General features: G+C 42.5%; 1 protein-coding gene across 2 annotated transcripts; it reads left to right on the plus strand.

Annotated features, from left to right (window-relative positions):
- Positions 1-2,223: 2,223 nt before the first annotated feature.
- epha4l (eph receptor A4, like) lies at positions 2,224-56,077 on the plus strand. 2 transcript variants are annotated; one of them, XM_046388461.1, is made up of 18 exons: positions 2,224-2,536; positions 4,176-4,243; positions 6,716-7,379; positions 26,458-26,613; positions 32,765-33,100; positions 38,814-38,938; positions 39,073-39,232; positions 40,282-40,393; positions 42,148-42,203; positions 42,677-42,790; positions 43,384-43,569; positions 46,829-46,890; positions 47,595-47,804; positions 47,914-48,063; positions 48,496-48,692; positions 50,687-50,845; positions 51,657-52,868; positions 54,430-56,077. In XM_046388461.1, the coding sequence occupies exons 1-17, from the start codon at positions 2,440-2,442 to the stop codon at positions 51,769-51,771; spliced, it is 2,967 nt and encodes a 988-aa protein (XP_046244417.1). In that variant the 5' UTR covers positions 2,224-2,439; the 3' UTR covers positions 51,772-52,868; positions 54,430-56,077. The 2 variants fall into 2 exon arrangements, with proteins under 2 accessions (XP_046244417.1, XP_046244416.1); XM_046388460.1 differs by having other exon boundaries at positions 2,227-2,536; positions 42,145-42,203.
- Positions 56,078-72,089: the final 16,012 nt, after the last annotated feature.

Genomic DNA, 72,089 nt, shown 5'->3' on the forward strand with positions numbered 1-72,089 from the left:
AATAAATGAAGACAAGAGACACAATCCGCCCACTCACACCCTGCCCCGACCACCATCACGGCCTGTGATCACCGGTCAAAAAGCTCAAAAGTGGTCCTGTAGGTCTTCCCTTGGCTTTTGAATGTTGTCAGGCTTGTTGTCAGGGGAGAAAACGGGGGAAGTGCCCATCATCTGGGGATAAAGTTTTGGACAATCAGTGTTCAGTGGTAAATTGGACAATTTCAGAAGCGCATTGGGTACTTTGTCTACTTCATTACGCTGGTCAAGATATTACCACAGGAGAAACCATAACCCCACAAAGGCACAGTGTCCTGTCTAAGGAGGCTCTCATAAACCCACACAGACCTCTATATCCATGCCTAAGAATCAGCCTGATTCTTCTTGATCTAACATAATTTCCTCGAGCAGTCCAAGATTCAAGACTCTGTAGTCGACTTCTCTGGCCTGTTACGCATAAAAACACTATGCTCTCTCTTTCTTTGAGTGGCATCTGTGAGAGAAAAATAAAGCCACACTATGTCTTGTAGAAGTATTTGAGACAAAGGCAGGTCTATGCACAGTGAGATCACACCCATGAGAAAACTCCTGGATGTTTCCTTGTATGGGCAGAAATAAATATATTGTGACCAAGTCTTGGAAACCTGAGGCTGGTAAGACAGCTACAAAAAGGCATGGGAACTACAGTGGTCTGCAGCTGCCAAGTGTAGGTGCAAGAGGCTGCAGACAATATTTCCACACAAAGACTCATTCATATATGCATGAAGCGCTAATAAGTTGAAAGGGAAAAGGACATCCAGACACCTGCTGAGAGTGAGGAAAATGTTTCACCATCACATACAGGGTAAGGAGGACAAAAAAAGAACAGTTAAGTAAAATTCAAATGCATGAGGCTTCATTTAAATGTATGTTTCACATAACAGAAATAGCAATTTTGAGATACTTTTTGTATTTGTGCGTTGGAATTCTGTTTTGACTTCCCACCCTTAGGAAGAATCATCATCCAACTGATAGGAATCCAATGTCTTGCACAAGGACACTTAAGCAGGGTGCGTGTTTACCAGCTCAGTCACTGTCTCTGTAATCTGTGAAAGGCCACATTCCACTCAAAATGACGCACAATATCATAAAGGTGCTGGTTGTGGTAGTGGAAGGCTGTAGTTAGTGGCTGCGGTGCATGTGGCGATGCAGACCATCCTGACTTGCCCACGTGGTGACAATCTCCCCTGCAGATCAATGAAGGGTTGCCTGCCTGCTGCCGCAATGGGCACATCTCATGGGAGCAATACAAGACCTGTGCAGGCAGGAATAAAAGAGTGAGAGCACCCTGGGCAAAACCCCAAACCTGGACACAGCTGGCTTTTCTGAAACATGAACAATGCAGCCTTTGTTTGATGAAAAAACTACAGAAGTGCCATCATTTGCTGCACATCAGTCACCTTTGCAGCTCTGCAACACCAGATCGGCTTTATAACCTGTACTGATTGATCTGTGCACATTCCTTCATAAATACCTTTAAAGCCTTGATAATATTAGAATAATGGCAAGTGACAATAATCCAATACAAGCTCACCACTGATCACAAAACGGACATTGTCAATTTCACAAAGTGCAATACCATGTAATGTCATGGAGGTCATACTCAGGCTTGTTCTTTAATCCAATTTTGGAGGCGGAACAGGCGTCAATATCTCCGCTAGGTGGCGACCTTGGACTGATGCGGCTCACCTTCAACAGCGCTGCGCTTGACTGGAGCCAGACTACATGCAGGATCAGCACAGTGTGACTGCTGAGGAACACTGAGGACAAAAACTGACGCATTGCATTTACGTACATAAATATAAAGCTGAATCGCATTTTCTAAAGTTTGAGAAGCAGTTACTGAAGCAACATTTGTTACCTAAACAAACTCAGTGCTCCATATAAATTCTAGGGAGCGCAAACACACACTTTCCATTTATTTCCACTGTTCACTACCAGGATTTTTCCCCGTGCAGTTTATTTGGGTAATGTCACTCGGTGGTCCACAGAGACCTGGTCTACATCGTCCTTTGTAGGTGAAACGTCGTGAAGTGCCACCTCACAGTATCACCAACTCGCCGTGTGTCTGACTATAGTGTCCTCTGGTAAATGACAGGATGAGTTGTTAAGGGTGTGCGGGGGGGGGGGGTACTTAATGATTATTTGCCCCCCCTCACCTTCACTACGTTTCCTATATGGATTGACGGGGTCCGCGTCAGAGCGCACAGAGTGGACCCGCCTCCTGGCTGTGGAGCGCTGGTTGCGTCTCTCTCCACTGTCCGCCTCAAATCCATATTCCACTGGGAAAGAGAGAGAGAGGGAGAGGAAGGGAGTGAGTGAGTGAGAGAGAGAGAGAGAGCGCAGGACCTGGGAGAAGAGCAACGAAAGAAAAAGAGGAGCGAAAACGGAACAGTGAAACAAATGGCACTCATGGCAGGGATTTTGTTCACGGCCACCTTTCTTGTTTCGGGGATTTCTACATTTGTTTCGTCGGCACGGATATATCCCCCAAATGAAGGTAAGGTTGTTGGGAGAAAAAACTGCCGCGGACTTAAGACTTCATCCCCGTTCGGTCTCTGTGTGTTTGCGCAGCGGAGCCTCACTTCGAAGGCTCCTAGTTGCGAGCGCTTGAAGCCGCGATGAGTCTAGCGGTGGGAAACACAGATGGTCACCTTTAAACGGAGACTTTTCTCTAAACGAAACTGGAATAAGAAGTGGCTCTCCAAATGCGCATCGCGTGCTTTAGTCTCGACTCGGCTTTGGATCGTGCAAGCTGCCGAAAGCCAGGGATCAGGAATACCCATAGCCCCGAGACGTGCTGATTTCTCTGTTAAGAGAGAAGATCAAGCCGATCTTTAATGTTGCGTAGCATCAACGTAACGCACATGTCCTGTAGAACAGAAATGAAGTACATTAACGAGTCTGTGAGAGACCCGGCGCTCATTCGACTGGCCAAGCAGCTCTTTTATTTCTCAGTTTAAGAATTGCGAAACAGTGATCGCTCCTGCTGTCAAAGTGCGTTTTGGTGGAAGGTGATAATGGGGATGACAGGAAAATTAATTTAGAATGTGTATTTCCACACAAAAGTGACCATACATTAAACAGGGAGGTGTATAAATCGTTGTCCAACACAAAACAAGAGCTCCGAAGCTGTCGTGAGTTTCCTGCTCGGAGTCCCGGGGCGCATTGTAACCAGTTTGGAAATGTTAGGCCCGGTGCAGGTTATAGCTTACTCTGCAAAGTACTTTATTTATCTTTTTTTTTTCCAGTAACCCAATCCGATGAACTGAATCTGTCTCTTGCAGAATTTTATATTTATTTCTGCCATTCTCGGCAAAGCAAAACTGTTAGACACAATGATGCTTCACGGACTCAGTTAAAAATGAAACAAGTGGTTCATATTTAAAATGGATCAGTCTGTAGTCTATTGTGACTAATAATTTATGCCATGGACTTACATAACGGGCTTTTTAATTAATTTATACTGAGCAGTTGATCGTTTTAGTCACACTGAATTCAAAGCAATTATAAAAATAGATGTAAATATGTGACACTTAATTCAGTGGAAGTAGTTTGTATTTGATTCTCCACGGCCGTAGCCTAATGTTTTACTTTTTTGTAGCGAGGTAATATGATGTTAGGCCTGTATGTCTGTGTGGAGCATTTTTGATGCGTTTTATTCCTCTAAGATCAAGTTTATGTACACGGATCCCTAACTGATTCCCTTCAAATCAAACACGCTTACAGCTGATGCCGAGCAAAACGGAAAACAGTTATCTTACAGACCCTGGGGAAATGCAATTTGTAGTTTGTAGAAAATCTTATTCTTAACGAAAATCAATCAAAACGACCCCAGTTAAGCACAGTGGGGAAATAACGCGCAACAAAACATTTACGACATTATCATTTCGGTGACCTGTTGACCTGCCGTTTTCATTCTCCCTCTGCTCTGCCACCATCATGAGATGATATTTTTATACTCGGGAAATGGCTTTATTTCTATTCATTAAGCGTCTACTCTGAAAAAAAAAATAGACACCCGCTTCTCCTCCTCAGTATATTACACCTACGCTGATTAATTTATACACGCCAATGCTGATTTATGTTGTATGGACGGACTTAGACTGCAGCTCACTTGTGCCATTCTTGTTTTCCAGTCACGTTATTGGACTCCAGATCTGTTCAGGGGGAGCTGGGATGGGTCGCCAACCCCACGGAAGGAGGGGTAAGTACCGCAAAGAAGTGTCCCCTTGTTAGGACGCACGGTCCCCTATTGAGCAAAAATGGAGAGATAATATCCATTATTGGCAGCAGCTCAGGAGTGGACCGCCAAATAGATACACAGTCCTCTTTGATAAGATTCTCTCCTGGCGAGCCCTTTATGGGAATATCTTTGTCAATGATTTATTGTGCAGCTGTCTGTACTAAACTCAGGTTGAAATTCGAGGTGTCATTTCCAGTATCTTACACTAAAATATGGGTAAATTATATTTTGCCATCATGTTGTATACAGAGACCCTCTGAAACTCCCTCCAGGGCCCCATGGGGTCCCCGAAATCCATTTTGAGAACCATCGGTCTATAGACACCCCCTCGTCACCCCCAGCCCCTGTTCCACTTTCCCCTCGCTTCCCTTCTCTCTAACTACTCTGTAATGGTCAGATGCAGGGGCCGATACTGCAGCGGGCGTCAGGTTTCCTGAATAGACGGTGGATTGAATCGGTCTTTGTGGAGAAACTATATATCCCTTTCCACCATTGAGTTGAGGAGAGAGAGAGAGAGAGAGAGAGGAACTTGGCAGCTGAGAAAGGGTCCTCTGGAATGGATGAATAAGGGGGAAAGTGCAGTGGGGTTCAGCTCTTGCCGCAGGATGACTGGATCTTACTATGAAACAACGGGGAATAGGGTCGACCGAATGCCTGATCCCTTAGTCTAATTGGGATATCTACACTAGCTCTGATAAGAAAAAGACTAAGGGCCACAGTCGGGCCTATAGTGGCCACAGTTTGCCACGGGCATTATAGGGTTAAGAAAATGTAAGGCAAAGGCCCTGCAGTAACCAAATCCTAATTTGATAACATAGAAATGACTCAGATTAAATGCCATGCCTTTGAAAATGACCTCAATTAATAACTGTTCACATTAAACAAATAATAATAATTTTTCTGAATTCACTCGTCCATTTGTTCTACTGACATAAATGTGATAATGAGCACAAATGAGCCTTTTAGTGTTCTTTGAAAATTAATATAAATTAGCAACAATCATGTCAACTAATGAATATGAACCCAGGGGAGCAGAATTTCGCCTCGTGCAGCTGTTGCAGGGTTTTGCTCGTCAGCTTTTCTCGATGAACTTGGCCGATGCTGTGCTAAGGTCCTCCCCTCAACCATTTTATCGCAAACACTTGATTGACAGGGTCCTGGCAGCCCCAGCAAGCCTGCATTCACCCTCTCATTACGACCAATTGGCCTTATTTTCCCCCGTCTTTGCTATCGAGGAAAGGTGCAGCCTTATCTCAGCACTGTTTGATTTCCACAACAAAAGGGGGTCTGAAGGCAGCGAGCAGAGTGGAATGGAACAGCAGGGAATGATAGACATTTTCTCAAATCATACAGCCGCGGCTATGTTTAGCATTATCCCACCCTCCTCCAGGGATATAAGGCTTTAAACCAGATTGTTAATGATAAGGTGTCAGATCAAATCTGGCAGCATAAACCATATCTTCCACTGTCTTATTATGAGTTTTTGCACTGTTTTCTAAATTTCTGAAGTGACAGCAGCCAGAGGCCTGTCTGCTGTTGTTTACAGCCCAGTTCAGTCAAAGACTCCATTTCAAACAGTGATAAAGTTAGGGGAGCACATCGCTTTGAGTTTCCCAAGACATACTTGTATTTGCTCAACAGTGATCTGTGGAGAGGGGAACTTTATCATAAGTAAAACAAACATTCCCTCCTGGCGAAAATAAGCCAGGCTGCGCTGGATAACATAATCCATGCACCCTGCATACCGGTCTCTCCTGTGAGTTCATACTATCAACAGCAGTGAACATGTGTGCCTCTGTGTCCCAGTCTCCATCATGCAGGCTGATGCAGAGCAGGCATACATTAGATCATTAGCGTTTGTTCAGAGACCTTTAGTCTTTGCATTCATATAATGCCATTTTCATTCTTGTGCGTGTGTGTGTGTGTGTGTGTGTGACAGAGAGAGAGAGAGAATTTTGTATATCACTCCCCACGTAATTGAACTGTACATATTACTGAGGCATATAACTAATTACAAATTTCCTTTCTCATAGTTGAGAGAAGCCATGAATATTAATACCTTCATGATTCTATATTAGGAAGTAACAAGTCTATTAGGTACCATTCATAAAACATACATTAAGTTTGGCCATCAATTAATTGCTCTGCTGAGACGCAAATACTTAATACTATTTCTTGCACGCTCTTGTATCATGCATCATGTGTGATACATAGATCATTTTAAGTAAGAGGTCATTTCATTTTGATATTTCTCTGATTTCTCTTCTTAACCTTTAACAAGTCTGCCATGACAACGTTATAGTATTTTCCTACTGGTCTGAATATTCCCAAACTACGGCTTGATAATTCAACATAAGTTCTTCATTTGAAGATTACAACACAGAGGTTTAAGAACATTTTTGTAACATTTTTAACTTTGTGTTCTTTCCTCAGTGGGAGGAAGTGAGCATTATGGATGAAAAGAACATTCCCATCCGGACGTACCAGGTGTGTAACGTCATGGAACCAAACCAGAACAACTGGCTCCGCACTGACTGGATCCCCCGAGGTGGTGCCCAGCGTGTCTACATTGAGATCAAGTTCACCCTCCGAGACTGCAACAGCCTCCCGGGGGTCATGGGAACCTGCAAGGAAACCTTCAATCTGTACTACTATGAGTCCAACAACGATAAGGAGCGCTACATCAGAGAGAACCAGTTTGGCAAGATTGACACCATTGCTGCAGATGAGAGCTTCACTCAAGTGGACATCGGCGATCGCATTATGAAGCTGAACACGGAAGTCCGAGATGTGGGTGCCTTGACTCGGAAAGGCTTCTATTTGGCCTTCCAGGATGTTGGAGCATGCATTGCTCTTGTGTCCGTCAGGGTCTTCTACAAGAAATGTCCTTTAGCAGTGCGTAACTTGGCGCAGTTTCCTGATACCATCACTGGAGCTGATACCTCCTCACTTGTGGAGGTTCGTGGCTCATGTGTGGATAATTCTGAGGAGAAAGAGGTTCCCAAGATGTACTGCGGGGCCGATGGAGAGTGGCTGGTGCCCATTGGGAATTGCCTGTGTAATCCTGGATACGAGGAGCGCAATGCAGAATGTCAAGGTAACTGGATTTTTTGCATTTTTTTGGACTGACTTGTTCTCTATTTTTAAATAACTCTCTCCCTTCAAACTCTGCCTGCTCCCTCTTGCTCTGTCTCTTTGTCTTTATTCCCCATGTTTGATTCTCTTTGTCCTTCCCTCTCCTCCCTCCCTCGATTCACCCACCTCACACTCTGTTGGATATTTTCTTCTGCTTGCTCTCCCACTCTCTACACTCTTTTTTCCAGTGTCTGGTTGGGTGATAGCAGCAATGATGATTGAAAATTGAGTAATTAGCAGACCCACTGAGAGGTGTTGTGCAAAGGGATGCATCTTAGGAGAACTGGTGGCACTGGGAAAGGAAAACTCCAACTGGTTGGCACTCTCAATGTGTTTTTCACCCCCACCAGCTCTTTCTCTTTTTCCCAATGGAGCCCCAAGCTGGGAAAAAGAGATAGGCAGCTTAAGAGGAAGGGAAGGAGAGAGAAAGAGTTTATCATTCCACGCAGGTATGAGAAGAGTGAAAATACACAGCTGTGAGATGAGGTTGAAATAGTGTTATTTGGTAGGGGGGAATAGCCCTTCATAGATGATTATTCTAGTCTCAGCTTGCTGTGATCCTATACCAGGCTGTTTGATGAGGTTTTAAGTTCAATGCAGAGTGCCCACTTTCCTTTTTTTTTTTTTTTTTTTTTTTAAACCAGGTGAGTTAAAGCACCTTCAGCATGCTGGTGAATTCAAAACATTGCCAAGAAAGCATGATACAAAAAACATGCCAATTTTTCCACATTTTTATTTTAAGTTGTTTCAAGCTTAGGATCTCATGATGACTGGTATCAACCATAACTAAACTTCCTTTTTTTTATTGCGCACAGTAGATTTCAGTATATGGTATACGGTAGTGCATTGTGGCTAGCATCTAGTAGTGTTCTACAGCTGCTTTGTGGATGGCATACAGAATTTGCAGAAGTCGAGGTCCAGTTGTCTGCTGGCCAGACAACAGGATGCCAATTCTGCCATGATTGTTTATTGGTATAGCCCACCAGCCACCCACCAGCATCACACACAAAAAAGCACTGAGCCTCAGCAGTGAGAGGTCAGAGGCTGGGCATGGGTGATTAACAGGGGGACGGACCAGTACACCTCTCCTAATTTACGACAGAGCCTTTATCTTGAAGGACTAATTGCATGACAAGCGGGTCTGGTGATTTAGGGGTACTGCTGGCTGCTTAGGGGTGGGGAGGCAAATGAGCACAAGTAATCACATACGGGCTTTTGTGCGGATTTCTCTGTATTTGCCCAAAAAAGTATCATCTGAATGGTAAGAATTCCCTTGGAATGCTGCCCATCATCCCCTGTCGCTAGGCTCAAATGACTCTGGCCAGGTTTCTGTCCCCAGGGTTGGCTTCAAAGAAGCAGGAGGAATGGAGGTTTGAGGGAAGCAGATACCAGAAAGTAGTTAGTTGCAGGCTTCAGGGATATCTTTCTGAATTGGCTTCTTATCATGCCATTTACAATAATAACCTCTCTTATTTAAAATCACAATGAGAACCCTGATCTCATACTGTGTATCGTAACTTTCACTTCTCTGCAACATTGAAATAGACTCCTCATCTCACCTCTTTAATTTCAGCTGAGATAAATAGCTGTTACTCTCCAAAGAAGGCAACAAAGGATTTGGAAACCTTGATTTTATATGACTAATGCAGTCTCGTACTTTCTGCCAGCCTCTGAGCTGGCAGCATTGCTTTTCAAGCCAATATATTCATTTAGTTCACATATCACTGTATCTACTTTAGTTAGTTTAGGTTTACAGTGCCAATACATGTGCTCCATTCACTTTTAGCTTCAATTAAACTGTTGAAAAAGTTTCTCAACATTTTACTTCCAAATGGAAACTGGATAACATGCTGTGGGTTTGATGCTGCATGGCTGCCTGAGGTGTCAGTGTGGGTCAGCTCCAGTGGCTGAAGGGTTAAAAGGTGCTGGCCACTGTCAGTCTTCAAGTGCATTGATGAGCTGGTTAATATTCCCCAATCTGACAGGCTCTGTGGGAGAGGGACTCCTCTTGACGACCATGTTGACCAAAGGACTTTGACGGTAGCTGGTTTTGGGGAAGGGAGAGTTTCTGTGTTTTCACTTTTCTTGATATATTAAAAAATTTGTGCATGAGAGTATGTAAACTATTGCTCACATCATTTTTCTTCATTTGGTCTAAAACCTTTCTTTTATAAAGGTTTTCTGTGGTGCACACAAGCCCAATTGTGTGTATATGTGTGTGTGTTTGCATACTTGTGTGCCTGTGCTTGTCTTGTGTTCGTGCAGGGTTACAAGGGCACCTTGGTCCCTGGTTCCCAGCCCGGGATGAATAGGCTCTCCTCCATCATTGTTTGGGGCAGCCGTGGAGCCGACTGGGGCTGGCGATGTTTGGGGTGGGGGAAGAGGTAGAGGGGACTCTGGTGGGGCATGTAGGAGTTGTATTCTCCACCCCTGGCAGAGGTCAGGGGTCGTCCCCTTCTGCATCCATCTTACTGCTGCGTCTGACTGTGTCGTGGACCTAGGATTGATTAAGACGTCAGGGTTTTGACAGCTGTGGTTGGGGTCTGTGTGTGTGTGTCTGTGGTCGAGATGGGCCAAGGGTGGTCAGGGTGTACACCCAGGGCCAAGGCAAGGGGGGCAACAAGGGCACTGAGGGCCAAAGGGCCCCCCTGATCTAAGAAGAGAAAACTCTGTCTGTTTGCATTTGGGATCCCTTTCCCTGTTCACCACCTTCCCCCACATGCTCTGTAAGGGATGGGTGGGGGGTCAGGGAGTCCCCTCGCTTCTCATCTGGTGAGGGGGTCCTACTGTTGGAGAGGTGGGAAGAAGAGATTAGTTAGACCTATGTCTGTCATTATGAGGAATAATTATTGTCTTAACTGCTTTTTTCCTTTTTGTTGAGTCAAAGAAACATCTGAGTGACGTGTGCTATGGCAGCAGTTTTGCGTCTGCGGCACAATCATAGGTGTTTTTAGGAAAATCAGGTTGTGTGTGCGTATTTGACTTCAGGTTGTAGCTGCTGGCTTGTGTGTGTGTTTATTGAGAATAAAGCTTGGTGACAGACACTTCTGACACTGCAGAATGCTAGTTCATGGTTGAGCTAACTGGCAACCCACAGCCTATCGTCACCTTCAATCAACACACACACACACACACACACTTACTATCTTTACATTAAGGCAGCTCTGAGAACAATAATAAAAGCTACAAATCACTCAGTTCTACCAAAACCTGTCTGTGTGTGAATAGCGGCTTAAGGTAAGATTGTGATGCCATGATTGTATGATTGAAGCATTTTCTCACCTGAGACTTCTCTATTCCCAGCAGCCTTTGCTGTGCTGGAAAGTCTCATTCATATTGGATTAAGAGGTTTCAGGGATGAAGTTTCTTTCCCGTGCTCCACTCATTGTGTGTGTGTGTATCTGGGTCTTCCCTTCTCTCTCTCTCCCTTGGTTGACAGTGTTAAATATGCGCTTGGGAGCATCATTCTAAATTCACCACATAATTCTATTTTGCCCGCTGGTCCCCGATGGGTTTAAATACACAGACTCAGTCCCTTGCTCTTCTCTTCCTCCACTATTTTCCTCTCCATCTTCTGCATACATACAAATGAAGCATTTGCGTCTTCTTCTTGGCCAGCTCGGTTGCATGTCTGCTTTTTCGATCGATGTCATCAGTCAAATTTCCTGTTGATTTAATGGCAATACATAAGCTTTTTTTCTCTTTTCATATACCTGTTTCTCCTTTTGTTGCCCTCCATTTTTTCTGCTGCCTCTGTTTGCAATTTTCACCCATGTCCTTCTATGATATTCTCTCTCTCTCTCTCTCTTTCTCTGGTCCAGTCGTCGAGGTGGTTAGTGTTCGTCAGCCTGTCTCTGGTGGCAGCAGCAGGAAGTGGGGTGAATAATGAGATTACTGTCACTATTTGGAGGGGTGTGGTGGTGGTGCTTGGGGGGCAGCTAGGAGCAACACACAGAATATCATCACTCGTCAATGTTCTCCACAGACACACAAACCTGAATGATGACAAATCCAGATACATGCAGGGAAGGATATCTGAGGAGACCAGATCCAAAAAGTGCATCTACACACCCACATGTACAGCCATGTATGCATACTCAGTCTAGTCATACATACGTGTAAAAAGGGCATGTTAAGTAATGGTCTTAAGTACACACTTTCATGAATGTACACACACACACACACAAGCTTAAGTCTGTATTAGCACCCACAGACACACTCAAAGCAGAGCAGAGCGCAGCAGAATGGAGGTGAATGTACTCATCACTCTCCGTGCCACCAGAGAGGCTCATTTTGTGCTGCTGAATAGAGACGAGGAATCTATTACCAACAGAGAGCAGGAAAGAACAACAGACACAGAGAGAGAGGACAAAATGTCTCATGAGCAGTCCTCTGCCACCCTCCCCTTCCCGCTAAAATAATTGCTTAAAGCATTTTTTTATATTTTGTTTTTTTTTTAGCTCCCCATATGATGAAAAAAGAAAAGTCCCCTCCACACACACCAATCTCCCCTGATTGGACGGAGGAGGAAGGTGGGGTGGGAATTGGTGGGGGGGTGTTCAGCCGTCATTAGCTGAGGTGCTGAAATCTTTTTCCTGCCTGAGCTGTCGTCCTGCCTCAGTGTTTGTTCCCTTCACAGCTCTTGACACTCATCGCCCCTCTCTGTTTCTCCTTGTGCTGCCCTGTTTGGGGCAGGAAGCCACTGGTGATTGGGCATGACCCGGGGATGATGGGTGCTTCCACAGCTACACTGCAGTGTGCAGGGATACGCTGCATGACGTTCCATCTTTAAGTCATTTATCTCCCACTGAGTTTGAAAAGCTCATTTTTTTCCTTGGAGGATCAACAATTTTATGGGTCAATGTGTTGTTTTTTTTTCCGTAATTTCATTTTCATAATTTCAAGCAACTGATGCTGGTTTTAAGAAAGTGCCAGAGGCATGTCAAACTTCTTTATGAATACGTAAAATTATCCCACTCTCAACTGTTTTGTGGAAAATAAGATTTTATTACTAGATATGAGCCTAAATTATATGTGGAAGTGAAAACTTTTTAAGCTGCTCACTAAAAAGTGCATACTATGTAAAGCAAATAAGATATTTTATTTTGTTATTTGACAGCAAAACATTATTGCAATCATTCCAAATGTAGTCAAACATCATCAAGTGTCATTTAATTCCCTGAAACATATACATAGTTAATTAAATGAAATAAACTGGCAGAAAGAAATGCTGGATTTTTCAGTAACTTGAGAATAAAAAAACAAGCTGCCATACAAAGCAGCTTTCAGTTTTGTAGTCTAAATGTTTATTGGAGAGATTACAACTGAAGCATTCTCAAAAGCTCCACTATGCTTACAAAATGTATGAATTTTGGGATGATGCTTTTAATGGACACTGTTGTCCTGCAGTACAATGAAGAGAAGAAATGAAAGAGCTACAGGGCTGGAAAAAATTAATAAAAACTTGTGGAGCTTGGTGAAACAGCTCCAGAAATCTTCTTCTTTTGCTTCTTATTTTCTAATTCAAAATCCCTTTTATGTTCTGTTAACAAATTTAAAATATTCCAGTGTTCCACAGTATCATCCATCAGTGCATGCCAGTTACAGTAAATAAATTAATTTTACATACAAGGAGGTGTGAGGTTTTCCTTGAGAAGTGAAGTGAGGATGCACGACCTAAACAGTAGACTTTGCAGATAAGTGCAAATTGTATATGTTGACAGCAAACTATTATTAGTTTTAGGTAGTGTGAAATAGAGACAACTGACATGATCTGTTAAGATGGATGTTATAGTGCTGTTAACATGGCTGTCAGCTGGTATCTGCTATGGAAGTGTCAAAAAGGGTTTTAAAAGGATGATAACATTTCTCTTTCTCTCTCCTCTCCTCTCCTTTCCTCTCCTCTCCTCTCCTCTCTCATCTTTTTGAAAAGCATCCTCTCTTTGAAGCCCGGGATGGCAAGAGGGAGTGATTAAAGCAGTCAGCAAGCAAATTAGCATGTCAAAAGGCCCTGAATCAATACCCCAGCTCTCTACCAACACAACCCTGCAGTCCTTTCACCCCCCTCTCCCTCTATCCGTTCCTGCCATTCCCCCATTCCTCCGGCTGTTTCCCTTCTTCTCCCTCCATTTTCTCCTGCACACTCTCCCTCTTGCTCTCTTGCCCCTCTTTTTCTCTTTCGCTCAGTTTAAATCTTTCTCCTTTTTTCCCCCTAAACCCCTGTTTTCTCCCTCAGCTGACAGACAGAAAGAAGGGGCAGAGTTTGTAAAGAGAGATGGACGGATGTATAGGCAGAGAAAGACGGATAGAGGGAGAAGTGGACAGCTATCAAGTGGGCATGGTTAGACTGTTTGAGAGAGAGAGGTTATGAAAGAGAAAGAGGGCCTCTGCCGATGTCTTTGTGCTGAAAGAGAGGGAGAACAGAACTCTCTCACCAAGGAGAGTGGAGGCGATGGAGATGAGGAGGCAGGGAGGGAGGTAGAGAGAGAAAAAGAAACAAAAAACACGGGGGGAAGTGAAGTGGAAAGAGATTTAGTTCCAGTCTGGCAACCGTGCTTTTTCTACACTTCATCTGTCGGTTCACCATTGCACGGAAATCCCTTTGATCTGGAGCAATGTGTTACTGATCGCGAGGACCGTGTGTGCGTGTGTGTGGACAGACAGAGAGTATGTGTGTGTCCGAACCATTATCTGTCCTATATTTATTCTGTGCATCTGTTGCGGCAGGCGTATCACATGCTGTATCATAAACTTCTATTAACGTTCCAATCGCATTGCGCGATCTGAGCCTGGAGACAAAGCAGGCCTGCAGCTCTTCAGATGGACCGCCAGCTCTACCTCGCTATGTGACAATGGGAGGCTGATTGCAAACACCTTGAAAATATTTTATCTCTCCCTCTCTCTTTCTCCTGCTGATTTCTATCTTAAACTCCCTCCACCAAGCCGGGGTGATAGTAGGTGGTCTTTTCTTCTCTTTCGTCGTCATCCTTTTTCTCAGGGGGCGCAGAGTTCAGTGGCCAAATCAAAGGCTGCTCCATGGCAATCAGTTAGGGGTTATGACAAAAAGCCTTGCAATAAAGGGCTGCTCTGTAATCTGATGTGCCCTGAGACTGAACACAGTGCCCATTTTAATGAGCTGAGATCCCCTTTTTCCAATCACGATGGAAGAGGAAATGGCACACTGGCTCATTCTCCCTGTAAAAACACAAACTTAGAATGTTTATGTTGAATGAAGAATGACGAATGTGGGCTGGTTGCTGCAATATGAGAGGACGCATTTTGGGTAGTCCTGTTCATTACCTACAAAGCCAATGTTAGATGGATTTGGAGCACTTCCAAGGTTTTAATGGCCATAAAACTCTCCTGGATGAATCATCACTACAAAAGATGAACAGCTGCATCGGAAAATTGCTGATTCGCTGATTAAGAGTGGAAGGTACAAGCCTGTGTACATTAAACACACGGAGAGAAGTCAACAACTTTCAAGTTAAAATTCTGTTACAGGTGCTGCTAATATATACAGCAGTATAAAGTTCCTGAGTCACTCCTGAATGAATCTTGCAAGATTTAATATTTGCTACTGCTCTAACTGCTCTGAGTGGCTTCCTCTCCGTAGCAACATTGACTGAGACTCGTGGGATTTGTATTGCTTACATCTATCCACAAAGCCACCTCAAGGCCATAACTTAAACCTGTATTATTGTTTAGTTATCGAAGTGTTTGGATGTTAAGAATATGTAATTTCATATGATGTTCTTTCAGGAGATCACTGCCCAAGAAGCATTACAGAATGCAATGCTCTGTGTAAACATGGCATTTTTTAGTTTTATAGTCATCAGTACTTTGGACAGAGCCAGGCTAGCTGTATCTCTGTGGCTTCAGTCTGGCTGCTTGGCTTTAGATTCACATGTAGCTTTACAGATGTGAGAAGGATGCCTAGCTTCTCATGTTACTCTTAACGACAAAGTGAATCAGCACATACCTCAAAATGCTGAAATATTTCCTTTTAATTTAGGGTGAGAAGTGCTTGGCACAACACTTTTTACCATTTTGCATCAAATCCAACCCATATCCACCACACACACATGCACCTATCCATGGTGTCAATCCACTGCAGATCAGGTAGCTGACCTCTTGCTGTGAATACATGTGTATGCACACGGGCATGCAAACTACAAATGTATCAAACACACTATGGGATTGCCTGTGAGGTGAAACCTCTCTGTGGGAGAGCTGAAATGTAATTTGGGGATGTGGAGGTCTCACAGCACCAGGGATCTGAAGCTGTAGATCTCCAGCCAAAGGCAGAGGTGTGTCCAATGCTGGGGCACGTCTTTGGGATTAGAAACCTTGATCCTCCCTGATCCGCAGTGAGCTGTCAAATACTGCTGGAAGGAGAGGAAGAAAGAAAGACGTGATGCCTTGAAGGCTCATACCACGGAAGAATATGAGGGGAAGAAGGAGGAAGAGAGAGGATAGAGAAATACAGATAGGATAGAGACTGAGAGAAAAGAAAGTGAGTGAGATGAAACGAGTTACCTAGATATCCAAATAGAGTGTGATTGTGTGTGACAGAGGGAGTGTGAGAGTGTGTACAGAGGAAAGGAGTGAGAAAGATGAATTGACTCCTGTCTACTGGGTCTGATAAATGGCTGAAGATGTGAAAGGTGAAGTGGGGGGTTGTGGTTACAGACGGTGATCGCTCTTTGAACAAGCCCAGCGTGGTCGTGTCACGACCTCTGGCAGCCTCGACTAATATTACAGTCAGTATCACTACCTGTGTGTGCTGCACGGTTTTTCACCACACTTTGAATTATTTTAATTGGAACTGCTTTCTACTGTATAATAGTCCTGTTGAAACTGTTGAAAGAGTACAGAATTTGATCTTTAACAGTTGGCAGGAAAGCTATATGTTGGGGGCAGTATAGACCATTTTATTTTGGAGTTTAAAAATACAATAATGGTAGGCAAGCAAGAGAATAAAGGAAGTCATGAATACATTTTTGGCAGCTCTGCGGGGCTTCGGGTGCTCGAATCACCGGCAAAACTGCCAAGTGTGGCGCATCAACTTAAGTGCTGAAAGAAACCATGAAGATAAGAAGAGATAACAGAACAAGCAGGAAGAGAGCAGCAGACATATGGAAGCTGGCGAAGAGTCCAAGATATACAAAACATAACCCAGAAACCTCTTCCAGTCATGCCCACGCAAAGTTTGCTGTGCATTTGAATCTCACAATCTTTTGTTTGCCTCTGCCCATCATCGCTGCGCCTGTGTGTCCGTCCTCACATCAAAGCTAAAGGCTAAAAAGTTACACATTAGCACAGTAACCTTGTCTAAGCAGCAGCCATTAACCCCAGGCTCCTGTTACACACCCTGCAGCTTCCCCCTCCCAAGGCCAGGTTCAACTAGCCTGGGGTTAGGGAGGGCAACGCAAATGCCCAGCGGCAAAGTTTGTGGACACACATATATGCTATTACCTTAGGAATGCACACACACATCATGCAAAGCCATACTATGCGAACAGGAGCCGACATAGTTTCAAGTTGAGGGGGTATTGCTTCCACGACAGCAATGTCCTCAATGCTGTTTTGAGAAAGAGACAGAGAGACAGAGAGAGAGAGGTAAGGAAAGTGATCTGGAGAGAGTGAGGCCTGAGTGACACCAGGAGAGGTCGAAGGTTAAAGCAGTGACAACCACAGTGGAGACCAACAGACCGTCAGTGGGTTGACATGAGCTGCTGAAGAGCTAGTGACCCAGGAAAGTTTCTGTGTACCCTGCCTGAGCACACCACACACACACACACACACATACACACACACACAGTTGTGTTTCTATCACGTTTGGGGACATTACATAGACTTAAATTAATTTCCTGGAGGATTAATCACCATCTAACCATAACAATAAACATTACTTGCCTAATCCTAACTCTTACCTTAACCAAACCCTAACCTCAACCTAACCTTAAATTTAATGATTTACCTTGTAAGGACTTGCATTTTGTCAAAAACCTGTTCACACACATTTTCACATTGTGTAAACAGATTTATGTCCCCACAACTACAGGAATATGTGTACACACACACAGAATACATGCCTATGTACACACAATGCAGTGATACAGTAGTGTGCACAATTTCCTCAGAGACACACCCCCTCTCTCGCTCACACACACACACACACACATGCACAATAGAAGGTGCTTTGAGGCCCCAGACAGGCTGTCGTCTTGGAGCTACACGTAGATTACCTAAACAAACAACCTAAAAATACCTTCCTCATCACTCATAAGTTGACCCTCCCCAATCCCTCCTCATAACCCACCAAGCTGCTTCTGAGAAACCAACAAAGTTGATGCTAAACTCACCCATGAGATCAGAATCAGATTCAGAATTCCTTTATTTATCCCCAAAGGGAAATTCTTCTTTCTTGCAATTTTCCTGACCAAGAAAATGAAAACATATGAACAAATACAAACATATAAAGCAAAGTAAAATATTAAATAAAAGCTAAAATACAAGATATCTACATATATATTTATATACATTTCAAGGATAATGTGTGTCCATGTGTCTGTTACAGTACAGGGTTCAGTAGCTTGATGGCTTGACAGACACCACTGTCAGAGAGTCCAGTTCCTCTCGTGGGTTGGCCTTCTTGATGATGCTGTTGAGTCTGTTAGTGTCCCCAGCAGGCAGCAGCATATGTGATGGCACTGGACACCACCGACTCATAGAACATCCTCAGCATCGTCCTGCAGATGTTGAAGGACCTCAGCCGCCTTAGAGGCCCTTTCTGTAAACAGTGTCCACATTCGTGCACCAGTCCAGTTTGTGATCCAAGTACACCCCTAAGTACTCCTTCACCACCTCCACACTGACCCCTTTGGTGTTGGTAGGGGTCACTGGAGCCTTAGTCCTCCTCAGGTCCACCTCCAGTTCCTTAGTCTTTGCCACATTGAGTTATAGGTGGTTTCTCCCGCTCCAAGTGACAAAGTTGTCCACTCCACTGACATCACAGACAACTTGGCTATTAAAGTGTTTGTGCATGTGTCTGGAAACTTTAGTGATGGTGTGCGTGTTCATTATGTGAGGTGCGTTTGACTTTGCTTTACTATTTGATTTTATTTTTGTTGGAGTCACCAAAACTCACTTTGTCCAGCCTTTAATGTAGACATAAATATTAATGTGGTAAATGCATCATTATGGTACATGTCCATCCATGCAACAGGTGTGATAGGCCTGTCCCATTTTCCTTCTTTAGGCTAAGAATTAAGACAGAATTTTGAATGCAACTGATTTTCAGTTTGGGCTGCTTGTCTTTTTAAAAATCCCCAACTGCAGTAGATTGTTTCCATATTTATCTGGGTATCAAGCTATGTGATGTGCACATAGGATACGTGAAGATAATATGGCTTTGTGGTAATGACATACATCATCATACGTATTCATTCAAGTACCATTGTAGTCACGTAAGACTGACACCTTTGCATAGCAGGTCAGAGCACCCAAACAGCTCAGTGTCACAAACTGATCATTCTGAAATCATATGAGGCAACATGAGCATGGAAATGTATGCACTGATGCACAATAATAATGTTACAGGAATTATTTACTTGGTTGCTCTAATAATCTTGATTAGAGCTGATTAGTTGAATAATCTGTTATGAAGTTAACGTTATGCCACTAAAAAAACTGGAAAAGACATTATTTAATATACAGCTCTAGAGTGAGTATGCTATGTGGTATGCAAGCCCAAATAAATATGCAATTAACACTTATTAACATGACAAGTATTATAAATTTTGCGTTTTGGGGGATTTCAGTGATTTGTTATCTATTTGTGCTACAGGGCGACACGTGGTTTACCCTTGTTTACAGAATTGGATATTGAAGCCCTTTTGAGACGGCTTCCCTATCGCTTCCTCTTCCTCTTCACCTATTCTTGGTGTGTGTTTGTGTGTGTTCTTCTCACACATCCTCCCTTTTCCTGCCCCATTCTCTTTGACTCGCTGTGAGTAGAATAGTTTAGCTCTCCCAATTGTTTAGCTGTGTGCGCTGATGTGAGCGTCCCCTCGCACAACAACATTAGCATACTCCCCCACCTCCCACCTCTCTGCCTCTTTTTTCATAACTGAATTGAAATGCAGCTCTTTTCATTGTAAACAATGTCAGGAAAGCTTAATACATTACCTGCTCACACACACATGCAACAGACGCACACACATGTCCAACATGAAACTGGAGCCCCTGGAGACTTTGGGGAAATTGGACCAAGACAATATCTTGACTGCATTTGTTTACCTCCCATCATCTCTGCTGTGCCTCCCATGTCTCAGTGTTTACCCTGTGTACATAAACCCTTTTGGTAGATGTGTGGGAGAGTGAAATAAAAGATGTAAAAAAAATAACCACCTTAAAAATACCGTCAGTGGCCGCCATGTCACCACCCATTTGGAGTTGCACGTATGCAATTCTCTGCAAAGGTGAGAAGGAAAAACAAAATGAAATGGCTCATTCTTTGCCTATTTCCATCACTTGCTCCAGAAATCAATGGTGTGTTTAATCCAGAACGTCATTGTTCAAGACTTTTTTAAAACAAGTTTTAACATCTTCTGAATGCATCTCATGAGGTATATGATCTGCTGCTTTCTACTGTTCCCTGTTTCTCTGAACATCACATGGCAGAGAGAGAGAGAGAGAATAAAAGAAATTCTCAAACTCCTCTACTGCGATGGGGAAGGAGTCAGTCACCTCTTTTTAGTGGGTTTATCTGCATTTAAAAGATGTAAAACTGTATTTGTGTGTTTTTGCATGGATGCATGGTATTGCAAAGTGCATCTGCATAGTGCAGCGGGCCTTTGAATAGCTCTGTGTGCAGGTGTGCAGAGGTTTTCAATCCTCTGTGTATATATCTCTGTCTTGTTTGCTTTGAATTATAGTGTCTGCACAGCACTGCTGTGCAAATCTTAGGTCACAAAAGGTCCTCAGTGCATTGGCGCCCTGCCCAGCTCTGGGTGGTGCCACCCTTACGGACCTGGCATGGGTGCAAAAGTGGAATCTGAGTGGCCCCCACCCAGCATAGCCAAGTCAAACAGTGTTTCAGCAAACAAAGTTGAATCTGTTTGTTGCCTGTACCGCTCCCTGTTCTGTCCATCTTTTTCTTTGAGTAGTACCTCTTTTCCTTACATTCACTTTCAGTATCCTGGTTTAATTTTTAGGGAGTGGTCTTGTCCATACTGAAGTGGCTGGGTGGAATACTTTAGATTTTTGCGATATAACCATTGTACTAATATTCATTCTTAAGGCCAAACTAGAGGAATTAGAGAGGAAGTTGAGGCCTACGTGTCAATAAGAACGCAGAGGCCTTGGTCTGAAGGAAGTCTTCAGAACAATATTTCAGTGTTTCAGTTATGTAATCCAAATAGTAACAATACAGGTGGCACCACCTTGTTATAAGGCTAAACACATTTAGAACGGTTTTATGTGATGAAATATATGCAAAGAAATCAGTTATGAACATATAAATTGCTGTAAATTAGCACATTTCAGTGTTCTATTAAATATATTCGGCATATTGGCTTTAAAATATTGTCAAATATTACCACTGTTACTCCTTTTGTAATTTTAATTTTTACATCTTGTTTGCTCATCTGCCTCTTTGGCTACTGCTCCTATATGTCAGGTACAGACGTTTTAATTAGGGCAGTGTCGTGGGTGGCGCTTGTGTGATGGATCGTTGCTGCTGAAAGTACAGTTATAAATCATTAGGGATTTGACAGACAAAATGCTGGCAACTCTTGCACCCCCTGGCACCGACCGTTGCTAGCAAAGCTGCAGTGATTGTCAGCAAGGTTGACTTGTGTGTTATTAACATCATTATCCACGATGGCTTTTGTTCTTAGCCTTCATTAACACCAGTAAGGATGTCAACCCAGATGTCACTACTCGACTTTTTTGCCTTTGCATGTTAAATGATGGTACCACTTGCACGGGACCTTTCCCCTCTAGGTCAAGGTCAAGATGTGTGACGAGTTTATGTCATCAATCATGGTGATCAGTTTCGGTGGCCGTGTGTCCCTCATCCATCATACTGATGGGTTTCGCTGGCCGGGTGGCTGTGTGTCGCCGTCAGGACCGGAGGTAATTAATAACCTCCAGTGACAGAATTAATGAGTTAACCTGCTCCACTCTCCTGCTGTTCCAGTGACAGATGCTAACGGTCAGCAGCTAGTTATCCCTGTTAATATGCCAGTGGTTCAGGTGTATTGATGTGGATGGTCTCTTATTATGTGAATGTGTGTCTGAGAGGTAATCGACAGTACATACATTCAAGACAAGAGGGTTTTTTTTCTTAAACAATTCAGCTCAAGACTGCAGCCCAGGTGTACACAAAGCAGAAAGAATAGTAATCCTTTCCAGCAGGAGTCTCACCTGAGCAACAAACTGCTTTCCACATGGAGGAAAAGTGAGAAAAAAGAGATAGAAGAGACACAAAGACAGAGAGATATGGCAGAAAGACAGGCTGAATGGAGATTGCTGGCTCCTCAAGGTTCAGGAGAAGGAGAGACTCTCCTTGCCCTCGGGGCCTGAAAGCCGATCGCTTCGTTTTTTTGAAAGAGCAGCTTTGTGAGGACGCCTCTGATTGCTCTTCTGAAGAGCGCTCACTGTCTGTTATGACTAAAAGAGTGACCGAGTTTTCATCACCCAAGGAAGATAAAGCACAGCCTTGAAAAGAGGGAAAATGCTGTCGTTTGAACTTAATTCTCTTTTTTCGATTATAAGAGAGGCAATTGTTCTGCCTGGGCAGGCCTAGTTATTGTTAGCTGTGTGCTGGGTGTTATATTCCTGGGGCTTTTGGATGGCTATTGTAGCGCAAGTTTGCTCTCATGCTTCCAGTCCCCAGTGTATTCGATACTTTGTTGTGTAGGCTGCAGAATAGCTTGCCTATCACACTTTGCATGCAGGTCACTCAAGGTGGGCTGTAATGGGTGGGTGTGTGGGTAGATGTGGTTTTATTTGGCTGCAGTGTAGGGAGCATCTATGGCTGTTCAAAGCCCGGTGTGTAGGTTGTTGCCACTCAAAGGAAAACTTAGCTGGATTTGAGTTGGCTCACGTGTGGGTAGCTATCATTGTATCATTAGCTTTTGTGCACTCTTATTTTTTACAGATGGCTGCGTCGACGTTTTGTCTTGAAGAGAAGTTCCAGTTTTCCCCTCCCCTCACGGGGTGCAACCAATTCAGCAAGCAGAATCTCCACCACACGAACAAAACTACTCATTAACTCCCACAACCCTCTCCCTCCACCCACGTTACCCCCTTTCCTCCAAACGTGCTTTAGCTTAGAGACAAGAGGGATGGGGATGGGGCGGGGGAAAGACTGACAAAAGGGAAAAAAAGACTGAAGCCAGAGAGGAGGATTGAATGAGTGAAAGAGCTGCTGGGGGAGAAAAGGGGGAAGAATGCAATGTCCTGGTCTATGAGGGATTCCATTTTTTGCCTTTCCAGAATAGAACAGTAAGTCACCAGTTTCTTTGTCTGCCTTTGATCTCTCAGCTCAGGGATTTGGCACCTGACAAACCCTTCTCTGTCTGAAAGGAGGCCTGCCGAGAGAAAGCCGTGGAGAGCGGGAGAGAGAGATAGAGGGCGAATGGGAGTGAGAAAAAAATAATATAGGAGGGTTAGAGAGCGACGGGGCGAAAAAGGAGACGGTATAAAAAAAGACGGTGTGGAAAAATTGGGTTAGACTTTTGAGAGCTGTATGAGAGGATATGATGAGAGCTTCTCAGCTCAGACCCCATAAAAACTAAATACATGTGTGTTCATGTGTGTCTGTGTTTGCGTCTGTGTGTGGGTTTGCCATGGCTGGTCCGGACAGTGATAAATCCAGCAAGTCTTAAGGGAGATTCTTCTCCAAAGCCTCGGTCTCTTGGACCACCCACTACTGTGGTCTCTTCCTTCACACACACACACATTCATGCTCTTAATAGGAAGCAAATTACCCAGCTTAACTTGGATATCAACTTTTCTTTTTCCTCCTTGACGGTGCCTTTCTGCGGGGCTTTAGCTGCTGTAAACAAGCCCTCATATGTTGACATCACATTTTCAAACATGAAATGCAAAGATTCAGACCCCAGATTGAGACGCCAGAGCATGTCCATAGCAAACAGAGATTTGGAGTTGTGCAAAGAATTGTGGGACAGCCTATCGAGACTCTGGGATCAGCCTGGGACAGCTTAATAATTGATGAGGCAAAAACTCATCAGTCGTACACAGTTTGAGGTAGCCAGCTCATAGACCATGTCTCTTTAAAGAGGCTCAGGCCCAAAGACTGTGAAGCACAGGACTCAATTAACTCTCTCTCCGGCTTTTAGCAAAGGGGGCATCATCTCAAACAGCTGGTTGACCCCACTCTCAACTCTGGACACTTTCCTGGTCAGCGCACATGTACAAACGCCAATAGCAACTTTGTGTTTTGTCACCCGAAGCAGTCACAACCTCTTTTAAACAATACCCACACATCCCAGTGTTCCTCTGTCTCTAGTGATGAGACTGGGTGCTGAAGGATTGCTTTAAAGATAGAGAGATAACACAAAGCACCTCCTGACTAATCTCTCCACTTTTGAGTGAAAAGAAACGGTGGATTCACGCACCCCTGCAGGCTACAATCAAAGGGACCCTTAGCTTAGCGTTAGCGAGTGAAGCGGCATGGATTTAGCCTTGATTGACTGAGTGTGAATGGGCAAAGAATAGCTCAGCAGGTAGCAGCTAGCCTGGCTCAGTTAACACCAGGCTACGCTAATCCAGCTGCTAGAAAAGAGTGGCTGTGGGGCAAAGAGCCTGACTTTATTATGCCTCCAAGAGAGGGTTTTCCAAGGGTTTGTGGATTTCCTCTTCTGTGTGTATGTGTGAGCATGTTGGGTGGATGGTGGAATGTGTGTTTTTGTTGGAGGATGAACTTCCCCCTCACTGCGGTGTGTGTGGATAAGCACTGATCTGATTTTTAGGGTGGTGAACACATGTGTTTGTTTATATGACTGTTCTTTTGTTTGTATGATCCTCTGATGTATTTATGACTGTGGCACTGAAATCCATGCCTTTCAAATGCACTTTTAGATCTGGATTGTGTATGTGCTTGATGCTTGATGAGTCAGTGGGGGCATATGTGTGTGTGCGTGTGTGTGTGTGTGTGTTTGTGTGCAAGGGGGATCGCTTTACCCCTGAAGACTATAAGTGTGTAATTATGTGATTTATATTGGGTATGAACTTACCCATCTGTCTCCAATGAGTCGTTTTACATCATACCAAGACAGACAGACAGACAGACAGACACAGATATTCACACACACCACCCACTCCACCAAAACACAACCACCAACCGTCCGGGCCCAGCACCATTCACCGCCCACTGCCAAGCACACGGCAACCTCATTGATTGACAAGTTATTTGGTCCAATCGGGGTCGCGACTGTCTGTGCTGCACCTTACAGAGAATTGTTCTTTTGTCCTCCTCCTCTGGTTCAGTGCTCAGAGGGTGAAATATAACCCCACTACACTTCCCCGACCATTACAGAAACAGATAGGTGAGGGAGAAACTCCTTGAAACACGAGCCCTCCAATCAAACTGTCACTCAATAGAAAGGTGAGCACTGTCGCCAAAGGTAGGAAAAGTGTCACTTAGGTTACCACTTCAGACTGAGGCGTGTGTGTAGGTGTCTGTGTGTTAGCCCCCACAGAGCGAAATCAGCCTTGTGAGAGTGACAGAGCTCCTGGTGTGGCAAGTGTGGTGGCATGTGTTTGTTAAATGGTCTGAAATGCCAGTGGCTCTGGTTTCATCTTGCCTCCAAATCTTGCTAATAGAGCATAGCTTAAACTTGTAAGTAAGACAAGAGGTGGTTATTTGAGCTGTTGTTTTTGATAACAGAATTCAGGTTCGTGAGAAAGGAGAAATCGGAGAAAGCGTTGAAGATGGAAGATGAAGACAAAGGAAGAGATGTGGAAGCTTCCAGGAGCAATGTATGGTTTTCTTGTGGTTCATTAGGGCAAAAATGGCAAAATCACAGTTCTTTTGTTCCCTTCCATACTGAAAGATTTATTTGATGTGTTGAAGTGTTGTTTGATGACCGCATCCCCTTATTACCAAAACCTTAGATAGCCACTCATATCAGCTTCATGTGTTATACAGTACTTATGCTTGATGTAGATTCCAAATTGATTTCTGGGCATTTTTATTAGACAGCGTTGTTTGTTTGTCAGTCACTTTGGTTCAAATTACTTTTTGACTTAAATATTTCAGCAGATACTGGTTTACTATTGTGTATATTCATGGTCCTCAAAGGATGCATCTTAATGACTTTGGTAATTCAGTGACTTTCCATATAGGGCTGCTGACACGTCTGGACAAGTTTAATTTATACATTGAAGTATCTGAACTTCTCAAAAAATTATAGTTGCTAGACATTATGGATTTGGTGATCCCCAGACTTTTCCTCTAGTGCCAGTTGACATTTTTGGTTTTGGCTTTGGTGATCCCCTCACTTTTCAGTTTACACCATCATCAGGTTTATTCAATTCAATTCAATTCAATTATTATTTATATAGCACTTTTTACAATCAAAATTGTACACAAGAAATGCAATCTCGGAGCCCCTTGGCTGTTATCTGATGACAATTTAGCCTTATATTGGATTTTTATCAAAAAATGCTCTGCATTCTACTTCTGCAACTGGTCTTAGATGTTGTCTCTCAACTCCAAACACCACTTCGCACATGGAACAGGAAGTCTTGACCCGGATATCTGTCATCCTGACACACTGGAAGCCCTGAAACATTGGCTGTTGAACTTGAGGCTAAACTGTCATTGGACAATAGCCAATGGGTTCCAAGGCTGTGTATCTAGAACCTTCTTCTTCTCTCCCTACTCTCTAAGTGCTTTACGTGATATACTTGTGTTTCAGGTTAAAGCAATACCCACTTGATGCTACCTGTTTATGTCACATCTAACCAAAGCTACCCTCCTCCGTGTCCCTCTTATCTTTCAGCCTGTAAGATTGGGTACTACCGCGCTCTGGCCACTGATGGCTCCTGTTCCAAATGTCCGCTCCACAGCTATTCTGTGAGGGAGGGATCCACCTCCTGCGTCTGCGACAAGGGATACTTCCGCTCTGAAACAGACCCGGCGTCCATGCCCTGCACCCGTAAGTACACCCACACGTATGCTTTGTAATGCACAGGAATGAAAACATAAAAACATACAGTTATATTTGACAAGTAAACTGCAAGCTGTGGCCTAAGCCAGGGCCTGTTATTTACAGTGATTTGTAAACAGCTTAATTTATCTTTTTAAGCATGCTGTTGTATGCTGCATTAGTAACACAATATTGTTATGCAAAACATATGTAGCACATAAGCAGAGTGGTTGCTCTTGCCTAAACATGGTTACGATTCTCTCGCTTGATCTCTCTTCCTCCCTCTCTCATGCAACCTGAGTTACACCCTCAGACACAGAGACACACAAAGCAGGCGGCTGTTGGTTTAATAGGTGTCTTTTGATTCCAGGTGGTACTTAGTGATCAGTCATGGTGACAGAGAACTAATGAGGGTATAAACTGCTCCATCCCAGATTCAGTCTTCCACAGAGAGACTGCAAAACAGCAGAGAAGGTGCCAACGATAGAGAAAGACAAATAGAGATGAAACGTTAGTGGAAACGCAGGGAAGTGACGAAGAAGGTGGAAAAACAAGGGCAAATGGAAAGGCAGAAATGTATGTAGAGAATGAATAAGATTTTGTGACAGAAAAAGGGCGTAAAGTGCCAAGGGGAAAGAAAATAAAAGAGTGCATCCAGCCCAGGTTTTTTTTTATTTCTCATTTGCTGTCTCAACTGCCATCCAGCTGTCCAGTCAGCCATTGGTGAATCTGGATCCTCCAATCCTCTTCTCTGATGCACCATGAGTGTGAGCACAAATATTGCTAACAATCCTGCTGCCTAATGATACCGCCTCCTTTCTTAGACCTCATTCTCTTTCTAAGTCACCGAACTGGGAGTTGATACTGGTAGGAAAATATACACAAACAGTAAAACCTGCATACACACTATGCTCTACACTCTCATTTGCCAGGAAAGTAACAGCATTCATATGTACACATGGCAGATGTTTGTGTATGAGTGAGTATGTGTCATTAAACAATTTTAACACCCAATACATCTGTTACATTGCTTAGGTCATAGTTGGCTTGCCATTTGGCCTGAGTGATCTGTCAAGTTCCTATGGATTAATCAGTCAGCAAAGTAGTTTATTAACTCAAGCATAAGCAGCTGAACCCCTGCTGTATATTACTTAACTGTCTAAGCTGCAAAAAAACTGGGCGGTATCTAATTGTTCCCCTGGCGTACGGTATCTGCGCAGGATCATCAACAATGTTCTGTTGTGTCATATTTTTATGATCAAGAGTATGAGCTAATGTTGTATTTGAACAAGATGGTAATCTTGAACTTCTTGCTGTTTGGACACATCTAAGGTGCTAAGGACTGATTGCTTTTACAAGTGTCACTAAAACCTTGACAGGGAATAGAAAAGCTGTTGTAACTGTCACAGCTGAAACTCACTGGAGTTGTGTCATATAAACTGGCAAGAGAAAGTAAGAGAACAGGTATTCTTTTATGTGACAATGTCGCAGAAACATGATGAAACAGTAACATTGTTGAGTAACTGATGGCAGTAATTAACTGGCAATGATTTTGGTAATTGATTAAGAATTTTAAGCAAGAATGCCAAATATTTAATTGTTCTGGATTTTCAAATTTAAGAATTTGTTGCCTTTTCTTGTCGTACTAGTCTGTCTGGTTTGGCAAAGTTAATTTGATGACATTACCTCAAAGTTGTGAAGGACTTAACTTAGTATTTGAGAAGTAATTTTAACTATCAGTCAATTTTAACTACAAATTTGTTCATCTTCAAAAACTTTAAAAAACACAAACCACTAACTAAATATACACCCCACAATTACTCTAATATTTATTAATTAAGACTTTTTGTTTTAATTAACAAAATGTTTAGCTTTAATATGCTAATTAATAATTAATAAAAACCCAATTTTTGGTGAAAATAAAAACACAAGCCTTATTACTATGTCACATGCTAATACATTGAATTACTCAGTTAATGAATGAGCTTTGAGCTCATCCCTATTCTCCAGTTAGTCAGTATGGCATTCGAGTATGGCTGCTGCAAGCAACAGCTGTCAAAGCTCATTACTTGGCTTATTTTATTGGAGCCGGCTATGCCATCTCTGCCACGTTACTGACTCCACACTTAGGAAGTGAACACTAGCTGGACTCTCTCACCGACCTTTGCCCCGCCTCGTCAGCCGGTCAGGATTTGATCTTTGAACTCTCACCCTGTCTGTCGTCTGCTGTTTTCCTTCCTCATGCATTTTTTTTTTACTTCTCACCCACATGTTAGAGCTCTGTAATTACAGCTGTCACTCACATATCGTTCCTCATCCACATATTGTTTTCACTCTCCGTCTTCCTCTCATAATCCACTCAGAATCACGAACAAACCAGATGAAGTAAAAAAAAAATAAAATAAAATAAATCTCTTAAAAACCTTTCCCAGTTTGCATTGCTGAAGGTCAGGCTTGGAAAGAGCCAGCATTGCTGTGTGTGTGTGTGTGCGCATATGGGTAAATGCTTTTCCATGTTCTTAGCTTGGAGTCTAGCGATGCAAGATGATGATTAAAACTGGCTGTTGTGTAATTCTGTCATTGTGTGCCTGTATGGAGGCCTGTTACTCCTTTTTGTAACTTATCTATCAGTGTGTCTCTTCCATCTTTGCTCTTTTGCAGCAGTTGTTCTTTTTTAATGCCATTTATTGTGTGATAAATTTGATTGAAAAAACGATTTCTGGATTAGAGAAGATCTAATCATTTCCCTCCCACACTTTGGATCAACCTGCCTGCGGAACTTGGAAGAATAAAGTTGTATTAGCTTTTATAAACAGATTTTCTGTGCTGTATAATAGTCTTTTCTGGGTGCTTTCATGTAGTTTATTTTTATGTTTCTTTTTTGCTTTTACGCATCATTGTAAAACACGTTTAAGTTATTATTTTGACATATGACCCTTATTATTTTACAGTCAAACGCATTCCCTTAGCACAATTTATGGGTCAGTCATTTCATACAGTTTAGCACACAGTATTGATATAATTCTAGAACAAAATAGGCAGGACACATGAAAACATGTGGATGACTATAAATACACACACATATGCCACAGGGCAGTAATAAAGACCAGGGACAGACACCCAAGGGAGCTGGTTCTCCACTGTCATAGGTCATAAGGAAGGGGGTGTTCTCCATTTTGGGGTGTCTGTTGGGCCTTGATGTGTTTCTCAGATTTTCTTCAGTTTTCTTAGAGGTGTGGTAGAGGAAGAGGGAGGGAAGGTTGGAGTAAGGAACACAGATCGTGGAGGACTCAAGGGGGGCACTGAATGAATCCCAGCCGGACAGTAATAGTAGGTTCAATGTTCTCATCAGTTTAGCCTGCTCTCTACCTCTGGCCTGCACAGCCCTTGGCTAACTGGTAGAATCATTGGTAGAAAGAGACAGGAGGAGAGACAAAAGAAGAAAAAAGAAGGGATATGAAAGGAAGGTACTTATTTTTATATATTAATTCTGAGTAAATTGAAAGCAGGGGAAGGAAAAAGAAATCACCAACTTTCTTCAGCAGAAACTTTCAAATTCTCCCTCTGGATTCCACCCATAAGGAGTGTGAATTTTAAGGCGATCTTGAGCTAACGTTATATGAAGGTTTTGTGAGCGTTGCGCTTCCATCTCCCCCGTCGTTCTCTCTCCCAGGATTAATTACCGGGTGTCAGTCACAGCCGACGGCTCTCCCACGCTCCCTTGCTCCCAGTAGTGCATTCTAGGAGAGCGACAGGTACAGCCAAAGGTAGCGTGTGTGTGTGTGCGCGTGTGTGTGTAATGCCAGGGGGGAACACTGACATGCGGTGGAATGTGTTGAAGACTTTATGAAGTCATAAAGTTATATAGTGCTGTTCCAGCTTTGCCATAGTAACAAACAAACAAAGTGATCTTTCTGAGATGATTATATACACGCACACACACACACACACACACACACACACACACACACACACACACACACAGATACTAACCTGTTTAAAAACATTAAAGAAAACACTTTATTGCTAACTGTGTAGCAGAAGAAAGTTAGCCTAGCTTAGCATGAGAACAAGGGAAACTGGGAAATAGCTAGCCTGTCTATGTACAAAGGAAAAATAAAACATTACCTACCAACTTCACTAAAGCTCCCTTATTAACATGCTGTATTGCTGTTATACAGTCTCCAGGTGCTATATAGTTATTGCACAGACATGACAGTGATATTGGTCTAATTCCCAGCAAGAAAGGACGCATGTGCTTCCTCCCAAAATATCAAAATATTGCTTTAATATCCTAATCTTCCTTTCATGTGTTTAAGTGAGAAATAAGGGAGGACATTTTCATCTTTTTATCCTTGCGAGGACAAGAACTGAAGTACCGTACAAGATCACACCCATCTCAGACATGACTGGGAACTGGGAACATTAATATTGCCTTTGTCCTGCTAAGTTTATGATGCAGTGAGTCAAGACAACAGCAGAGTAATGACTTTATAGTGTATCTGAAACAGCACATTACTGACGATTGAAAGGAGTAGAGGTTAGTTGAACCTAGCGCACTGACAATGGCCCTATTATAGTGATGTTGGGTGTAGGCACCTTAATTTAGAAACCCCATCTGTAACTTGCTCCCATTGTCTGAGTAGCAAATGGAGAGAATGAGGTGAAGGAGCAAGGGAGAAAAAGTGGGTAAGGAGGAGAAAAATTGTGTGTGTGTGTGTGTGTGTGCGCGGGGGGTGGGGGGCAGTGCTTTATCATAGTTTTTAATGAGAATTTATTAATAGTTTTTCATCGAAGGCTGTGGTTTGTAAGGGGAAGTGATACTAATATTAACTGCATCCTTTCAGTGCACTGTTTGTGTCCTGGACTTCATTTTAAGTCAACAGATACCCCTTCTTACCCACCACCATGCATTTCTGTCCTTCCCTCCACTCTCCCTTCCATCCATCCAGACCTGTTCCTTCCATACTAATCAGTGGCTTTCTGCTTCCTAGATGAACAGACGGTGTTTGTCTTCTCCTTCTGTTCTTTTCTATCTCCTTAATTTCCTCCCCTCCACATTTGCTCATTCACCACTATCTGCCACACTAATGCTGCACATACACATTGAGCTTGTTGTGAAGACACATGAATCATGAGTGAAATTGTACTTCCATGTTTCCATTAATACAGCCAACCTTGTGCACAAAAGTGCATTTTTTCCCCCGACGGACGGCCACCATACACTCACACACACACACACGCACACACTGTCCCCTCTGCTGCTCTCCGTGTCTCTGTGAAATCATTCATTGCCACACTGCTCCTCCAAAAATAACACTGATAATTAATTTCCGTTGTGAAATGATTCGTCTGCGGACTGACTAGCTTTCATATTTCACTCTGCATCGATCCCCCCCAGCCTCCTCGCGTGCGCTTCATTAGTCAGACAGAGAGCGAGCGAGACAGGGGAAACAGAGAGAGGGAAACTTAAGTCAATTACCGTCACTTACGTTTGAAAGCAATGCAAAAAACACATTAATTACAATAGAGCTGGCAAGTAAAATGGGATTGATGAGAAGGGGCGTTTATGTCACATATCTGTGGAGCTGATAGTCGTATAAAGCTACAGCAGTCTTACATCAAAGCAGGAACGTAATAGCAGAGTCCAAAGCAAACTTTGTCTAAAGTTATTGAGTGGGTGCCATAAAACCCCACTGTTAGCAGCGGGCTCAGGCACTCTGCCACCTCCAGCTGATTCGACATAAGAATGGAGAAGAAGTCTGCTCAGCTATTGGATTTCAGTTAACATGCTGAATTAACTGAGGTGAAATTGGATCCTCCCTCGCTGTGATGGACAGCACATTAAAAGGGAATTCAAGAAGCCTCAGCTCTCAATAAAGGGACAGATCAGTCAATTACTCATGTACATCTTTGTCATAAGTATGTACGTATGGAAAAAATCAGTGACATAGGAGACTTTCTGCACAATATTCACCAAAAGCTTACGCTTAATATTATGATCAACAAGCAGTTGTAGTTTTAGCTTTTAAAATATGATCACAGAACTAATGTTTTTCTTTCTATTCTTTCATCTTTCAACATTAACCATAGTAAATAATATTGTAGCTTTCTAACTTGCAATAACATCAGCTGTTTCTTTTTCCTTCCTACTCCACAGGCCCTCCATCAGCGCCTGTCCACCTCATCTCCAATGTGAACGAGACTTCTGTAAACCTGGAGTGGAGCCCGCCCCGGAGCTCAGGAGGACGCCAGGACTTGACATACAATGTGATGTGTAAGCGCTGTGGGCCCGACGGTCGGCGCTGTCAACCCTGTGGTAACGGAATCCACTTCAGTCCCCAGCAGCTGAGCCTGAAGGGAACTAGGGTGTCCATCAATGAGCTGCAGGCCCACACCAACTACACCTTCGAGGTGTGGGCGGTGAATGGAGTCTCGCCTCAAAGCCCCGGGCCAGAACAGGCCGTGTCCGTGACCGTCACAACCAACCAGGCTGGTAAGACAACCAATGATAATTTTAGTGAGTGGATGATTCATCTTGGGTTAGTAGACAGCTAAAAGAAATCATCAACAAAACAGATGTCACAGGTTGCCAGTAGCCATCAAAACCAATACAGGACATCTTTGCCCTGATGCTTAGCTTATGTTCGTTGTGAATCCAATAGCTAGTCAAAAGTGTCACATCAAACAAGGTTAAAGGCTCTCCATTAGTGTACCATTGATTAGGTCAAGAATAAAAAAGTGTTATGTCAATCTGACTGCAAGCAGGCAACAATGAATGGCATACCAACATATTTTTTTAACCCTACTGAACATGTCAAGTAGACCCTAATGAGACACTGCAGATGACATGTTTTTTATGTAAGAATGATGTACCAAGTCAAGAATTACTGTAGAGTGACAGTTACAGACAAAACTATTGAAAATGGAAGTAGCGTTTTTGTAACATGGCCACAGAAGGTAGGTATTTATGATTTACTAAGGGTTGATGTGATATGATTTACTGAGGACATATTAGCATATTTTTAATCACATAAGATAAAATTAGATAAGATAAGATCAAATAAGATACAGCTTTAACTGTGTTCTTGCCAGTTTCACCTAAGTGTCCATTCAGTTACTCTTCTGGAGGTTTTGATGGTATCAAATGATGACAGTCATTGCTTTGTTTAATAAATTTCTGGACATCTCCAGTGATTTGCTGGCTAATCCAGGTTAGTTTTTTTTTAAACTTGTCTGTGCGAACATATAAAGGAAAGAGTGCATGTACGTAGAGAACTTCATAGTTGTGTGTGGGGGCTTATATTCGATACAGAGCACAGGTTACACTTAGTGCTTGAAGTACTTTTTTGGGGGGCAATCTGCGTATCAAAACATGTTTATTAAAGCTGTGAATAATTTGGGTGAAGGCTGGGTGATTACTGAGGGGGATGATGGATTCTCTGCAGTGGGAAATGATTTTCGGCAATATTTCACTTGAGTTTTGCATAATTAGACACGAACAGCCTAGGCTGGAGATACGGGCAATGTGCTATATTTAACTCCCAAGCTAATGAATGAGATGAGTTATATTGATCTGTGTAGGCTTCATTACAAATACTGCTGGATTGTGTGTGTATGTGTGTGTAATTATTCTGGTAGAATATACTCATGAATACAACCTCTCCTCCAGAGCTGGAGAAGAGCCCTCTAGCCTGGGGGTGTGTTCAGAGCCTCCTGTTGTTTTGTCATTTAGCCATTTTGTAGCCGGTTGTTGTGCAAATGGATTTTACGACCCTGGCCCTTTCTCTTCATCCCTTCCTTCTCTCCTCCACTTATAGCCGATCATTACCTTAGTCTTCTTTACTGCCTTGCTCTTGGGTGGCAACATAAGTGCCTTTTTGTGTTGTTTTTTTCATCACTAATTTCCATCCCTGGGAAAAGCGAATATCTTGAATAGGACTTGGACCGGCAATTTAAGGGGACAGTGGCTTGATTTATCAGCTGGGGTCAGGAAGATAGAGATGAATGGATGTGCTGCCTGTGGGAGAGCTGTGAGTCTTGCCAGACAGGCATGTGTGGGAGCTGTAATGGAGCACACCCTGGAGTCCAGGCCGAGGGCTCATAATAGGATGTCAGTATGGTCACACTGCTGTGCAGATGCGCCAAAACTCCGGAGTGCACACTCTCAGGCACAGATTAATACAACAACACAGTAACATGCACACAGACACACAAGCACACACACGTATACACACATATATACTGATGTCCCCTTGAGGTTGCTCAAGGCTAATCTGACGAATTCAGGTTGTAAGATATAAATGATGTTGCCTTTGGCTCGTCACTGGTGCATGTTTCACAATTGTTCCCCAGGATTAGTTACATGAAGCCTGCAGCTGGAAGCTCTATTACGGCGTGCGTGTGTGCTTGCACATGTGCAGAACTGACTGCATGCTTGGCTAAAAGTGAGAAAATGTGTTAGGCAGAATGTTTGTGGATGGAGATGATCTATATTTGCCTCTCAAACAATGTCCTCTATGTGTCTCTGGCCATGCATGTCTCTTCTAATTCGTGTGTATGTGTGTGTGTGCGTGTTAAAGAGAATAGCTCCAGACTGATTGGATTTCTTCCTGCTAATGCTCAGTAGGGGCTTTGGAAGCTCTGGTTTCAGTCGCTAGTAATCCAGCCAGTCATCTGTGGCTGTCCCTTTCTATGTATCGCCTCCCCTCATCCAGACACCGTGGATTACACATTTATTATGATAGATTTATTCGGATTTATAAGTGCTGTGGAAAAGACACCCCTGGCACCGCCTTTCCATAAAAGTTCAAATTTCAGCTACAAAGGAAGAAGTGAGGTAGGCAGGTTGGAAAGGGAGAACTCATACATAGTTTTGCGTGTCAGGAAAACTGATGAAGCTGCAGTGGAGAAACATGCCGGGAGACAAAAATTAAGATGTGAGTGTTGTTGATTGCATGTGTGTGCATCTGTGACCGAGCATGCATTTGAGTACATATGAAGAGGTCGGATTCTGAGTCTCGCCGTGAACAATTCCACTGTCATAAATCAGTCGCAGGGTAACCCTTTCACCCGGACTGCATTAGGAAAAGGAGGGGAGAGAGGGGGGATGTCCAGGCTTTGAACTGACCCCTGGCTGTAAATGGATGTTTTTTCCCATTTTATGGGATCCAGCACTTTGTGTGTGTGTGTGTGTGAGAGAGAGAGAGAGAGAGAGAGAAAAGGAGGGAAAAAGAGAGTTGGGGAGAAGGGTGTTTATGTCTCGATACAAAATAGTTGGCAGGCATAGGTGACTAAAAGTGAATTAGTGCATGAGGGAGTGTGTGTGTGGGCATGTCTTTCTGAACACGTGTGTGAGTTCCATTTCTCTGGCATACTGGACAGACATACATGTGGAAATGTGTTTGGGGAGATGGAAGCAGGCTTTATAAGCGAGAGGGAGGAACTTGTAAGCAGGAGCCATTTTTTTGACACCCTGAGAAACGGCTCCCTCCTCGGCTATTTTTCCTTGAAGGCAGCAAAATCAAGTCATTCCAATCTGGCAGCCAGGCTCCAATCTGGCAACCACATGTGCATCATGGCCCCTGTCTCTTTTTATGTCAAACTGTAATCGACCGCATATTTGCGCAACTGCTTGAGCCGACCACAGCTGCTCCTTGCAACACAAATGCTTTGAGATGAACATGCTCTCAGAGACAAACTCACTCACTTCACAAACTGTGTTTCATGCAGAAAAAAACTCACAAATCTACAAAAAACCTGACGCACAATCTGCCCTATTGTCTGGGGAGGGTGATTTAACTACACCAGACCCAGAACTCTATTTCCTCCTGCCAGGTTTTTACTCATTGTAATGCATGCATAGGTGGTGTGATTGAGTTTTTGGCTGTCTGTGTGAGATAATGGGACTAGGTGTATGTTTTTCTATGTGAAATTCTATCTTTCAGTTTGCATAATGATGTCCTTTGTGTCACTATGTGTGCCGATGCTGTATGTGTGCCTCTAAGTGTTGCAGGCTTTGAAAGAGCTTTTTTGGTGTGCACAATCTGAAATGAGAAATGAATATTCATTGCATCTAACACTTATTATTCCAGTAGCATTTTAACCCACACGTTCAGGAGGCAGTAAGACATTACAGATCTGCCCCATATATTTAAATTCATCTACAGAGGCGCCGGCTTGTCTACCATGGTTTGTCCAAGTCACAGCCTCAGGTTAAACTTTTCTCTACTGAAACATCAGTTATAGCGTTGTATCTACTGTATACACATTCATGCATGGTTTTACAACGTTGTACATTTGTCTGTGTATCGGCTTGCTTTATAAACATCAATCAAACTAATTTATCCTTAAAAATCATAAAACTTGGTCTTGATGGATCAACTATTTTATGTGTGGACTGTTTTTAATTTTGACGTTATGTGTAGAAAACCTCAGTAGGGACCTCTTACAAAATCACTGCTCTTTATCCTCACATTAGTTGAGGGAAAAATAAAAATGCAACAAGAAAGGCAACAGGATTAAACTGCCATATTTGTCATCTTTGGAAGAAAGATGGATGTGTGGATTACCTTCGAGGAATGAAGGCCAGTGACCCTTGAGGGGTTTTCTCTCTGAGCGAGAGCGTCCTCGGTCGGCCCCAGGAGGGCCTTCAAATTGGCTTTCGCTGCTGGGTAAGATTGATTGGAGGAATACAAATGGCCGCCATCTAATTGTTTAACGGAGACGCAACACATTAAGCCAACAGGATTACACAACCTTGGGTTAATCTATTTACCAAGAGATGTCTGCAATCCCATCCCTCTCTATCTCCATCTCGACCCCCACAAGTCACAAACTCTCAGCCCCCCTCCTGCCGCATTTTCACCCAGCTGAAACTCAATCTGTGGCTGGTACTTGAATTCCAGGCCCGTTTGAACTCAATCCTCTGCTAAAAGCAGGGTTTTGTTAGCATTAGCTTGAAAGGCTAGGCTCCCTGGAGCCCACGGTCAAAGTGATGAGAATGTATATAATGTCATAGATAATCCAATCATAATCGGTGGACCACGAACCCCTCATTAATCATCCCACTGTAATTTTTTAAAAGGCAGATGGTCTGGAGCGAGTAAGGTTACAGCATCACAGAAGATCAGAGGTCAAAGATTGACTCCTTGTAAGAGCAGACGCCACAATGAAGCGATACCTGGGCATCAGTCGAAATGTTTTTTTGTATAGCACTTTTTGGTTGTTGAGGATCCTCATGCAAAGGAGAGAGAGAACTTTGCGGATGTTTGCAGATGAACCCCCCCAAATGCTAGAGATGTGTGTGTGCTTGTCTTTTTGTAATATAATTGTATTTTCACCACATAACCCTTTATTCCTCGGTATATAACGCTTCCTGTCTCACCATATATCTTGTTGTCTTCTCTAGACTCAATCTGTAGAGAGTATTTCTCTGTTTACAACACTATCTCTCCTACGCCTTTGGGTTTCTCTTTGTCGCGTCAAGAGTGTGTATGACCCAATTTTAGTATTGTCACACTCCCTGAAGATAGAGGTTTGATTTGTGCAGCAGCGACACTCTGGAGGGAGGGGACGAGTGTAAGCCATTATCTGTGCTTTAACCTTCACATGTTAAAGGCGTCTGAATGCAGATAGCACTGCTGCTTGAAATATGGCCTCATTATCAGCTGCAGCAGGAAGGGCCTGAGATAAGATCGTTCACTGTAGCTTTAATGAAAACCAATTGATTTGCTTTCTTGAAGGAAAAAAAGCAAAGGTGTTGAGCTCATATCAAGCTTTCTGAGGTGGACTTTGTAGCATAAGGTTTCCCAGGGTGACCTACAGAAAATGAAGTTAGTCATTATTTTGGCAGCTTGTAGGAAAAGTGGTTATGACCATCCACCGAAGGGAAATTGGATCAGTTTTATTGATGCCAACCATTACTTCAGAAATTGCCATACACTCTAGCTTTGGCAATTCAGCTGTGTGGCCATAGAGCTCAGTAACACCTCAGATTTTGAATGTTAGCCAAGTTCAAAGACAAATGGAAGTGATTGCCTTGTGGTCTGGCCGTCTGTTTGACTTTCCCAGCAGGAGCAAAGTGTGGGGGATTTAGGAGAGCAACAAAAAAAATGGCTTGGTGTCTTCAAGGTTGAAAACAACATGGAGAACTGAGAGAAAGCAGTGGACTAAAACATTTCTTTTTCTTTTTGCTGTCATCTCACTAGCTCCCTCTCCAGTGACTTCCATCCAGGCAAAAGATATCACAAGACACACTATTTCACTTGCTTGGCAGCCACCGGATAGAGCCAATGGCGTCATACTGGAGTATGAAGTCAAGTACTACGAAAAGGTGAGGGCTCCCATGGGGGATTCTATTGATGAAATAATCTACAAGATAGCAATATGTTTGAACAGATTATAAGAAAACCACATCTGATTGTTTTTGTTTCTTTATTTTGCCTCACCTTCATCTTTCATCCTCAGGACCAGAATGAAAGAAGCTACAGAATCATTAAAACTTCATCAAGAAACACTGACATCAAGGGTCTCACCCCCCTAACGTCCTACGTGTTCCACGTGCGCGCTCGCACGGCAGCCGGCTATGGGGAATTCAGCGGCCCATTTGAGTTCATGACCAACTCCGGTAGGTTCAACCACGCTGCATCTGTTCAGCTTACCTTGATTACATCAGTGCACTGCAGAGTCACAGAGGCTTGGATGGTAGCTCTGCCATTTATGAAAAATACAGTCATGATAGCATCTTTTATGAGTGTGTCTCTTTTATTGTGGAGTCATTAATCACAACAGCTGTCATCTGTAAAAGATAAATGATATTGTGCTCCAGCACCTGACTGGCAACTTGAGTAGCTTCCATTATTCAAGGTGCAATGAGTCTCAGTGGAAGTGCCAGCTAGGGTTCAACCAACATAGGTTTTTGTATAATGACATGGTGTCTCATATTTTTGGTTGGAAGCTGCTGATAACTACGTGCAGCCAAAGATTGGTAAAACCCACAGAACTTTATTTTTTCTAGTAAACCTCCCACAATTTTCAAAATATTTCCATTTGATGTAAGGGGACATTCACAGAAAACAGAATACTGAGTCTAGCTGATACAAAATATTTACAATAATGTCAGACAGCATGGAGTAACAGGATTTTAATGATCACAAAGGGAAAATAAACACGAAAAAACTGAATGTTTAGGAGTTGGGAATGATTCAAGTGAAAACAAACACTTCAGAATTCACCCTTTTAATGATAATATGTAATCCAACAAACTGAAGCTTATCTTTTATTAACATATCTTGTTTCTTCCAGGAAATATAATATACTTAAACTGTATGATATTAACTGATTAGGGGGGATTATGACATAGAGGCATGGAGAGAAACACTGTAAAGCCCAGATGTCCCCTTTGTAATGCAGATAGAGAAAACAGTGCATGATAATGACATGGTCAAGCACACATCCAAATGAGCCATCTTTGTCTCTCAGTGGTATAGGAAAAAACACATGGGGAGGAAGTGGGAGGGGGGGGAGGTCAACAACAAACGCAGAGCGTACACTGGCTCTTTCATGTGCAGTGACTCGATAGAGCGCAATGATACTGACTTTGCTCTTTGTCTCTTTAATTTCCCTCAATCACCTCCCTCTCTTTGTCCCCCTTCATTTTCTTTCCTCTTTCCTCAGTACCAGCACCCATTATTGGTGATGGGGCCAACTCCACAGTATTACTGGTGTCAGTTGTGGGCAGCGTGGTCCTCCTGATAATTCTCATCAGCGCTTTCGTCATCAGCCGAAGGTGAGCTTCATCCCTCTGTTCCTTATGCTTTCTGTCTCTCCCTCTTTCCTCTCAGATGAGGGATGTCTTGCTTAGTGCCAGGAAAAGTAGCTGTCAGGAGATGGACGTCACTTGAAAACACACACAAACACACATACACACACACGCTGAGCCAGACAGCGAGTGCAACTGGCTCACATTGGATGAGTGATGACTCGCCACACTGGAGACGTGATTGACAGCTCTGACAGCTGAAGAGATGCAATCAGTGACCCCTCGCTCCCCGTCCTCTGCATCCATCCCTGCTTTTCGCATCCCTCTCCCTCTATCTCTCAGCTACTGGCTGTAATCCCGGTCGCTTGTTACTTTCTCCTGCTGCGCTTTGCTGACTGCTGTGAAGAGAATGAGCAAGTGAGAGGAGAAAAAAAAAGAGATACAGGAAGAGGAGTAGGAGGGTGGACAATGAGATAAGCAGACAATGAAAAGTAGGAGATAGAATAGAGAGAGAGAGAGAGAGAGAGTGAGACAGCGAGGCATCAGGTGGATTTGCAGTGACCCAATCTCAGGGTGTTAACCAGCGAGCAGGACAAAGAACCGTCACACAGATGGGATTACATGCAGATGGGGCTGCCTCACCTCAGGGTGTTAACCACACTCCCCCATCCGTGTGTGTGTGTTTGTGTGTGTTATATGTGTGGATGTCCTCATGTAAAAAAAAAGGGATTGTCTTGTGTGTGTGGTGGCACTGGGGGAAGGGGTATGTTAATGTTGTTTGTTGATACCTTTATGTGAGAGTGTGCCCCTTTATGTGGCAAGCAAATCATTGTTTGCATGTGTGTAGTGGTGCCAAGGCTGATGGGGAGTGAAGGGGGGCTGTTGATTGTGTGTGCGTGTGTGTCTGTGTGTCCTTCCTTTTCCATGTGATTGCCTCTCTCCTCAGCCAAGCAGGTGGTTGTCTCTGCCTTTTTTATATGCATATGATGGCCACTGTCATTGTGCTGCTGCAGCCATCCTGTGATTGTGGGGAGGGACTGTAATCGCGTAGCCGTTTACCATCATTACACAACCATAGAGGAGGACAATGTCTTGCACATCTGGTCATTTCCACCACTGACCCAACACATCAATATAAGCACAGGTGTCAGGCTGCCTGAGGGATTCGGGGGGATTTAAGTGCATCTTCTCTAAGATTGATTTGCTGCTATATGCTCAGTGCCCTTCAGAAACCTTGAGAGCTGAAGAATACTTTTGACTAGTAGTAGTAGTAGTAGTAGTAGTATGACAAAGTAAAAATACCCCATTACAAGTAAAAGTTCTCTAGCTACTTAAAAAGTACAGAAATTATAACAATAAAAATATATTTAAACAATCTTTTTTTTTAAAAGTTGAATTACCTAAGAGCCATTATCAAGAGAAAAGCGAAACAAGGCTGTATCTAAAAGTCACATCAGGTTAGCAACTCTGTATTTGTAATGAGCTCTATTTATTAAATAATTAACATCAAACAAGAATATCAATGTCTCATCAGCAATCAGTGATTGTGTTGCCACTTCACATAATTTAATTGATGTATAAGTGGGTCTGGAGTCTTGGTTTAAGTTTTAATTAGGGTTTACTGAATAATGAAGTTTCCTTTATTATTATTAGAACTTTTGTTTTTATATGAGATGCAGATGCTTTGCTTTTTATTCTCACACATCCTCCCTGACATTTGAGATTTGAGATTTTACATGTGCTGTTGTCACTGATTGTCCTGCTGTCTTTGTCCCCAGAAGGAGTAAGTACAGCAAGGCCAAGCAGGACTCTGATGAAGAGAAGCACTTACATCAAGGTAACTCATAGTTAACACTCCTCCTACACACTCCATAATTGAAGGACATTAGCGTTGTCAGGTGTGTTCATGTGCATGCACTCTAAACCGCAAATGAAGCCCATAAAATGGAGGGAAAAAACATAGTATTTTGAAGTTAATGTACTTGCATCCTTGCCTTCTCCAAACTCCTCATTATCAAGTCATCAGCATTGTTATGGCCTGCCACAAAAATTTTAAGTTAATGAGCTTCATCCTTCATTGGAGCCAGCCATGGTGACATGAAGAGCAGTGTAGTTAGAGTGTGAAGCAAAGAAAGGAAGAGAAGGAGGAGAAGGAGAGCTTCTACAGAGGAAGGCGGTGTAGCCTGCAGCATGATGGAAATAAAGAACAGATGGAGTGTAGTTGCCGGAATGAATTAACCTTCACTTCTTGCTGCCTTATTTCTGTTTTTGCTTTTTTCCTTCCTTTCTTTCCAAACTATTTTTTCTCAGGAGTGAGGATATACGTTGACCCCTTTACCTATGAGGACCCAAACCAAGCTGTCCGTGAGTTTGCCAAGGAGATCGATGCCTCCTGTATCAAGATTGAGAAAGTTATTGGCATTGGTGAGGAGATTTTGTTTTCCCAGCAACTTCAGTTCATTCAGCCATTTTTTTATCAATTATTGTAAGTGCAGTGGTATTGGAAGCCTTTGCAGCAAGACACAAATACTTTGGATGAAAGCATAAACCTAATGGCATAGTAGTATATTTCATTTCATGCAAATATTCTGCTGCATATCTTTCTCTGTGCTCTGTTCACTTGAGCATAAAAACTTGTACAACTCAGACAATAACATTTCTGCTTCTAGAGAGGTCAACAAGTAAAAAAAAAAATCAGGGGAGACTAAATATGTTGTCTGTGGCATTCGTGTGGCCAGAGAAAAGTCATCCAATGACAAAATAATAAAGAAAAAGAATCAATATCCATTTCCCCTCTCTCTCTGCTCCAGTGGCTGAGGGGCGGAGAGGAGTGAAGGATTAAAGACCCTGATCAATGTTTAAAGTGGACCCCTTCTAAACTGCACACACAAACACACACATAGGCACACAGCATCGTCTACTCTCTTCTTAATGTGATTTATAGTCCAGGGCAGTGTAGTATCAGAGTGACTGTGTATCATCATTCCACATTTTCAACCCAGGCCGTGTGTTTTCAGGAGAGTTCGGTGAGGTCTGCAGTGGCCGCCTGAAGATGCCGGGTAAGAGAGAGATCTGCGTGGCCATCAAGACTCTGAAGGCTGGCTACACTGACAAGCAAAGGAGGGACTTCCTGTCCGAGGCCAGCATCATGGGCCAGTTTGACCACCCCAACATCATTCACCTAGAGGGCGTGGTCACCAAATGTATGTCCAGCGTGTGATTGTATTTATATTTTTTATGCAGAGAAAGGTGGAGCATGAGAATTTTTGCCATTTCCTAATGATGTAAAGAATATAATTTGGTGCATAATTCTTTCACTATTCAAGAAACCTTGAACTATTTTGGAGAGATGAAATTGCTACAGGAAATTGCAATAGCACTCACACACATACCAGTGTACACACATAGTGAGTATTATAATGACGCTGAAAGGACATTTATTGTGCTGTTCCCTTTCTAACTTTGACCTAGCTAATGTTTGACCCACAGTATTTAAAGAGATACAACCACTTATGATGCATTATGTTCGAGGATACCTGTTTTTGCACATTTGTATTTGACGTCCCATCCCGAGTATCCCCAGGTGGGCTTTGTCCAGATGGAAGAGGTCCAGCATTAGTGGAAAGGGGGGGTGGTGTTAGAGGTAGCCGGGCAGTGGGAGGGGGTCTAATGGGTCCTGGAACAGGCCCTGTAGCACAGCACCAGGCTCATTAATCATGGTGTCAGCTGTAAATGTGTTTGGGGTTAGGGAGTGATACCCTATCCCTCCTCTATCTGCTGCTGCATGGCCACAAAACACTGGCCAAATCTCCCTCCCTCCGCCCTTGGCACTTTCTCCACTCCGTTTCTCTGTTTCTTCCTACCTTTTACACCTTCCCCCGATGCTATTTGTTAGGCTAGACGTGTGTGTCTGTGTGTGCGAACGTCTTGTCAGCACATGTTGGCGTCTGTGTGCCTTTGATTGCATGCATGTGTGCGTGAGTGTTACCATAGCTGATGGCCAGCCTCGACTTGGGTTAGATGGATGAAGTGCCTTAATGTGTCGTGACACAACAGCCTGGCCCTATCTGTGCTAGATAACACTGTCTGTCTCGCTCTTGGACACAGACCGATATATGCACACATACACATTTAGCTCAGTCGCAGCTGAAAGCGAACAGCATCACAGGCGGAATTGCTTATCACCTGTCACACCTCTCACCACAGGAATGACTTCTCAAGACCTTGCAGAGACGGCGTGAGAAAGACAGAGAAAACGCGAACTAATGGACAGCAGGAAGGGAATAAGTCGGAGAGACAAATGTCAGACAGTGAAGGTGCAAATAAAGACGTGGAGAGAAAGAGACAGTGGGCGGTTAGGAGCTGATGGATTAGAAGAAAGACAGAGAACAACAGTGGGAATGAGAGAGGGAAAGACAAAGCATCACTCTCTCTCTCATTCTCATTCTCCCTAAGACAGAGGCAGAGAGATGAAGGAGGAGCAGATGAGCTACATAGAAGTGACATGAAAGGATGGTGAACCAAAGCAAGAAGATCATCCGATAACTCCCACTCCACCTCCTTCCACGCTTACTTTTGAGAGCTTGACACAAGGTTTGGGCAAATTAGTCCTTTACACTTGAGTGTGTCAGTGGAATCTATTAAAAATCCATTATTTGAATTGCTCTCCCCACTCCATTACAATCAAGTTAAAAAGAATTCTCAGTCTGGCCTCAGTTTGCTGGCATGTCCAACAGAGCCAATTAAGCCTTATTAATTATGGAGGAACTCCAAATAGGAACCGAAATACATAAATGTGCAAAAATCTCTCACTGAAGACTACTGGCTGTAGTCCACCATCTTGAAGCCTGCATATACTTAATGTTTCTATCATGCTAGTGTGTAATTAAAATCTAGCCTCCACTAGAGCTTGAAATCAGACGTGAGATGTTTAACAGCTGATTTACATAAAGTAAGAGTGCGCTAATTTAAAGAAAGACCTGTGTTTAAAAGCCAGATCTTTGTTCGCTGACATCGCCAGGGCCTCTGGAGAGCATTTGCCCAACGTTCCCCCAATATTGTCCCCCTTTTGCATTTTATCCCTTCTCCTGTTTTGTTGGCAGGTGATAATCGGCCCACTGGTGGGGCCCTTGCCCAGAGTTCATTGCCAAATGCGGCATGGCGTATTCAGTAAACAAGGAATTAACATGCAAATGGAAAGGGAGGAAGAGGGCGGGGCTGGGAAGGCGAGAGTTTAAGGTCGCAGGTCAGACGCTCCTCAGACTTGATTGGGGAGCTGTCAATCATTGATGGCCCTGGGGCAGAGGCGTGCAACAAAGGGAACAAAGATGGCTGACAAAGCGAGCCCTCGCTCTCCCCCAACTTTAACTCCACTTCCTCCTTTTGGGGCATCGCTGGAGCACTCCATAATTAATGGAGTGCCAATCACGCGGCGGGTAAGGCGGTGACTGACGGCCTCTTGGCATGGCAAGGGGCCTGCTGTGGAGTTGAGGAACTGCACCTTCAGGACCTCAGCGGCCAACTGCTCGGTTGGTTATCTGCCGCTTTAGGCATTCTGCTGGAGTGAAAAAAAGATTTCATACAACCTCCCCTAAAGGCATAAGGTTTAAGTCAGCACTTTTCTTCAGTGCTATAAGTCCACCTTAACTGTGCCTCTTGAAATGGAACGCATAGAACAGTGCTGTTCTTGGAGGAATTTGTGGCAGCACTTTTGGGCATGTGTTGTTGCCATGGCTGGTTAGGCACCAGCTTGCTGCCGTTTTGGGACAAAAAACAAGCCACCCTCCCTTCCTTTCCTTTTTTCCTCTTTCTCTTTCTCTCTCTCCTCTTCTTACGCCTGCTATTCCCCCTCATCCTAAGAGACAAAGACAGACAGAGACCCACCAGGGAATGTCCACCCTCCCCACCGCCTGCCACGGCTCAGATAAAGACACAGACGCTCCCCCAAGAGAGACGGAGAGGGGAAGACAGAGGGATGGGGTGAAAAAGGCCAGAGAGGAGTGGCAGGGATCAGGAGGAAAAGAGAGCAAGAGAGAGTATGAGAAGGGGAGGGGAAAAGAAAGCAACAGAGAGGAGCTAGCAAGAGAGTGACAGATGCGTCCAAAGTTGGCAAAGGAGAAAGAGGGCAAAGGGACAGTGAGTGACATAAATAGAGAGTCATAGGGGTTCTGGGTGGGTGACCATGATGAGACTTCATATTTGCATAAACACAAGATGTTGTGTGTAGTGGTGTTTTGTTTCAGTGGAGATGCCTTTGCATGTGCAGGGAAAGAAGGGGTACGTCAGGGCAACCGTAACACTGAGCTAATTAAATCACTACGGGACAGAGATGGATGGCCTAACACACACACAAATGCACACATTCCCTTGAGAACCTCCCCGCTGTGTCGGGCTGTGATGTGCATCGTTTACCGCCATAATTATCTGCCTTTCATTCTCTCACTCTTTTCTCTCTCTTTCTAGGTAAGCCAGTGATGATTATCACAGAGTACATGGAAAACGGATCGCTGGATGCATTCCTGAGGGTCAGTCATGCCCTTCTGCCTGCACACGTGTGCATGTGTATACGACTATAGTGTTCTGATCCCATCTTATCTCTGTAATGTCATCCCCCGAAATGACAAGCCTTCGTCCACAAACACTCGCCCTAATCTTTATCCTCTGCTTGATCGCCTCATTGTTTTTCCGACAACAACGTTGGCACAGATTTCACCTGTGTGATTCCAGGGATCACTACACTTTTGGTTTTAGAGGATGATTAGCTGCTTTATCCAGTGAATACATTGTGTGAGAAAACAGAAGAAAATTTAAAAGAAATATGCTGTAAAGTGAGTGCTGTCTCGGCATAAATTATGTTGCACAAGCAAGTCAAGAGCAGATATAAGAACATCTGTATTTTTACTCCATAACATGTCTTCATCTGTTCCAAACACATTTATAAACTGTTGTAAACTTGCCTGTGGATGATCTGTACAGGCATAAAGACAGCTAACAGATACTTTCAAACACAATGCAAGGTTTGTTCTATTAACCAATGCTTAACAATCCATTAAACAAAAAAATTTAAAGTGTTCTTGTATTCGCTTGCAGCTACATTACAGCATAGTGTCACAATCCATTCATTAAAACTGAGACTGAGCTTGCTCATGTATAACTGAACATACATTACAACATTTGCCAGTAAGTAATATGACTTACATTTTTTTAAAAAATCCTTTTATTCCTGCAGAAGAATGATGGTCGCTTCACAGTGATCCAGCTGGTTGGCATCTTGCGTGGAATTGCATCGGGCATGAAGTACCTGTCAGACATGAGCTACGTTCACCGTGACCTGGCAGCCCGCAATATCCTGGTCAACAGCAACCTGGTGTGTAAGGTGTCTGACTTTGGCATGTCCCGAGTGCTGGAGGACGACCCCGAGGCTGCGTACACCACCAGGGTGAGCGTGTGTGCGAGCAAGTGACTGACTGAGTCAGTGGCCCGTCTGTGTGTCACCTTACTTGTCAGCGTTGTCAACTTTCATTAAGCAGCACATCTGTCAATTACAGGGAGGGAAGATCCCGATCCGCTGGACGGCCCCTGAGGCCATCGCTTACAGGAAGTTCACCTCGGCCAGCGATGTGTGGAGCTACGGCATCGTCATGTGGGAGGTGATGTCGTATGGTGAGCGACCATACTGGGACATGAGCAACCAAGATGTAAGTCTGGAGAAATTTAATTACATGCAGACAATCATAAATTACATACAGCTTGAATTAGGTGGAACATTAGAGCTTAAACCATAATTCTCAGCTGCATGTGTAAAACATTTTAAAAGATACTTCCTCATTTTAACTTGGTTATATAATCAAATTACCTGCAGCGGTGATAAAAGACCCTTTTCTCATTACTCATCAAATTCACCTTTCTGGTGGTGCTAATGATGATAAATAATTTAATTTGTGTGCAATCAAATACATTCCGTAGGTGCCAATATTAAGTAATCAGACAATAAGCTATGAGTGTAAAATTGTTAAGAGAAAATGACGTAGCTATAATCTAGCTGCCTACAGTTTTTATTTCAGCTCCCTCTCTCCAGAAAACAAAATCAAAAACTAAACGACTTACAGCAGCACTGATATTATGTCCAGGTGATCAAGGCTATTGATGAGGGCTATCGGCTGCCCCCGCCCATGGACTGCCCTGTGGCGCTCCACCAGCTCATGCTTGACTGCTGGCAGAGGGAGAGGGCTGACCGGCCAAAGTTTGGACAGATCGTCAACATGCTGGACAAGCTGATCCGCAACCCCAACACTCTGAAGAGGACTGGGGGAGAGACCACTGTCAGGTGAGGCGGCGAGATATAAACGGATGCAAAATAGATATGGTGTCAGTTGAGGAAAATCACACACAAGACAAGATTTCTGTGACTTACAACTTTGACAAGTTGTACATGTTGTGTAGGAGAACAGTTTTCATTGAAACTACATTTTACAAAAGAACTACAAAAGCTGTTTACAGTTTAGTAAGTCAGGAACATATGTTGTTTTTTTAAGTGACAAATTTTTGAAATTTGGTGAATTCTTTGAAAATTCTGTTCAATATCACATAATTTTAAAGATGGGTCACGGTATTCAGGAATATGACTGTTATTCAAGTTCATTTCACTTATTTCTTGCATTGATTAGTGTGATTTAAGCACAACTAAACAAGAAGTAAAACTAGAGACCAGCTGTGTGGCTCCATCACTGAATGCTCCAACTGTCTTGAGTAAAAAAGTGCAGGAAAGTTGTGGACTTTCACAATACGTTTAGAGTGGCAACCCACAAATATGTTAATGTGCATAAACACAAACATGAAGCCCATGTACTGCACAGTGCATTATGCACACATTATTTTCCCATAACTCAAACACACGCATACTGTCCTATTCCCTTGCTGATGTTTACATTCACCATTAAACATTATCTACCAGCAACGTGTCGGTCTTTTCAGCACAAACACCCTCCATAATGGATTTCTCTGCAAACTAGCTTTAATGGCTCTGTACACTCAGGAATGTAGCCACTCTAACTGGGGGGTGAATTACGATGTAACGCTGAGTTAGAAACAAACATGACCCTCCAGCTCCGACACCATTACTCTCGTGCGGCTAAACGTGTTAAGAATGACCTACGTGTGTTTACAGACTCGACGCAGGCCAGTGGGAGTGTGTTTGACTTTTAACGAGTGTGTGAGTGCATGCGAGAGGGTCGTACACATGCTCACCTAATGGGACACAGTTAGAGCAATGAGGGAGTCCTTGTGGAGTAATTAGCAGAGCTGAATCCTATAAATGCGGCTTTTACAGTTACAAGAGGGAAGAGAAGTAGAATGTGTGTGTGTGTCTTTGTGTGTGTGTGTGTGTGTGTGTGTGTCTGTGTGTCTGTGAGAACAGGGATCCCGATGCATAATCATTTCCACCTACTGAGTAGAGATGACTTATTAAAGAGTCTGACATCCTGTTCTCACAGTTCAACTCAACATCTCATTTTAAAGATGAGAGAACGATAAAGAGAGGTAGAGTGTGTGAGGGAGTGAGAGAGTCACCAGAGCAGGACGAGACCACATCGACTCAGACTCGCCGGCCCCATGTAAATGTTTCATGGTCAGCGGTGCTGCTGTAACGCTCAACAGAAAGGAAGGATGAGGGGAAAAAAGAGAAAGTAAAAAGTGAAAAAAGAGAGAGCTCCTTCTGCTGATGAATATCTGAATGTGAGGAGAAACTCTACCGTGCAGTAAAATTCACCCATGTGTGCCTGGGTTGTGTGTTTTCTGTGAAATAAGGATTAACTAACTGTGTCGGTCACACCCAGGGAACCGTGTTTGATTTGGCTTGGTTTCTGCTAGGACTCGCAAAAAAGGTACACAAAACAGAGCTGAACCTGACAGACATGCTGAGTCCACCAAGGAGGAAAAGCTAGAGAGATGTGTGGCATCGAACATTTTACAGTTTGTGGGTAGCTCTCTGTCATCGCACAAGGTGTATCTGTCATGCCCTTCTGATACCACAGTACAGTAATACAGACAGGAATCAGGGAAACTGTAATTCCTGTGGTGAGCTCGTTGTTGTAGTTGTCATGAATCACTCATGTTCCAAACTGTGGAAGAAAGGGGATCATTACCTTTCAAGTCAAAAGCACTTAAACAGAATATAATTTTTAATGTGTATTCGCACAGATAGTTGCACACATCGTAGCTGTGGACTGAACCTTATGTTGAAGAGCTTTATATACTGACTGGACCAACCAAACTTGAGTTTATGAAAGTAATTCTCCTTTTTTTCTCTCATCCACTCACTAGGCCTAACACCACCCTGTTGGAGCCAGGGAGCCCTGAGGCATCCTCGGCCGTGGGAACAGTGGAGGACTGGCTGCAGGCCATCGGCATGGAGAGATACAGCGACAACTTTACTGCTGCCGGCTACACCACTCCAGAGGCTGTGGTCCACATGACACAAGAGTGAGTAAGGACAAATGAAGGGAAGAAGAAAACAAATAAAAATTTAAGATTTAAACTCACTATCACAGCAAGAATTGTCTTCTCACAATAAGTGAATTCTGTCAAGGGTGTGGGGCATTTGAATCTTTTATTGCAAAAACATTTATTTCTGTTTTATTTCTGATTTATTTCTCTACGTCATTTTCAATTTCTATATTTTTTTAAATTTATGACCTTTCTTTCTGTACAGTAAATGAAACTACATCGAGCAGCTGGTTAGCTTAGTTTAACATAAAAACTGGAAATAATAGAAACAAATATCCTTGCTCCATACAAAGCTAAATAAACTGCCTAGCAGCACCTCTAAATTTTACAAATGTGTATGAATTTTCATAATTCATACACAAACACAAATGTATAAATGACTTTTGCAGAGTTAATCTGTAAGCCTGGTGGCTCTACCATCATACTTAGAATACAAACATGAGAGTACTATTGATCTGCTCACTAACTCAAGAAAGCAAAAAGATATATTTCCCAAACTCTCAAAGTGTCTTTATGTTGATTAAAGAAGAGTCGATCTGTGACATCTTTTGCAAAGTCTACATGTGTTAAATCTCTGTCAGCATGTCTGCAATGTTTTCATTTTTCACCTACTGAGATTACAGAATTAGGACCGCTGTGTTGGCAAGTCCTATTCCTTATTCAGCAGTTAAACTGTCAGGCCAGTTTCCACTGGAAAGCTGTAAAATTCATCATGTGGATCAGGCTTATGCGTGTTTGTTATTGTTGTTCCCGTTCCTAAAAGGTCTCTTTTCCCCATCCTTTTCAGGGACATGGCGCGCATAGGCATCTCCTCGGCTGCACACCAGAACAAGATCCTGACCAGCGTCCAGGGAATGCTGTCCCAAATGCAACAGATGCAAGGCAGAATGGTTCCCGTCTGAGAAATTTAAACAAAGAAAAAGGAAAAGGAAGCAAAGCGACTTCATTTCTTATGGAAAAAAAAAGAATAAATAAATAACAAAAAAGATTAAATATAAAAAAGAGACAAACTATGAAGAAATAGTTTACCTCATCCATGCACTTTAAATTGGATCTAGAAGAAAAGAAGACGTTGATGAAGAAGAAAAAAAAAGTGGTGAAAATGGCACTTTTTTAAAAATTAGACCTTTACCTTGCCCTTTTTTGTTGTTTTGAAGAATGGATGCTTCTGTCTGCAGCATTTATGGACAGATGGAGGGACGGCTGGAAAAGTGCTTCCGAGAGGCCAATCTGGAGTGCCTTTAATGGTCTGGAAGGAAAAGTGAGGGATGGGGGAATCATACCTTTCTTCCTGTTCTTGGGCAGAGTGTTGTTTCTGGAACTTTCTTTCTGGAATAATCCACGGAGCAGATTTTTTTGATTTCCTGTGACTGTGTTTATTGTACATGAATTGTTTCTGTGGGACTTGCAGGCTGCCCCGGCCACCATTGTTCTCTCTCAGCTGGATCTGTTTGATATCTCTCAGACAAAATGGAGGCTCCTGACCGTCATATAAACAGTGAATCTCTGAGAGGTTGAGGGGTGGATTGCGTCAGCAGGGAGGGCTTATTTTGAGGAGCTTTTTGTGTTTTTTGCTCTCTTTTGGCCTTGTTTTTTTGTAGAACGCTGTATTTTGTTGCCCTCAGGACGTCGCTGAGTATGTCTTTGATCTTCCAGAGGAGTCTTCCCACTCCCCTGTCTTCCCAAAAATGCTCTCCTACACCCCAGATATATACACAATTTGGATTCTTCTATTCAACTCCTCATTTGAATCAAAGCTCCAGCCCCTTGCTACGGCGGGGCCCACCAACTCTTCCTCTCCACATTTGATGGACATCTGTTTGCACCATTTGAACTGGCTTTATACATAAGAATGAAGGAATTTATTGGCAGTATTTAACTGGACGAAAGGATTCAGTGAAGACAACATGGATGCAGAATGAACCATAATCATCAGTAGCATCACTGTCAAGAAAATAAGACAGAAAATACCCGGAGAGTTACTTAAACCGTCATCAAGGTGAGGATTTTTAGTTTTTTGATTCTTATTGAGACTTAGCACAAAAAATCCAGTTAAAATAAAACAAATAAAGACGTTGGATTAAACTTCTTTATTATTGCAGTAAATATCAATCATGCCTAGACACAGGGCACCTAAAAGATTCATTATACATCACTGTGCCCTCAGCTCCAGAAACTGGTAATTAACAAGTGGGTTGTGCAATCTAAGATAGCCAGAAGAGATCAATAGCCACTGGTCTGTGATCAGTCTGCAGGCCTGATTCCACTGACATGTTAATGACAAGAATTAATCTGCCACTGACTTCAAGTCACCCAAACAGAGCGCCCCAACACACCAATATGTTGTCATGGTAGCAGGGTGGTCTAGAAGTCATATATTACATGTTGCTCTTTTTTTGGTTGATCCAGATTTGATATTCTCAGTATAACATCATAATCAATTGAACACAGGCTCACAAGTTAATAGAACATGGATTCAGCTGACTCAGCAAGTTCACGACCAATCTCAGCCCCTTAGTTTAATTTACGTGGTGGCATTGATTTATTTGATTTGTATTACACACTTAAACCCCCGTTAATTAGGTGCTGTAAAACTGCAATACAACAGCCTTATAGTAAATCCTGCTTTTATTCTCATTTTGAAGGCTGTAGTTTGTGATGGTGTTGAATATTGCTGCAATTATCCTCATTAATCAACCTCATTTTTTTCTCAATTAACTGTTTTGATTATAAAATGTCTAAAATAGTGAAAAATCCCTGTTATAATTTTGCAGAGCTGTGGAGATGTTTCCTGATTGCTTATTCTATCTGACCGACACTCACAAACTCAGATGATCAGTTTAATATCCTGTATGATAAAGAAAAGCACAAAATCCTCACTATTTAAAGAACTGAAACTCCTCACAAATTGCTGACACTATAAAAAAAATTAAATTTCTGTAGATTGACTAATTTAATAAACTGACAGGTCTTTCTAATATTTTGTCAATGGCCTAGGTGTTAAAAAACGAAATAGAGGTATGTACTTCATGTGATACAAGACATGAAACAATAATGAATACTGAAAGTTCATGTGCTATAATCAATCAATGTCCCTGTTTGCAGATTGTTGAAGACTTAACAAAAGATTTATTTTAGTTGGCAATAGAAAAAAGCATGGTGTGGTTGCACTGGCTGTTTAATCTATACATGCAGTATTCATCATCAACACATAAGCTAGTTAGAAGTCTATTTGTGTGCTTTTGATGTGTGCCAATAAGTCAACGGCATGTTTCACATATTACACATGTTATGCATACACAATGGCATGTGGTGCACACAAGTTAATAGATCGTTGCCACGAAATCCATATTCTCCCCCTGAGGGGCGGCCGCCCTTCTCTGGATGCTCTGGCTTTGGCATTCATTTTTATTTAGCAGATGAGTCGAATGTTCCATCGAGCTGGAGTTGGAGAGCAGTATTGTTGTTCAGGAAATGATGCCAAGCAGAAATTGTTTATATTCAAAACCACCATGACTGATGCAGCCTCTCGCTTCCTCCCCCTTTTTCTTTCTCCCCAGCTGCTGCCGTCCATCACGAACAAGATCCCGGCCTTGCTCACCATAACCACAATTATTCGTCCTCTTCCTCTTTGTCTTCCTCCTTCTTTCCCCTCCTCTCCTTGGAGTCTCCTTCCGACACCGAGATTAAAAAATCCATCCCCAACTGCCTGGGAAGTCCACTGTCATAACACTTCAACTTGACAAACTAGCCACCACCTGCTTGTGGCCAGCCAGCTATGTACTGGAATTACTATGAATGATTTAACAGCATAAAAAAGAGACAATAAGAAGAATGTAATATAATCAAGAAGCCCTGCTCCAGCGGAAAATGTACTTTTATTTTGAAAGTTTCATGTTATTTTGTGCTTTTATTGTTTTGTTCTGTTTGCATGTAAAGTAACAAACGTTTGAATTGAGCGTGCGAATGTGATGACGTGTGTGTGTGTGTGTGTGTGTGTGTGTGTGTGTGTGTGCGTGCGCGTGTCTCACTGTATGAGTGGAGTCTTTGAAGTACTATCAGTAATTGTGTCTGTTTTCATTGCCACTGGGGAGGAAGAGGAGATGACAAAGATGTATTGTTTTTGACACAAAAAGAAAAACCTGGGACTTTTTTAATTTTTTTTTTTTTTTTTTTTAATTTTGCTTTTGTGGCATCTAAAAAAAAGAGAACATTGTAAGGTGTGTTGCTCCCCCAATACAAATTCCACTCAGCAACAGCATTTATGAAACAGCTTTCGGGAATACAACCCCTTTCTGCTTTGGCAGTAACAGTGGCTTGCAAATGGACACCAGGAGACACAGACAAGCGTGACTAAAAGCCTCCTGTGTGTAGGAACACACCGAACACAGATGAGAGCCTGGACTCTACGAAGGAGCGAAGGAGCGAAGGAGGGAATGTCGGGAACCGTCTCCCTCCTTGTGGAAATGGAAGAGTTTAAAATGACACACCTGTATACAAAAAAATGGATCAGAAAAGTGAGGAAAAGATATTCAAGAAGGGAAAATTGTTGGTTATTTTGATTTTTTTTTTTCCAGAGCACACCAATGGCTACAGGTTCAACCTAATGGACTGTATTCTTTTTTTTCCCCTTTATCTCTTTAAACTATACTTATGTGAATGTTTCTGAACTCGTAAGTGATGCTTCATATAATACAAAAACACCTCCGTCCTTAATACAGCTCTACTGCGCTTTCCTTTTTTGGCAACGCATTGTTCTTTTGGGTTTTAGCTATCGAAGAAAAGGACCTGTTTGGAAATATGCAAGACATGTTGGGAAGGAGAAGGAAACCAGAATGTACTGTAAAATACTTTTTTCCTTTACTTAAATGTTGGACGATTTGAAAAAAAAAAAAGAAGAAAAAAATTAACAAAACGCAAGAGTTAATGTTTGTCATTGTATGCCTTCTGATGCCATATGATCTAGTCATGTAGATCTAACATTCTCTCAATTTTTTTTTTACTTGTTTTGACTCGATCATGTTTTTCGCTTTTTTGCCCTTGTTTTTTTTTTTGTTTGTTTCGTTTTGTTTTTGTTTTTTGTCAAGGAGCTCTAGGTACATGTAACTTATGTCATTTATTTATGTCCTTTTATATCTAGTTTGTAAAATAATAGCCTAAAGTGAAGAAAATAAAGGGGTGCCAAAGTGCATTCTTAATAAAGTAGAAACCATAAACCATCTCCCTGCCTCTCATTCACACACACACACACACGCACACACACACACCTTAGTGTCTGATGCTGATGCATGAAGACCATCAGCATTGCTGTCATGTCTATAGAGGAGACATGATTACCTAACTATTATGCACTGATTACTGCATTATGTGATTGCATAAAGGGTTGTGTAACACAAGGAAGAGGTAGCACATCAATCTGTCTCCCTGCCTCATTTTTTTTTATTTTTGACCATCACTCTGGGCAACCTAAACGCACATAAAATAAAGACGTTGCCCGTCTGTTAGCAGTTTGTCCCCTCTGAAGCACACGTACAGTAGATATCATGACTCCAAAACCTGGCCCTCGACTCCTGTCAGTTCTTTGAGTAGCAGCGGACGCCGCTCATATTGTGTGTCTGTGTGTTTAATCAGAACAACATCTGCTTCCTGCACTCATTTCCAGCAGTGATAAACTGCTGATTGTCCTTAATGTTTGATAAGAGCCCGGGAGAGAGGGGGTGGGGGAAGAAAGGAGGGTTTAAGCAACAGAGCTCAGACGGACGTTGAGCCAAATGGCTTTTACACATTTCCTGAGAAATCACCAGCACAAGGCATGAATACATTAAAGCTCTGAAGTTTGTAGTTGGAGATGTTTATCGGCCTCAGAGGGAAAGTGTGCCTCCTCCGTAGATTGTTGGCAAGCTTAGAGGGGTAGATGAAAGAAGATTAGTGAGGCTGAGTTTGATAAATTCACCCCAAACTGAGAACATTTGATTTCAACAACTTGGCATGGCATTTTAAAATGATAATTGACATGCAATGTCCCATATACTAAAATATAACAATATATACAAAATATAATAATCAAAAATGTGCAATGCAGTGAAGTGTGTACCATTCTGCATTACATGCAAAATACAAAAATCTTTGTGATGCAAATCACAAAACAAAGCTATTAATCTTTTATATCTTTTTTTTTAAATTAAAAGTAGCTTAAAAGTCTTGGATTTGGACAGCATAAATGTGTAATTAAGTAATATTGATGCCCACCCCTCCCACACAAACACAGCTTCCTCTGTCTAAGACAGACAAGTCCAAGTCAAGATTCCAGGTAAGTCTCAGATAAAAGCCAAACATTGTCCTGATCAAGGTATCAGGGTTCTTAGGAAGATTAGGAACCTAATCTTAGGAACTACGTTCACGTGATCGCTTAGTCTGAACGGTTTGTGAAGCCAGAAGGCAAAAATATTTTTTTGGTATGTTGAACTCGCTTCATAGTACAAGCTTCTGCAGTATTTGAAGGGGCTTCTGATCTGATCTCAGGTTGTAGCTTGACTCAGACTGGGATCAAAGTCAAAAACCTGACCAGGACATCTGTACTTACTTCACATCAACCACAGTTTATTTTCTATTTAGCCATAATCTCTCATCACCCTTAACAATTCCAAAATCTTAGTCTTTTGCAGAATCATGCTGGTTGAAAATGCACATTATACGCAGTAATGAACGACCTTAAAACTTGCCTCAGCTGTGATATCTCAATCAAGCCTCAATCCAGTGAACTCTCTCACGTTTATAGCCACACAAAGGGGGCATAAAGTCATGAGACAACAATCCCACTACTTAAGATCCTCTTTTGCACACACAGCCTCACTGCTAGAAGCCTTAATGCTTTTGTCAACCAATCTAATTGTGAAACCTTTAGGTGAAGTGCCAGTCCTTCAAACTGGCTTAACCCCAGCAGCTCCATACTGTCACTGCGACCCTTTTCATTGGGTCACTTTGTTTCATAATTCAATTTCCTGATTCAAAAGATAAAACCTCTCTTGGCCTGTCCTTGAAACCAATCACAATGGGGTGCCACCTTCACGCTGACATTATGATTACTCTGTCCTTTGTGTTGTCACACTTAAGTACATCCTTAAATGCACACAATATTTTAATCCATTATCCAAATTCTTCACTCTTAATCCCCAGCTTCTTCACCCAATTCTTGATTTTCTTTTCTTAACTCTCCAGGTGAATGGAATGGCATTTTTGTTGTGGTGAAGGACAATTTAAGAGGAAAACCGAGTGCTGTTCTGACCTGCAGGGACATATCTGAGAGGCAAAAAAAAGAAAAATTCTGAGGGAAGAAAACAACGCAAGCTAAAAGCTTCAGTGGGAAAGCAGCTGGGCAGAGCCTCTCAAACGTCTGAGCGTATTGATCGAGAGGCTTCCAGCACAGAGTTGACCTTGTGTCTGGTCTGTGAGGTATTACTTCTGAGAAGTTTTGATGGACAACACATATGCAGCGGTGCCCATAAAGGGCCTAAAAAATGCCTATGTCGGAACAAAACAGGAGTGAATTCTGGCAGCATGACAGAATGTGTCTTAATTTAGCTGTGTTTGAAAACTCTCAGTTCTCAGTCAAACACTGTCTGTGTAGATGTCAAATGTAGCTTTGCTTCAGCAAACACCAGAGGCAGAAAGCTATCACAAACAAACACCCAAAAACATGAAAAACTACTTACAGGAGAAGCACCCCGAAGCCCCCCCCCCCCCCCCCCCCCCCCCCAGTGTCTCCTGTGAGTAATGGAAACGAACAGGAGACGAATGAGAATCAGAGAACAAAACAAACACAGGAAAAGAGAGCGCTGAGTCGAGAAAAGGGAGATAAAGAGAGGAAAGTGAGTGAAGACTGACGGGTGACAACTTCAGAGACAAACCTGAGAATGTGTTTGTTTTGAGAATTTTGCAAGTAATTTGCAGCAGATCTGAGAACATTTATTCAAGGGTATTTGAAAAATAATTAAATACTTAACAGATGTCATATATGAGAACCTTCAGTGAGGCCTTTTCAAAGATAGCAGAAGAAAATTATTTATTTTTGCAAGGACATCTTGAAGATACTGTATAACAGAAAGCAGAAAAAAATCTCCTCTTAGATGTTTTTGGTAGACTAAAATATCTGAACAATTATTACAATGCAGGTCCACTATGTGTGAACTGACTGCTGACAAAATTCATACTTGTTTGTTTGTCTAACAGGCAGCTGCTTATTGCTTGCATGCTCACAGTATGACAAGGAGGTGTAAAAAATTTAGAAACTCAAATGGTACTTGCATCAAGACAAACAATCTGCTGCAGAACCAGTAATGTTTCCTCTTGAGCCACCAGCAGACTGACAATTTTTGGTGCTGAATGAAATGTCAAGACAGTTAATGGATTGTCTGCCATGAAAAATGGCCCAGACATTCATTTGCTCCTCCAGATTAATCCAGCTGACTTCTTTGATCCCTTGACTTTTCATCTAGTGCCGAAACAGGTTGAGAATGTTTGTTTTTTTTATTGGAATATCCTGACAACTACAGGATGGACTGTGACAAAAATTGGTAGAGAAATTCATGGTCCCAAGAGGATGAAGCTGAAGATTTCATTCAAATTGATTTAGAATCATCATCACGGCAGAATCTAAATTTTCCCAATACTTTTTAGGAGCTGCCTCAGAGAGCTGTTACCATGGCTGTAGACTTTTTTATTTTTTTTATTCACAGCTGGGAGTTCAACCTGGGAGCTGGACATAGAGTGATGATACAGGGATTTAGGGGAGATGGATGCAGGATGGATGCAGTGGTGGAATGGTTTCCTCTGTTTATGAACTCAACATTCAGCACCTCATAAAACATGGTTGTTTTCAAATATGTCATGCCCTTGAACATCTGTCCAAAGGTTAGGAGGACAAACCCCAAACACACATTTGTGACAAAGCCAAACCTTGTGCTGGTTTATCATGCAGCCAGTCAACTCATACCACAGCTGGTTGAATAGAAAAAAAAATCTATTGATTGATAGGAATGAGTGCAACAGACCTAAATTGTTATGTTTTCACTCAAGGCTACACTCAACAAACCAAAAAAAGAAGAGCCTTTAAGTTAGTGGCCTCTGCATCGCTCCCCACCTGCTTTGTGTGGGAAACCAATCCTCTCCAGAGGCATAATCCTTGGTGATTGTTGGTCTGTTGAAGCTTTATCAGCCCCACCAGACTAATCTCACCTCCGGGCCAAAGGGTGCCAGCGGGTGGCCTGTTCCCATATGAAGGCAAAGGGAGGTCACCTACTTGACCACTCAGTTGCTCCTTATCCAAATCCAGCGGCTACACTGCTGGCCCCACCTGATAGGCTGACCTTTGACCTTACTGAATACACACATGCACAACACAGCCAAATCCACACATCCACAAACATGCTAATATCTAAAGCAAACCGCTTTCCCTCACCACCAGGCCTCTTGTCTTTGACTCCTCCCTTCACAAGACAGAAGGTTAACGAGGAAAAGTGCATGTACGACAGGGTGATGTGGATTTGCCTTCTATCTCTGCCAGTAAGATGAAGGCTAATCAAGGCAAGTCCCAGTCTCCTCTTCCTCCTCCCCCTCTGTGTCTGGATGGTGACCTGATGAAGGTCCAGCAGGCTATCAGCTCAAGCAGAAACCTGCTTATCATAGTGAATGCAGTGTTCAAAATCCTCTTGATATCCTGCTGATAGACCGAGATGGACTTTGTATATATAGAAAGATGGAGGGAGAAAAGTGGAAAAGAGAACCTGTAGATGAAAGCAGGCTGGGAGACAACCAGGTGTTTCAAATCAAACTCTTTGCAATTGCCCACAAACTCATTTTCCAACCTTGTTTCATTTTTAAAAGTTGAAACAAAAAGTTTAACAAAAGAGGGAGTGAAAGACAGAAAGAAAGAAAGTAAGAAAGAAAGAAAGAAAAGCGCCCCTTGTGACCTAACAGCCATCCATCTTCTGCTGGTTTGAGCCCAAAAGTGAGAAAAAAGGAGTATAGATTAAAGGAAACAGAGAGCTCAGGCTCAAGGATTTTCTCTGTTCAGCACAGCACAGCACTGGCCTTTGGACCGCTGACAGCAATAAGATTCCTATCACTGCTCACATGTGGGCTACAACACATGAAAGCCAACATACACACACATACACACACACAAACATGTGAGCATGCATGTACATGCACAGTCTTAATCCTCTGTTTTCAGCAGGTTGGAGAACGGAATTAAAATACCACCCATGCCAGGGGATTTTGGTACAACATGTTGAGATAAGATCATGAATAGAGAAGTACAGTATGAAACAGCTCAGCTTGTCTGTATGTAAGAGTTCTTTCATGGATGGCTGGTTTTTGCTAACATGGGACATGTGTGTTTGTGTGATATAAGATAATTGTATTTCACAATAAAAATGTATAACAACTAGTACAATAATACTGATAATAATAATAGTACTGAATAATAATACTGAATATACAACAATGCTAATTCATCCATACCCAACCCACTGCTAACACTACTATTGGTTATGTTAGTTTTTAATATGTCATAATAAATACATAACACGCTTGCTGAAGTACTGTAGATATATAATAGATAGCAAACAATAAATAAACTGCTGAAGAAAGACTGATACAACAGAGCATGGGACTTGCATAAAAACACTCCTACTAGGGGCACTATTTTCATGACAGTGCAACTTTCAGCACAAACAGCTCTCTTACGTCAGGTAAAACAAATTTCAAGGTCAGAAAAAAATACCTATCCCTGTGCTATCTTGGTACCAAGCACATAGTGTAGGAGGTGTGAGGACAGGTGAGCGGTTCACTGAAATGACACAACGCAAAGCCACTGATTGGTATTTTGGTGGACATTGTGTCTTTCACTGAGACATCTCAGAGCCATGTCTGCTTCTGCTGCGATGTCAGTTGTCAACAGTTTGTCAACAAGAGTAACAGACAACAGAAAAATAAATAAACCAAATGAATTAAACACTAACTAAATACGTTACAGCCAGTAAATTTGTTTCATCGAAGTTTTATAAAATTAAAAGCATTGATGTATGAATTTGTATGAGTTATTTTTACTGTGTATGTTGTCCACAGCAGAAAAAAAGCTTCTCATTAAATCTCTGCAGTCATCGGATGGCAACAGGCTGATAAATCTGCAGTACTGTATTAGCATATTCAGATCAATCAGTTAGTATTTTCCCTAATGTGAAACAATGCAGATTGTTAGCCTTGTAACTATTGGTCTTCCTTAAGCATTAAAGTCTTGCCTGAAGGAGACCAGTCTTAGTTGAATCATTACCAATCAAGCGTCTTTTAATGGAATCTTTAATTTGCATGCTTCTCTACTCTGTTGGAGTCTGGTTTCCTTCATGCAGTCAAGTATCCTCTGGCAAAACAAAAACATTAAGGTTATATTAACTAGAGACTCTAAACAAGTCATATTATGACTGTTATTATAAGTGCTGACATCTCTAGGGTGTTTCCATTACTGCTGCATGACACAATCCGGGGTCGACTCCAGCTCCTTAGCGATTGTAACTTATTGAAAAATTAATGACTTGATAAATTGGAATTTCCTGCCATGTTCCTCACTTTTTCTGCTGATTAGAAGTCAACAAAAACTACTGAACTAGAGATAACACATAGCGATTTAATCCTATGTCAGACAGGGGTGTGTTTTTCAGAAATAACAAAGCTCAGCATGTGTTCTGTGGACAGTGAAAATTGAGTACTCAATAAAGCTGTGTAATAAGCAGGGCTGGAGCGGGTTGGTGTTCGCCTGCATATTTATTTGCAGCTCTTTCATCCAGCCTCTCTCAGCTTGCCTCCTTACATCCTGTTTAAAGACATCATTCAATCTCTGAACTCTAGCCCGCACCACCAGGGTTCCTCTAACCCCCTCCAAGTGAGGGATTTTCTGGGGCTGGGCCGGGTTCTTCACCCATACACGACCCCATTGACTGAGCTGCACTCCACAGGCTAAATGATTGATACGAGCCTTCGCTAACTAGACTCATGGGTCCAAAAGCAACTAAGGGTGACTATCTAGCTGGATGCAGTGTGTGTGTGTGTGTGTGTGTGTGTGTGTGTATGTGTGTGTAATCAGCCCAGGAGACTCAGTAAAATATGTGTGCAGAAATGAGGCAGAGTTTATTTGTGTATGTTTGCCAGAAAATGTGCTTGCGGGTATAAAAGTTTAAAATAGCAAGTCTTTTAAGGTGTGTATATAGGAGGAGTGTGTGTTTGTGTATTCCTAGTGAGCGTGTGTTTGTGTAAGGCTTAGTTCAGTATAGCTTTTTTAGTTTAATGTTTGCCCTCAAATTTCAGCAGTACATGTACATTACATGTGCTCTTGGGTGTGGGAATGTGTGTGTGTGTGTGTGTGTGTGTGTGTGTTTGTTTGTGTGTTTACTTATAAATTTCACTGGTTGACTTAAATTCAGAGGGACCACACAGAATGTACTGATGGAGTCATAATAAGGTTACAGTTGAGGCTAATTGAATGAAGTGCTTCGTGCTTTGGTTCACCGGTTAGCCTGCTAACGCTTTTTGAACCCATGACACTAATTGTACAGTCCATTAAGGAGCAATAAAGGGCCAATAGGAAGCATGACACAGGTCACACAACAAGTAAAACAAGAGCTTTACCTGAAATATAAGGGCATAAATCATTCCAAGTGACATTACCATGAAATCCACCATCGCTTAAAGATTTAATGTTTGATTATCAGAAGGGAAAACTTTATTTTCAGCTCAGCTCTGTATTCTGTCCTTGTTAACCCTGGGGCTCTGAACCTATTAATAACTATTATTGCTGTATCTCAGCCATCATTACTGCAGGTCAGTGGACCTATCTAGGGAACTTATGGCTAGACTATTACCATGGAAACCAAGGCTAGCCTCTTATTAATTGGCAATTAAACTGGGTCACGAAACCTTTCTTAACATACCGTGGAGGTCCAATAAATTCCTGTCTTGTCCAATGGGCACGCTAGGTCCCATGGGTATTTGTGATATTTCTGAAAGAAAAACAGAAGCTCACCAGTTAAGTGTGAGGGCAAGGTTTGGGTTTGAATCAGAGATGCAAATCTTGAGAAAGTTCATGAGAGAAAAGAAAGATGTACAAAAGCATAAATTAGAATTTTACCCAGCCACACCCATATCACACATATAAAAACATATGGTATTTTATATTTAAGAGCAGTCAAAAACAACATTACACTGTCTGATATTTAATGGCTTTTCTACTATAACAGAGTAGAAAAGGCACACACTCATATGCATGCACACACATACAAGCACATATTTAATACACTGCTGGCATTAGCCATGTGTAAATGATGGATACCTTAGTAAGAAACAGACACCATACAAGCTGGCCAAAAATTTAAGATATTTTAACATTTACACCTCCCTGGGCAAGTGTAATTCCTTATTAACTGTTTTCAGGTCAGAATGGTTGGTAGAAACTAATCATACAAAAGCCAGAGGAAATAAAATTCTTATTTTCACTCAGATTGCATCCCCTGTGACTGACTGCATGCCTTCACATTTCTGATGACACTAACATGTACTTCGACTCAGAGTAGACAGGGCACAAAAATGAAGTTATGTTGCATTTAGTTGAGATGGGAACTGCTGTTGACGTCACATATTTGCTTATAACGGAAACATGATGCATGGACTGAAGCAAAATATTTTGCCCCGTATGGAAGTAAAAACATGAAAGAGCATCAGAGAAAATGGATAAATGATCAAATTATTGATCACCACATAAATGCCGTGTATTACATGTTAGCAGGTTGACAAAACATTTCTCACACAAGTGGATTTCTCTCCCATTTCTCTTAAGAATTTGAGGTTAAAGCATCACTTTCTGCAACAATGCTGTGATTGCAGTCGACTGAGCTTAGCTACAGTAAATAAACAAAATGGCAAATTTAGCGGAAGCAAATTAGTTAGCATGCAGCAATTCATGTTGATTTTACTTTTGAACTCACAATCAGGCTTGCATTCAGCTGGGGTAATAGACTGCTGCTCTCATTCTCGAAGAGGCTGAACCTACAGTCAAACTCCTGATGGCTTATCAAGTAAGCTCATGTGTATTTCTGTTGTCAAGTTAAAACCCTGTAGCTGAGGTTCTGTTGGTTTTCGGGTTTTCATTTCATTTGAAGAATTACGTGACTCCTGTAGGGGTCAACAGTTTATGGCCCTCAAGCTGATGAAACACTGTTCAAAAACATGTTGGATATACACTTGACTAAAACAAACATGTTTTTCTTTAGTTGTCGAAGAGCTGACATTTGAACATCTTTCATACTACATGTGCGTCGATTAATCAGTGTGATGAATTTTATGCTAAAATTTGTTTTTTTTTCCCAATGCCTTGTATTTCTTTCACCTCCCTCACACACATTACTCTCCTCCCTCCAACCTCTGCGCATTCATTTCTTTCTCTCTCTAGACTAAATAAAAGTCTGCAGGGGTAACTCTGAAGTAGTCCCTGAAACGGTGAGGATTAACATCCGTTGGAGACAACAGTGAGTAGGGGGAGAGAAAGAAGAGTGTGCTCACTCTGTGGAATTCAGCTCACTTAAAAATAGACCTCTGGCTTTTCTCTCAGCATTTATAGTTGAGGGGCACATCAGGCAGCTAATACAGTAGTTTAACAGTGAAACTGATAATGTTTTGCATTAATGTCATTTCCAGAACGTTTTTTGGGGATAACTGGTTTATTATCTGGTCTAGAAAATAGGCAGTGTGAAAATCATATTTTACCAGAGCCAGAGAGAAAGGCAACATAAAGGTGAAACCAATAAATATCTGACATTTTAGTGATACTCATTTGGTATATACTTTCACGTTCCTGACAAGGTGAATTATAATATGTTTTGATTCACCAAATATGTTGGTTTATTAGTACTGCAAAACCAGTGACATTCCCACCAGCCTCTCCACTTGGTGTTCCGTACCAATTAGAAAAAGTTAGCATGCTAACATTGGCATTTTAGCTCCAAACTTTGCAGTACGGTGCAGCCTCAGTGAGCCCTTTGTTTTATTTTTTTGGCTTACTTGGTTATTAAAACTGTTGTTGATTACAGTCAGTCCACTAACCAACTGGTCAGCTAATTGTTTAAGTAATTTTGTTTGAATATTTAGACCATCTTTTGCAAAGTTCCACCAAAATGTGTCTTTACAATAACCTCAGCCTTTGATAAATTCTCCAGTAAAAATATTTTCAAATTTACGGTATCCATAATATCAGACATGATAGTGCTAACCAATGGATGTATCATTTGTAACCATTGCTGAATGCTAATCTGGTCTGATGGCCTAATCCAAAAACACACACATGAAGTAAGTAGACACACACAGAACCGTCACATCTCTATGGTCATATTTCAATCCTCACATACTCATTGACATGATCACACTTAAGAACTAAGCTGCTGTACATAATGACACTTTCCTGCAGCGTAAAAATTGAACTTCAATAGGAAGGGAGAGGGCGGAGAGAGAGGTTGTTACCTCCAAGTCAAACACTCCCAGCCATCCGTGGAAATCAAACAGGCGGCCTGACAGACAATCCCCCAATTTATTTGGCTCACAGCGTGCTACCGGCGGAAGACAGAGCTAAAATGGAAACTCAGTAACTGACCTTTAATGTAATACGGCGCCGATGGCTCACCAAAGAAAGCCTCTGGAGTAGCAGCCGCTGTGTGACTCTGGCTATGTGTGTGTGTGTGTGTGTGAGAAAGTTGTGTGTGTGATGAGTTATGACCAGCTCTCATGTCGACATTTGGGAAGTTGAGAGCCAAAGCCAGGTGGATTAGGGCAACTTGCCTTTGTGAGAGTGCTCACAATGGGTTTAAGAAACTAGGAGTGTGTGTGCGTGCGTGTGTATGTGAGAGTGAGAGAGAGAGAGGGGGAGACATAAAAATGGTGCATTGAACAAAAGATAGAATAAAAATAAAGGCAAACCACCGGCACTGCACGGAAAATTAAACGCGTAAAAAGTAAAATGTGACTTGATTGTACTGAGAAAGACTAACCCAGAAACAACTGAACAGTGGCTACATGGGCTGAAGGCTGGCTTAAGGCACTAAACCCACAGATACATACTTCCTCCACTGGCCCTTTCACTCGCAGGTCATGACACTTCTGACCTCTGAAACAGGTGTGTCAGCAAGGCCTTACAGAGTCCTTTTGTGTGGTGGCAACAAATAATACTCATGAACACTTCTTCTGTCTCAGAAACAGTCACAAGGGGCTGATGACGGTGAAGTGAATAAGAATTTTCCATAAAGTGAATTCACAGGAAGAAAGACCGAAATGAAATCCACTGAAAGGAAATATTCTGGTTTGCCTCCATAAACGATTGAAATGCCACAATGCTTCTTTGCTTCAATCATGGCTGAGAAAAAAAACAATGCAGACAACAAGCTTTGAAGGAGCAAAATATTTGTACAGCCAAAAGCGATGGTGCTGCAAGCTTTAGTGTAGCATAATACAATTTTCCAAAGCAATTTCGAGGCCAACATATGTACAGTTTCATAGTATGAAAACTGACAAAGTGGCAGACACAATATAAGACACATCGCTTTAGGTGTTAGCTTTGAGCAACTATAAAAATGTGTGAGGTGAAGGCTGTGGATCAAAGGGTGAACAGTGAACAGAGGACAACGAATAAGAGAAAAAGTCTTCAAAAAATAGAAGAAGAAACGTGAGCGCTTTTGTTTGTTAACACTTATCGCTGTCTTAAGTGTTCTGTCTTTGTTGTAATCCAGAGATTGTACTTTTGTTACATGCCATTACATCAGTTTCTCCCATTTCAGAAGAGACACTTTCATAGTGACAGACAGGGGAAAAAAAAGAGCTCCAGTAAATGCTTGTTCCCTTCTTCTTCCTTTCAGGCATTGAATAGAATTTACTTATTCATCTGCTTAAGCATTCCGAGCAACAAATAAATACATTCATCAAAGCCACCCTAATCCTGTGTTTTGCTTGCATGTGTTTTTGGAAGCGCAAGTGATGTTGCATTGGTAAACATTATTATCCCGGGATGAGGTGTAAAATGACAGCGAGACACAGAGAAGACAGAGAAAGAGAGAGAGATGAGGGGGCTGCTTAGGGGAGATATCGTTTGTGTCAGTTGAAGTGAACACCTATCGATTTACATCCAGCGCTCCTCTGCGAACCACATTGAGACCTCATGTATAATTCATGCAGGACCTATGAAAGAGCCATAAATACAGTCACTCCGCTCGTCAGCACAGCACACTGCCGGCACTTATGCTCGCCACGCACGGTTAGTTAGCAGAGGAAGCGGGGAGAGGGAGAGAGGATGCGCTTGAAGCAAAGATTGAGATGATATAATGTTCTTGCTGTGTCTCCACCATGTTGTGTACGTTCAGTTGCACGTTCTCGCGCCATGTGCGAGTACAATCTGCTCTTGAATAAAGGTGTACCAGCAGGGGGTCCTTAATGATTGCTAGACATCTATTGTTTAAAGTTGTACCCCAGAGTCATGGGGGCCTTCTCCAGCCCAGCCACCCCTGCTTTGACGACCCAGAGGATTTACATCTCACGCCCCATCGTAAAACAGTCCTTCGTCTTTCATTCCTTCTACCTAGCCTTTATGGTCTGGAGTGGAAAGGGTGCCTGAGTTATGGGTTTTGTTTGGGACAGAAGAAAAATAAAAATGCTATACAGCCTACAGTATGTCAGCAATGTCAAGGAGGATTGTCCGTCTCGCATGTGCGATGAATTTAGAGGGGACTGACTGGGGATAAGGTGGTCATATGCGCAAATGTGTGTGTGTGTGTGGGTGCAGCGAGTGCTGTTGCACATGTGTGGTTTTCATCAAACCGTCATTGCATCCAATTAGAGCATGGAATAAATCAGGAAAATGCAACACATGAACTCTGAATCAAATATTTGACCTGAAAATCATCAACAACTTTACTGGAGAGAGAGACGAGAGGATGGAGTTACTAAAACTCAAGAGAGGCTGCTTGTGCACTTTTAAAAAAGAGCAAAGTATGAACCGAGGACTCTCCTTTCAACACAATACGCAGTCTGTTTGCCTCTGCGATGGTGGAATGGGTGCTGTCTAATGACTTGAAATACACACCGATTCATTTGTCAAAAGAGCCCATTGCCTTTATACACTTCACTAAATCTCCACACTACTGAGGTCATCACCTCACAACGGCCATCCCTCTCTTGTCATCCATTTCCTCAAGCTCTGCAACCCCCCCCCCACTCGCCTCCAATGGAGTGCACTTCCTCACACACAGACACAAAATAGAACAAACCTTCATTCCAGCCCGGCTCCTCTTCTCCGTAAAGTACCAAACGACTGCTCTGTCCTTGAACGTAAACGTATTAGGCAGACAGACGAGGCGTAGGAGGAGGAGGAGGAGACAGAAAGTAGGAGAAGGAAAACAAGGTAAAAGAAAGGACTTTTTCATACTGACAGTCAGCTTAATGAAAAAGCTGTTAGGGCTCGTATATCTGCCGACCCCAAGGTTCAGCCTCTCCCTGTTTCTCGAGTGAGAGCCGCTGGGCAGATGCAAGCTGCCCTACTCAGTTGGCCAAGCCAGGCCAACTGAGAAGGGTCGAGTTCAGCTGAGTGGAGCCAAGCCAGGCCGGCAAGGTTCAACCAGAGCTGAAATGGGTCAAGTTGGGCTAATGAGATCTAAGCCAGGCTAAGGGAGGGTCAGGGAGGGGCTTGGGGAAAGCAGTGTTGGCCTTGAGTGCAGTGCAGTCGGGCACATCAATCCACACCAGCAGACAGGAAGGACGGGACATCAGTCACAAGAGCTGCGAACCGCAGAATGCACCACACCAAACACACAGTTACACACAGCGAGGTGCATGTACACGCATGCACAGTTATACACATTCACACAAATTCTCCTTTCCTCTTCTCTTTCTTCCTCTGCAGCTCCACATCTCTGCCAATTCTACACCCCCATCATTCAGCTCTTCCAGTAACTGATGCACTGTAGAGTAAAACTCATAACAACTAATTAGCAGCTAACTAAAACATCAAGGAGGTCACTAGCAGTGAACTACACATACACACTTCAAACCTTTTGATTCAGCACTCCCACAATGTGATTTAACAGTCTGATATAATATAATAGTCTTTTCCTGCTGCCGTGTAAATGACAAAGTCAGTAATGTTCAACAACACGTGAAACGGCCTACATGGCTGCCATGTTGACGTGCATGTAATAAGCTGCAGATGAACTGGGCCAAGGGTATCTGCTACAGTCAGATGAAAAGCCATCCTGTACACAAGGGAGCTTCTATCCACAGAAGAGCAAACTAATTTCTAGGCCAAGAAAGTTATTGGTGTGTGCATGGGAAAGTGAAACAGGGAAAGCTGTAGCATGCAAGCAGCAAGACATAAGGTAAGGAGTTTTAATCAACAAAGCAAGTGTTTGCCTGAGGGTGAGAAGGTCGTTATGTGTGGTTTGGGTAATTAGCTCATGCAACAACTAGTCAAAACAAATAATGCAGTATATCTGAATGTGCAGTACTTTTCTTTGGCCTTCAAAGTCCAAGGTCTGAATCCATTACATCACTGCTAGATCTCAGAAGTATTTCATCCCAGAAAAGGCAAGGCTGTGCTAAACTAACCGGTCAAGGAGCTTGAAGGCATCCTTTTATCATTAAAGTAAATAAAAAGAATACTAAGGCCAAGGGGAAGGAGGAGATGTAGTTTGTGGATTCTTTTTCCTTCAAAAGCCTTGAATGCTTCTCTCTATTAGAAGCATACCAGTTGCAGGCAACAACAAAGAGTAGCAGAGTGGATGGTAACAGACAGGTACGTCTGGAATGCTCTGAGATATAAACTCTCTGTAAACAATCTTTCTTTTCCATTCTCAACATCTCACATTCTCACTGTCTTCTCCTTTCCCTTAGTAGTCAGGGTACCCACATTGCAAAATCATTTCTTTACTTACCTCAAGTTGAATCCACTCATGCAGATAATTTTGGATTTCTTTTGCCAAGTTTCAGACATCCGTCTTTGAAAGATCTGCATCTACTGCAATGCAATAGGAGTGCATGTAACTTCATTTGTGTTTCTTACAGCGTTGGAAAAACAAAAGTATTTGAATCTCCCTGAATCACTGTCTCTAAATCGACCCCAAAAGGTCATGTCAAAGTATCAGGTTTTGGGACGTTTTGGATGTTCTGTTAGGGTTTGGGTCTGGTCATTTTTATATGCATTTTATAATGAAACGTCTCTCTCTCTCAGACTGTGCCAGTCCATGCATTCATGTTGGTTTGGATGAGATAAACCAAAAACCTCTGCTCTTCTCAACTTAGTTTTGTTTCTCATATTTGACAGTGACAGTGACAAAACCTCTCTCCAACAGAGAGAAAAAAAACATTGGATACCACCAATGTGGGCGTTTTTGTGTAATTTGGTTGTAAAGACCCCTTTAATTTTTACTACTGCTTTTTTTCCCTTTCTTTTCTTTCTGTACTCTGAATCTGACTTCTGTTTATGCATCGAGAAAGTCAGCAATGAGTTTTCCGTACAGTACATTTAATAAACACTAAATTTCAGCCATGGGCCTTTGCCCCATACGCGTGTTATGAAAACGTAGGAGTGTAATAAATGTAAGGGCACAATAATAAACACCGAGTACATGTGTGGGTTTATGCTCTGCTGCTGACCCTGAAACCTGAATGTGTGATAAGACGTAATGAATTTCTCTGGCCTGACATAAAACACAGCATTGACTCAGTATTTATTCTGCTTTGGAATGCCAGATACATGGAGTCGCTCCCTCTCAGAGACTGTGCTGCTGCTTAGATCGGACGACTGCCATCTCTCTCTCTCACACACACACACACACACATATACAACAATAAGAGCTCTTAAATTCATCGCATTTTTATTTGTAATCTTTACAAGGCTGTTAAACTGAGGACAAGGTGTCTGGCCATGTGTGTGTACATAAGGGTGTGTTTTGCACTGCATATACACTATATGCCTCTGACTTTGTTTTCTTTGGAAATTTTATTTTCACCATTATCTTCATCACTCTGTCTGTCTGTATTGTCTCCAAATCAGTTCGCCTGTGAGCCGACCTTCAGAACTTACCGTGTGTACTTTTTCCCAGGTGCCAGGATTGATAACTGGATTAGAGGCTCAATAATAAGT

The sequence above is a fragment of the Scatophagus argus genome, chromosome 5 (assembly GCF_020382885.2).
Source record: "Scatophagus argus isolate fScaArg1 chromosome 5, fScaArg1.pri, whole genome shotgun sequence".
Taxonomy (NCBI): domain Eukaryota; kingdom Metazoa; phylum Chordata; class Actinopteri; family Scatophagidae; genus Scatophagus; species Scatophagus argus.

Coding starts and splice junctions, on each gene's coding strand:
- epha4l (XM_046388460.1), top strand. CDS start 2,440: ATGGCACTCATGGCAGGGATTTTGTTCACGGCCACCTTTCTTGTTTCG. Junction 42,204..42,676: donor AGAGAAGCACTTACATCAAG/GTAACTCATAGT, acceptor ATTTTTTCTCAG/GAGTGAGGATATACGTTGAC. Junction 48,064..48,495: donor GGGACATGAGCAACCAAGAT/GTAAGTCTGGAG, acceptor TATTATGTCCAG/GTGATCAAGGCTATTGATGA.